We start from the raw sequence: 72089 nt of genomic DNA, 5'->3' as shown, positions 1-72089 counted from the left end.
TTCACTGGGCCAATGAACCACACATATTACAACACAATCATCAAAAAACAAACCGCATGTGTAGTGTCTCGATATTAACATCTCTGAGCATCTCTGAGCCTCTCTTTTTTCATATTTGACATGTTGCATAATAGAAGCTATAGCCATTTGAACCCTGAGAAGTTGTTTAATGGAACGGATTTATTGAAAGGTTTTACTATTCATAAGGTGTTCTTTGGACATGCAGTCCGATTGGCGAAAGACATATATATATATATATTTATATTTATGTTAATGAAAAAATATTTCTGCCAATTGCTTATTTGGAACAGTGGTCATTCTTTACATGTCATTTAGCTGACGCTTTTATCCAAAGCGACTTACAATAAGTGCATTCAACCGTAAGTATGAACCAGGAACAACAAGAATCAAGACAGAACAATTTCTCAAATAAAGTCAAACTACAAAGTGCTATCAGTAAGAGAGTCATTCTGTCATACTTTTGTGTCTTTTCTTATTATTTTTCTTAAAGTTGAGATGATTTGACTAACTACTAATATAGATTTAGTAAGTACCGCAGGCAAACCGTAAAGAGCTACAATGTTAAGAGAAAATAGATATTCAAATGTAGCATTATAATTATTAAAGAGCCTGCAATATTATTAAAAAAAATATATTCTAAGAATTGGTTCAGAGCAGCAGTTCAAACGTTGCTCTAATTCTATTCCCAATGATTGCCATCCCACTGAACTACACATGTATCATCCTCACTTATTAAATCAATGTCACTCCCTCAAAGACCTCCTTATTCACTGTCTTGGTAAATATTGATTCTTAGTGACTCATCTGGTACACTCTCAATTGTGTCTCTGTTGAAACTTTGTTTACTTCATTATGTTTTCTATTTAATGGAATCACACGAATAAACTATGAATGGCAGACGCACCCGTTACATGAACTGGATCATTGAAAATACGCCATTTAACAACTTCTATGTTCTTACAAACCATCCGTACTACACTTGTTTTAAATGAAAAAATATGTACACTAGTAGAAATATGACAAGTAAGAATCTACTTGCACATGAGTAAACAAATATGTTGTGGATAACTGTATTTACAATATGTGGTTTCATAAATACAGTTGTTTTTTTACCTCATTCAGATTGTCCTCTGTGTTAGCTGCTCAAACTGCGTACTGTCGGCACACATTAGGCATGTCATGTGGAGCCAGCATCTCATTACAGGTCAGCAGGCTCACTGGGTTGATTAGCTGAACCCACTGCTGTGAAAACAGCAATTACTAAAAGTGAGGCAGAATTCCTGATTTTTACCATGAAACATGTAGCACCCCAAAATAGACATTTTTACAGCATTTGTGAAATGTTTACACAAAACTAAACACCTCTAAAAGCTATAGCTATATGTCTTTGTTCCAGTACTTCCGCTGGGGTCGTGCCATTGTGTCGACAGTACATTATTTAGAAACCCTAATCGTCTGAAAACTAACAACGAAAGAAAGAAATAACTCTGTAGAATGACATGATCAGATTCTCCTGGTCGACAATAAACAATGTATTGAAGTGAATAATATCCACCTCAAGCCTGTGTGTCTATTGTTAAGATGGACAAACCTACATACATTTCTTCTCCTCCATGTTACCTTTACCACCTCCAACCGTTTACCGGGATAAAATTGACTCTTTGTCTACATTTATTTTGGATGGGAACGGCTGCGCATAGAACTGACAACTCTCCAAAGGCAAAGCAAAAACCTTGTCTTTTGCCACTTCAATCAGTAGCAGATTAAAACCCTCCTGAGAGAGTAATCAAGCACACATGTGTGTCTGTCTGCCATTTTAAATCAGATTTACTACACTGCTCCCAGTTCAACAACGCCATGGCTCCATACATAATTTGATTTTGCAAGTGTGATGTCTTGCTGAGGAGAAATCTAATAGTACATGTTAATTACATCTTAATATCCCAATCTTTTATTATCCTTTCATTGGGGGAAGGCGGGGGGGGGGGGGGGGGGTCATATGAGACAGTGCTCCATGGCTTTAATGATTTGAGTCTTAAAATGTACCTGGCTCATCCATTTTTCTTTCTCTCTAACTGTGATCATCCACGAAAGCAGATGGAGTGCTATTGCTCACTCCACTCAAAACCCAAAGCCCAGAAAGGGAAAGAGAGAAAGTGGATTGTTTTTTCATATATATTCCCTCTTCCAGATTACTTCCTATAATAAAACTGCCATCGTTATATATGTGGGACATAGGAGCTGAAGCATTACATTGGATAAACACACTTATCTAAGATAATAAATGGTCTTCAACTGTCATTGCTTTTTAAAACCAGAGGGCTATACCTCCTATATCTCAAGGGGGTCATCTCATGGTGTTTGCGACTGGATTTTTGTTTGGTTTTAAAAGAGGTATGAATTTATATAGCTGTAAAAACATGTATTGTTTTAGCGTAGGTTTGAACAGCTTTTCCTGTGAATACACTTGCCTACTTGACTCGTGAGCACTCATTGGGAGTTTTTGTTCTGAGTGGGGCTCTTCAATTGGCTCTGCAAAAGTTGAATGTCACGACTCAAACTGAAATGACGACACCATTACCATTTTTCAATTTGGGAAGCTCAGGTGATGAATTGTGAAAACAGTGTGAGCGTTCACGCGGTCGTGGAGAGATGGAGGCGACAGCTCAAATGAATGTGTGACAAGTACGATTAACCTTGAGGGACGATATGGATGGCGTAGTTTAGATGGCCGAAAGGAGTTTCTTTAGTGCATCTGTGGGCCAGGAGGAAATGACATGACTTAAGCCTAGTTTATGGTTCTGAGTCAGGATGATGGCGTACCTGCGCCGTAGCTACGCCGTCGACGCAGACCCCTACGCTGTAGCCTGACGTGCACCTCCAAAAAATCCTAACTACGCGGCGCGTTGACACGGACAGCAAGCGCCTCCGCAAACGTGTTATCTGTCGCCTGCGCTTCAATATTTGCAATATAAGCATTTGCTCTTCAATATTGATGAGCTCCGACTCCAAATACAGCTGCTCCACCTCGGTCGCCTTTGTTTACTGTGACCAAAAGAAAAAGCAAGGATTCGGCTATAACCCCTGAAACCACATGACGGCATGGCGGTGAATTGCAGAGCAACGACGCAGAACTTTAAATGCTCAGCGACGGCGTCACGCCGACGGCGTAGAAACGGCGTCGACTTGACGCAGAACCATAAACTCGGCTTAAGGAGATCCAATACATTTTGGCAGTAGGCAGGAAAACTTGGAGTGAGACGGCATCAAAAATAATGGCAAGCATTCCAGGGTTTTTCTGGGACGTATGTTTTTGTATGAAACACAGAACTGAAAAGGGGACACAGTGAGAGTGTGGAGGCAATATGCTGGTGGTGAAGGGCGTGAGACGATGAGAAAGTAATCTAAGAGACGGATGAGGTACGGGAACTTATAAATGTTTGTGTAGCTGCCCTTGCACCCCAAATTCAGACACACAGTGCAATAATATGTACCTTAGATGCAGAAAAAGTGCCAGTAGGGTGGATGAGAAGGATTTTGAAGGCGCTGAGTGTCTGCTTTGTACAACCAGGCTCTGCTTGAACTGCAAGGCACATGAGAGTTGTGGCATGATTGAATATAGTGGACTGAATGGAGTTAGACTATGGACGGTAAAGCCATGGGTGGGCGGTTAATGATGAGTCTCTTTTTTTCATGATTATTTCCACGTAGCTACGCTGATTTGATTGGACTGATTCTGGATATGGGGAAAGGTGGACTGGGGAATGGACCAATCATTAATTTATGGACTGTGTCGGTCTCAGAGATGGCTGACTGCTAATTGTGGCATGTATAAGAGAAATTTGGCGTAAGTGAAGAGGAAAGGATGCCGAGTGGAGGAATGCATGTGCAGAGATTATTAGTGAAGTCTTGGGAAAAATAATTGCAGAATGAGATACCTCTGGAACAGAGAGAGTTTGAAGAGGGTAGATGTACATGGCCGGGCCTCTACGGCCGTGGTATGCGCCCTGATCTCTCCTGGGCCCTAACCTAAAGTCTGGGAAAGCACTGGGAAGGGGCATATCCCTCACCATAACTTGGGAGTTGTAGGAGGATGCATGTCGAGCGTGTCGGGGAATGTGGATGGCCGATTGCAGGATGGTAGTAGATGGAAGGATCTGCAACAACAGGAGTTCAATCTGACAAGTTGGAAAAGTTAATGGCTTCTTTGAGGCTTCAGACCAAACATTTAACAGCAGAAAGCTATTATGTGGATGTCAGCAGATAGATTTATTGGACGAGGAGGTCTCGACAGAGCTTGGTATATATGTTGTATGTTTGCTTCATGGAGCCCCTTCTATAGATCATGATGACTTTCATGACTATCTTATGGGAGTATGTGTGGGGTGAGAGTGCTCAAGTGGAAGAATTAATGCTCCTGTGTCTCCTGGCCCTCAGCTGGCTAATGCACACCGGGGAAAGAAAAATTAGCAGTTTGTGTGCTATCTATCTACGTCTAGCCTTTAGTAGGGGTGTCACGATACCAGAAATTCAATAGTCGGTGCCAATACCAATAAAATAAAATGATTCGCGTACCAATTTCGATACCACGAGAAAAAAAATAATTCCATGTACTTGAACTTCAAACATGAACTTCTTTATTAAAATATTTGAAATTTTTTTTTTCAGATTTAGAATTAGCTACAGAGTGAGTCCTCCCGCCTCATTTTATCTCTGTTGAGAGTTTTGCATGCCCAGGCAGCGCGCGACCAGCTCATGTCTGCGCACTGCGGCACATTAAATAGCCTGGAGTTTTTTTTCAGCGTGAGAAATACGATGTTAGGCGGGAGGGCGTGATTTAAGACCGAAATGTGTGACAGTCACGCTCAATGCGTGACACTTGAGAGCCCTGTATATATGTTTAAAGCTTCGAGAACAAGCAGGTTCTCGTGACATCCCTAGCCTTTAGTGCTACTTTATGTCAATATTTTCACCTACACACGTGTGTGTCCGTGAATATGATTCAGAACGTGACATCATTGGCCATTGTCGTCAGTCAAATCTCACGCATTCAAAGGTATTTATTTTAGCTCTATGTACAGTTGGACCTCGAAGCCAAAAACTAAACATTTCACTTCGTCAACAAAACAAAATGCAAACAAGGTTGTATGACAACACAAGGGATAGCAAAGACCAGGGTGGGCAGAGCTTGAATAGCAACTCACTGGCCCCTTTCTTCGTTTATAACCAGTACTCTAGGGTCAGCATAAATATGATCACAAGTCAGTCTTAGCAAAATTCCTCAAAAAGGACTCGTCGATCGCTCTCCAAGTTTTTTTTTATTGTATTGTTTGGTGCCTTCCCATCATCCCACATAATAATACTGCACATATTTCGAAAGATTACAACCTAAAACATCTAAATCTGCAATAAGAATCGCAATAAACAAACGCATTGACATGTTAGGAAGCATATTTAGTCCAAAAAAACTGTTTTGGTTCAGAAATTGAAAAATGACCTACTTTTAAGCTTTTCTTTAGTCACACCATGACGAACAACCTATGTAAATGATCCCATACGTCCGCACTTGCCATCCGATGCACTTTCTAGAAGAGTCCGAGGGCCACAGGATCTCGGAGTGCCTCCAAAAAGGCACAAAGAGAACGTATGGCCACGCTGCGCACTTTTGAGACACTTATACTGGTCAGAAATGTAGATCTAGATTGATTTGTTAAGACTCCTACAGACCTGTACAGTTACAGGGAGGTTTCTTGAAATAAGACCATTTGTAAGGGGGACTTATGAGTGTTTTAGTGAAATGCAGTGACACTTCGGTGACCTTTTGAAATGTCACTTCGGTGACGTTTTACATGACCACTCATTATGTCTTTCTTTAATTATATAGCAGATCATCAAATCTGAACCTCGATTGATTGTCATGAGCCTTCCTAAATTGTTACGGGTCATTTGAACGTTATTTCCCTAAAAGGCCCTAAAAGTCAGCTCTCAGTCTCTGCTGCTTAGATTGTGATTATTCTTTATATAAATCTGTCTCTCACAAGTCTTCTCACTCACTGCAGGTTCAAGATGAAATCATCATACTATTTTATCACCATGAAGCCTGGCGCCAAGGAAAGCGCTGTGTTGGTTAGCCCAGTCTATATCCTCTATATCCCATGTATCAATCCAGTGTATACAGCTTCTTTGGTGATTACTTAATTAAGCTTTTAGCTTGAGTGTGTCCACAGGTGGATACACCAGTTGCCAGGTGACCTTTCAGTTGTGCAGCTCAGAGCATTTCCAATTACATAATAGCCGCAATGCAATTTTTCATTCTACCAGCTGCGGGTCAAACATAGGTCAACTGACCATTTGCTCAGCCACTTCCACTCAGTGTGATTGTGTAATCATAGAGATTTGTTATTTCTCCACATGTTGAAGCGGGCCACATGGAGCACTGGGTCGAGGAACGTAACTTAACGCCAGGCTGAAGAGCTGTGGTTCGTCGCCCTCTGTCGTTGGGTGTGGTCATAAATGTACCCCCGTAACCACTCGCGAGTGATGTCGTAGGGTCTTGGGCTACATGTGTACCACTGCACACAGATGTTGAGGGAGACTGAAGCAAGATATTAGAAGATGGAAGTATCAGAAGTGTCTCCAGAAAGCAAAATAAAATGCAGACTAATGCACTCTTAATTAGTCGACAGCTTCTCACGTTCTCAATCTAAAACCAAGAACTCCACGTTGGATGAAGTGGTTTCGACGAATCAGCTACCCATATGATTGGAAACTGCATGTGGGCCATGCCAAAATGTAATGTTTTGGTTTTAAACGTAAATGTGGCATAACATAAAGGTGATATTACATCAACACAGGCACATTTATATATGTTGTATATTTAGGTTAGAAAGCTTTATCAATCCCCAGTGATGAAACGCAATTGTCACCGAAAGCTCTCACTGTCGTGCACAACAGACAAAAAAACACCTTCCAAAGAATAACACCAGAAAATGCCATATGAAACAAAAACACTTTCACAATCTATCTCTGATCCCATCCCTCCGAGCAGAGCGCAGCGTAGAAGCGGACACGAGCTGAGATCCCTTGATAAAAAACATGAAGAAGCTTTCTGCTGATATCAAAGGATCTAAGCTTTCTCAAGAAGAAGCCTTAACACTTTTAAATAGTGAGCACAGACCTTCAGAGTGTGTGGATGGACACCATCAGGGCCCGCTGCCTTGTTCACCTTCAGGCATTTTAACTGCTTTTGAACCTCCTCTACATGTATTAGAGTGGCTGCGCTACAGTCCTCAGGACTCCTCAATGCAAGAGAAGAGAGGATGCTCTCGTGGGATGCAGAGAAATGTAATCCATCAAACCTTTCAAAGAACTGGTTGACTTCATTTGCATTGATCCCAGCACCAGTGCGCTGGGATTACTGGTCTCATAACCAGTAATAGATGTCATGCCGTTCCAAAGGCCTTTTGTACAACTTTCCTTCAACCCTTTCCTTATATTCCCCCTTAACCTGCTTGATTATTGCTTTTAATTAATTTTAGGCCGTTTTAATCATATCTTAATCGCCAATAAGAAAAGCAGTTTTCTTTTTATAAATAAATAGTAAATGGACCCGTACTTGTATAGCGCTTTTCTTTTTTTACATGACATCATTCACACACTGATTGGAGGAGCTACATCAGGATTATCAACCATTCATACACAGAAGGTGCAGCTACGGAAGCTATTTTGGGTGAAGTGTTGCTCGAGGACACATCGACATGTGCTGGCGGAGCCAGGGAGTGAACCGCCGATCCTCTGATTGAAGGACATTGCCCCTGACGAGCTTTATTATTTGTTTCCAGTAATTAATATAACTGTTGACTTTGTCAGAAATACTGCCCAGGTCCTTGTCTTACTATAGAAACAGTCCAGTCTGTGCAATCAGAGCCCCCATTACAGAAGAACAGCTGGATGTCAATAAATAAAATCCAATTGTGCACAGATTGTCCAAGAGGACAAAATGTTCAAATTATCCTTAATATTTCCATAAAACAGATCGATAGTTGTACACCTCGTAGAACATGTATGTGTTTCGTTGATGGCTTTTAGAGCGTTTAATAATGTATATATGTATAGGCTCAAACACTTTAAAGACACTGATGAATGATTAGGGCTCGGCAAAGTTAAAAAAATGCAACCTAAATGTAATCTAATTATCTATTATGCTCCCTATTTTAACCTGAAGGACATTACTCTTCAAGTTGACATTCGTTGTTCCCGCCGCCACCAGATGAGTCTGGTCTTTGGGAAACTCAGCCTGAAAATCCAAAGATGAATCCCCGCCGTCATACGGGGAATGTATGTGCCGCTTGAGGCACAGATGGGCCATTGTTTGTTTGTAACCTTGTGTTTTTTTGTAAGTTTATCTGTCCTGTTAATGTGTTATGTATTTTACGGACCTCCGAGTCCCATTCAGGATTGTGTAACATATTGTGCTTGTTGCTGCTGTGATGCTGTCGTTCCACTCTGCTAAACTTTGTTATGTTTAAATCTGCTACGGCGAGTAAATCAGAAAACTATTCCTGATTAGTTCATGTCCAGTGCTGTCAGGCTTCTGGTGATAAAGTAACATTATTGCACTTGGCTTCTATTGAGTACCTCTTCTTTATATATATATATAATGTTGTTACGCGTGTAAGCATGGCCTATTATGTGTCTTATTTCCTCGTTAAGTAATTGTCTGTGCAATAGTGCTTTGATTATTAAACATACAGGAAGTTACAGAGGTGGCAAATGGAAGTGTGTGAGAGAACAATGTTCTCGGTCTGTTCAGGTGACGTGAACACACAGCGCAACACACAGGCCCCGAGGCCAAATGCACACGCACGACGCGCCACATTTGCAATATGATTACTGTCAACAACAACAACAAAAAAGACTGCGTATGCGCAGGACCTCTATGTGTCAGCAGCGCTTAAACAGCTGGCTCAACTGGCTCAGTTGGTGAAACACACAAGAGGCAGACACACACACACGCACGCACGCACAACAGAAAACCTGAGACGGATGAACTTCTGTGACGCCCAAGCAATCGAGAGGTGGAGAAAAGAGTTGAGCGTAGAGAGAAAACACAGAGGGCGATTATCACTCTGGGACCATAAACCTCACCGTTGTCCTGAACGAGGCTTGACTTTGCCGTTTAAGTGAAGGCGGGCAGATTAACACGCGCAGCTGTTCACCATTAAGCCGTACTTTCACTTCTCATTAGCAACTTCCAGCGCATTGGTTAGGTGTGTTCAGGGACACGGGCAAATCATTTCATTTTTGTATTATTGTGTTGTTGCCATTGCTATGGAAACTGATCCGTGGATGAAACATTTTTAAAAAATCCTGACAAGACGCTAAAGATGGAGAGTCAGGCAGGAGGCCAGATGGATCACGGTCACCTTGAAGGTTAACAGGGTGACAGCGTCGCATAACGTTTTATTTTTCATCTTCAATTTTTATTGTGTTTTCAGCGTCTGTGTTCCAGTTGCATGGTCGTATATTGTATTGCTGTCCCTGGGTTTTTTCTTTTGAATGGCGTATTGCTCATTCATCATATATCTAATAAAAAACCTGGCAAGGTTATGCCAAAGTTATCCAGCAGTATCAATCCATTTCCTTTCTCCTTTTTTCAGGTAGAAGTATATTTCCATTGGAAAAAAAAACGTATCACAACTTGTATGTACATTACACATTTCAATTAGGTTTATTTTGCACAGCCCAGGATCACAAATTACGAATTTGGAACGGTACAGAGCGAGTCATAGCTTTAATCAAGCGTAGCGCCACTGTCGAGGATGCTGTGTTTGAGGAGTTGGGAGTGAGAGGGAGTTTGCACGAGAAAAGACTTATTTCCTTTTTTTTGGGGGGGAAACCAAAAGCCGAATCTCTCCCTCCCCTTGTCCGAGGTGTGTTTGTTGACTCAACCGAGGCGGAATACAGAATGTTAATTCCTGCCTACGGCGTCAAAGTGCAGTGAAGAAATGTGGCGCTTCCATCAATAATGTTTTCAGTGAGCGTTCGCCAGGCAGCGTGGCCCTTCAACGCAATTAACAAACGGAAAAGTATGTCCAATTTTTGCACTGTAAAGTGCCCTCAGTTCTTCATTATTGATGAGAAAATGCAGTGTCCATAGCATGCAGCATTGCTTTTCTCTGAAATTCCCCCAATGCAATGCTCAGTTTCAAGGGACGGCAATTATAACGCACTGCATTTCAGATGCTACGCTCTAAGATACAATAATCAACTCAACTGATGAACACCCCAGAATAAATCATGTTATTATATATACATATGACATCAAACCTGCGGTCTGAAAGGAATCCGCTATATTGATACCTTCATTTTATTCTCGGGGCGAGGCATCTGCAGTTGAATTCCTGCTGTGGAATCACTTGTATCTGATCCTCTTCCAGCTAAGTTTATTCGTATCCGTAAAATAAGTCATTCTACTCGTGCACAACAGTCTTTTACACCTGTTCAGTATAAAGGTAATGTGTTCCAACAATGTACAGGATTATTAGGTTATCCTTGACAACGCCACACACACACACGCTCTCTCTCTCTGTGAGAAACAGCAACTGAGAAACTGGTCAGTCAATACCAACTATAGTTTCTTAAACTAAGCCTCGGCATCTCACGGGAGGCTTGCACAATGCAGTGAACTTTCACCCGTTTTCTTTCTTTCTTGCTGCTTGTTTGTATGACAAAGTCAATCATTGCAATCTTAATTTAGCTCTCCGCTAGCAGAGACTGCGACACGAGAAGTTGACATTTCAAACACAATGAAATATGTTTTCTGTGAGCGGCTCGACCTCAGACTACACAACTGAATTTCAAAAGATTGTCTCGTGAAATACAATGAACGACCTAAGTATCTAATACATTTTGGAAAATTCAGAGCTGGAATCCTATTTTTTCCCTGCAGACCCTCTCTGTAAAAACAAGTGTTGGTTACAAATTAGACAATTAAACAACGGTTTGATCTTCATCTAATGATTTTAATCAGCAGCTTCTTGCCTTCTCGAAAGGTCCTCCTTTAGTCCGTATGGATGGAAATGGAGCTACCGTTAAACCTGTGTGTGTGTGTGTGTGTGTGTGTGTGTGTGTGTGTGTGTGTGTGTGTGTGTGTGTGTGTGTGTGTGTGTGTGTGTGTGTCAAAAACTAACATGGCCCCTTATTGTTTGTTACATTGTGTGCTTTGAAAGTTCAGCATCTATTCAACCATTAATGAGCTATTTCTAGTTATTAGTAGTGTTTTTGTTGTATTTGCACTGCTGTTCCAGCTGCTGTATAACTGCATGGTAACCATGGTAACCGCACATTCAGCATCCGACTAAAACATCCTGCGGCCTTGCCTTTCATTACTTGATCAAAATGGGTTTGTGTGGTTGAACAAATCTCGTCACTCCACACTCCATCTTGTAACGAAGCGTGCGGATTCAATTGTTTATTTTTTAAATTTACACTTATTTTAAAATTTGTACTCTGACAGCCTTACGAAGGAGACATCAATTTGCCCTCGCCTCTTCTTACTTTTGAACTTCTGTAAAGGACTATCTAATTGACAATTGCTGTGCACTTGATGCTCAGGTTTCTCAAAATCATCTGTCATCCATCTGTTTGTATGTAAATCCTACTTAACCTACAGTTACAATACATTGCTTTGGAATATGTTTACATGTAATGCGAAGGAAAAAGAGCTCTAATATCCAAATTGTCTTGGTATCGGCAGCTATCCAAAATCAGGTAATAGAATCGTATCGGAAACAAAAAAAAGGTGTATCGTGCATCTTCAGTTATGGTTCTTGTGTCAGGAATGAATTCCTCCAAGTCATGTCAAAGACTAGATAACCGAGTGGTATTCTGGCAAAATACAGGCAGACTGAGAAATTGGTTGAATTAAATGAAACAAGCCTCCCTTGTTGCTTTCATGCTGCCACAGTTCAGTTCCCTTAAAGGCCCAGTAGGACTTCCTCTGGAAGACAATGGCTTCTCTTTGTAGGAGAACCTGTGTCGGGTCTGTTGTAATGGTTTTTTCCTGTTTCCATCACGTCATTGATGGCGCGCTTTAACCCACATACACTAAGGTTACGACCACAGAAGCGTTCCCCGAACAGCCATCAGCCATGGAATTGAATCCCGCCTTCACGTGGATGTATCTAAAGGTTGTGCCCGGATGAAAAGAAACCTCGGGTGTTTTGTTCCAACCGGAATGAACACAAGAAAACACGAGAGGCGATGAAGTGCTGCAGTACGGATACATCAAAAACACTCAACCTCAAGGGGGAACGCAGGACTTTCTCTCATCTAACTGAATTCCTCTTATATATTTAACATCTTCTCCACTCTTTCAGACTATCAGACACACGTTGCAGTGGAATTATTGACTATTTCTCTGGTTTCCAAACATTTTGGTGTGATGGACAGTCCCCTCTTTGATAGGGGTTGAGAAGGTTGAGAAGGTTTTACTGTTGGGTTTGATTGAACTTCTTCATTGATGAAGGAGCAATATTAATTATATTAGTTTTATAGGAAGAGAGTTCTTCCAGATCGCTAAGATCCATTCTCACGTCATGATGACTTCCTGTATGAGCTCACATCATGATGACCACCTGTATGAGCTCACGTCCTGATGACTTCCTGTATGAGCTCACGTCATGATGACCACCTGTATGAGCTCACGTCATGATGACCACCTGTATGAGCTCACGTCATGATGACTTCCTGTATGAGCTCACGTCATGATGACTTCCTGTATGAGCTCACATCATGATGACTTCCTGTATGATCTCACATCATGATGACTTCCTGGATGAGCTCACATCATGATGACCACCTGTATGAGCTCACGTCATGATGACTTCCTGTATGAGCTCACGTCATGATGACTTCCTGTATGAGCTCACGTCCTGATGACTTCCTGGATGAGCTCACGTCATGATGACTTCCTGTATGAGCTCACATCATGATGACCACCTGTATGAGCTCACGTCATGATGACTTCCTGTATGAGCTCACGTCATGATGACTTCCTGGATGAGCTCACGTCATGATGACTTCCTGTATGAGCTCACGTCATGATGACTTCCTGGATGAGCTCACGTCATGATGACTTCCTGTATGAGCTCACGTCATGATGACTTCCTGTATGAGCTCACGTCATGATGACTTCCTGGATGAGCTCACGTCATGATGACTTCCTGTATGAGCTCACGTCCTGATGACTTCCTGTATGAGCTCACGTCATGATGACTTCCTGTATGAGCTCACGTCATGATGACTTCCTGTATGAGCTCACGTCCTGATGACTTCCTGTATGAGCTCACGTCATGATGACTTCCTGGATGAGCTCACGTCATGATGACTTCCTGTATGAGCTCACGTCATGATGACTTCCTGTATGAGCGCTATCGATTGTGCCGACAAGGACTCATTTACATTGAACACCGGCGCAGCTGAGCGCTGTCCGTCTCACACACTGTACACAATACATAATGTACATGCAGGCTGGATCACAGAAGGATTGCGTAAAAAAAAGCGCAAAGCCACAGCTCGCTTTTTTGCGAGTGGTACATGTTTGTACAGTGTCAGCGATGCGGAGAACATCAGGAAAGCTCTGCGTGCCGTGCTGTTCATAATGTATATTTAGCGCTTAAGAAACTTATGGATGTGTTGAGAGCACTAATTATATGACAGTCATTAGTACACCACACATATCGTTATTGTCGAACATGATGAAGGTGGACTCGTGATAAGAATACTTATGACTGCTTCAATTGATTGAATTATTATGAATAATACAAACATACTGATCCCCCCTACACACATTCACACTCCTAGTTATCTGGTGATCTACACACACATACATGAATATACACATATATAGTACATGTTCCCCGCATACAGTACATATATATATTAATTTGTATACTACTAACAGCTGGCACATTAAAATAAATATAATCTCATTGATTTGGGTGATGAGGCACTTAAAATTAGCCAATACATTTCCCCAACACTGACACATTTACTTGACTCTTGTTACGCTGCATTCACAACAGGAAGTGTTGCAAATATTCACTACGCTTTGAATGTGAAAGCACCATTAGACTTTGCCATGATTATGGACTTAATTATCTTCTGCTCGTCACCAGAGAAAATAAACGCTCTTTCTCTGAGTTTTTGTTCCATTATAGAAAGAGAACATCATGAATTTGACGTTCGACATTTTCTCCCTTCTGAAGAGGAGCGGAAACACGCAATTATCGTGTGAACTGACGTCTGGATTAAATGAATGAGACTATTTAAGGGCAGATCCACCTTCGTGAAACCAACATATCCTGTTGACAGTCATGTCGTTAGGTTGAGCTGGATAATAGGACATTTGATTGACTTTGTTTGCCCAGGACAGCAGAAAGTGTCTGCACCTTCCATCGCACACTAACACATATTTTTTGACTACACCTTGGATAAGGAAGGTAGCGCAGTAGTAGCTCTTTAAGAGCACCTAAATGTCTCTTACTGATCGAACTTAGTAGTTTGACTTTATTGAAGAAATTGTATTTTCCTGATTCTTGTTGTTTTAGGTTTTTACTCACAGTTGAATGCACTTATTGAAAGTCGCTTTGGATAAAAGCGTCAGCTAAATGACATGTAATGTAATCTGCAGAGGTGCAATGTGCAAGACCACCAATTTAACTAAATAAGTGACATCTTGAGCAGCTTTTTTGCTTTCCTGTTAAGTAATTATTTACTTTCCATTCTTTTGTGAAACGAAAAACTTCTGAAAATGTTTCACAAAAGCAGTTTACCAGAACTGAATTCAGCCGAAACCAAAAGTAAGGTCATCCCTTTTAATTTAGCTCTTGCATTTTCAGGATGTACTGCTTGAAATTCAATGCCATCAATGCCATCCACTGCTTCACAACCCTCCATCGGCTGCCCTGTGTAGAGCACAATCAGATCTGCAATGGGCATCGACTCCAGTCGTCCCCATTTCCTTTTTAGAGGCTCAGATGACTTTTCAATCACAACCATTGTATTCGTATGGCGATCCATGTGCTGAGTGAGTATGTCGTCTCCCAGTAGGTGTTAGCCACTTCCCATTACATCCTGGGGGTGGCCTTATAATACGCAGTTCAAAAGGACCCTAGCTCCGTGCACAGACCCATCATCATGTCTATAGTACACACTGTCTCTGGAGTGCGGGTGCTGGGACGGGAATGTGCAATTTCAAATGACTCCAGGGAAGTCAGTGTGGCAGGCTTATTCTCTCTGTACCATCGTCCAGTATATATATATATATATATATATATATATATATATATATATATATATATATATATATATACATATATATATAATATTTCTTTTACAGTCCACACAGTCCAAATGTTCTGGAAAATATAAAGCGGGGTTCCTTTTGAGATGTCAAACTAGTGTGCAACAACCCTGAAGCTCAAACACAGTGGCCGACCGGATTAGTTAGATATCAAGTGACATTTATAATCAATTACACGCAGCGCTCCAAATAAAACCGTCACGGGGACAATGACAATAGCACCGGGGACACAAAGATAGCATTGGACCAGCTTTGGGCTGAGAACAGTGACTGAGAGGAGCAGGACATGCTCCTTAGACTCTTCATCAGATCAGTGGATAATTCATATTCAAACAGACTTTCACAATTTAGGGTTTATTAAAAAGTTGTTGATACTATTCAAAATTCACTATTACATATATTGCATATGATAGTTTCCATCGCCGTATATCTGAAATTAGTTTGTTCAATAAATGCATCAGTGCAAAAATACAAACAGTTAGAAATATAGAAGAAAGTAACTCAATCAATGACTACAGGAATAATGTAAACTGACTATGACCAGGGTGATTTCAACTTTTTCATGGTGGTTGAGAGTGAGTATGTAAATACTGAATAATAAAACAAAGATTATTGAGCGAGCCTTGATTGCCATGAAACTGACTGGAAGTCATTACCACTGATGGAGTCCCGTCCATGTTAGGAAAAACAAACAACTTGTAGCGCTAATACAAATAAAGTTAGGAGGAAAATTCAGATCCACCATTCAGTTGTTCTGCACTGCATTACACAAACTGGCTCTGTGCAGCTCCTGCTTGATAATTGGAACGAGTTTGTTGTCCTGAACTCCAGGAGTTCAGAGCCCCAATATGGGCCGTTTAGGAGAAAGGTAGTAATCATGTAATAATATACTTCACTTAGATGTGCCGGCTTAGCAGGGGAGCTTTTCCGAGCGGAGAGAAGAAGTGAAAGGATTCATAGAAAATGGCGGAATGGATGTTTCTGAAAAAGTATGATCCAAACTGTGTCACGGACCTTCATTTCTATTGGAGCCCAACCTCCTCCACTTGAAGTTCCAGGCTGCTGGTCTGTATTTATCACAGCGGTTTATGAACGTGCGAATGCCATGAAATTGACATAGTAGGAAAAAAAATTGCTCCGGCAATTCTTGGCCTCCAGACCTCCTGTGGAGGGCGAAGCGTTCATTGGTGATGAATACTCTGCTGGTGAAAACCTACTGCAGGTGTTCAATGAACATTTTGCTGACACTTTGTAGCTGTCCCCCTTCTGCGCTCATGTGGAAAGAGTCCCAGGTGTGTTGTAAATTGAACTTAATGTCTAAACGTTTGTTTTTTTAGGCTCACTGTCACACAGCAAGTGAGCCACAGGGAGAAGCAGACATGGCTGGACATTTTATAAGAGAATTACCTTCATCCGTTCCGGAGCTGTCCAAAGTGTTCAGTCGGGAATTGGGCCATTTCGGAAGCACATTTGTGTGAGAAACTTTTCTCGACTATGAACTTTTATGCAAGCACAGGTGCAGGCTTAGCGATGCCCATCTTGAAGCTGTATATAGGGTTTTAACCATCAGGGAAAATGTGGCTCAGCTGCGTGAGCGGCTGTGTTGCCATCTGACTGGCATGAAACAGAACACAGCACCGAGTGTATTTAATGATTGCATTTGTTAATTCTGTGGTTTCTTTAATTTATTTAGGAAAAAATAAAGTAAGGAAAAAAGAGTTGTACAAACCGGTGAAAACTAGCAAGTTGCTTAGGAGCGACTAGGCCCTCCTGTGCTTATAGAGCTATGGTTACAATAGCGTAACCTCTGTTCAAACACAGGTCCCGTACTCAACTGGTCTCGATGGGTACAGTGGGTAGATCCAGTCAAAAGCACGGCCCACTGCGTCATAACGTTGACAACCATTTTGAGCCTGACCAGCTAAACGTTAGCCGCCGCTCGCTGGGTGAGAGTGTTACCCAAAGAATGCATTAGTGGGCGGAGCTTGTGTGAGGTAGAACTTCAGCAGTGCATTTGTAAGAGCTGTCGTGACAATTCATCTGACTGTCAGTAAAGGTTTGTTCCTTTTACCCTGGAGGCTCTGATGTTTCTGGCTAGTCCAGTTTATTATGAGGGGAGTTTTTCAGGAACTTCATGTGTAGCATGGTATGCTCCCCAGCTTTAAGGAGCACAGCCCTCAACCTGGCTCCTCCCACACTCAGCACCAATATATTAGGCACCTCTTGTCATGGCTTCGCTCCCTTTTAGCCCCTGTCCTGGTCCGGCGTGTTTTAGATATTCATTTTTTGTACCGATATCTGACTGCTTATCTCATATGTGAGACAGTTAGTAGTCAGTTAGTCAGAATCTTAATTTGTTTTGCAGCATGGTTTGACCCTTTTAATCTCTTTTTATCATTTGTAGGTTCACCTGCACACATGCATTAAGGCCACAAACTCTCTAATCATTTAACTAAATAACTGAAGAAAATCAAATCACATACAAGGTGATGAGATTAAAAAAAAAAAAAATGTCATTGCACACGAGGGTTGTGCAACGGATGCAGTTTGTCAAAGAAATTTAAAAAAATACCAGGTTGTATGATGAAAGATGAATACTGAAGTCTCACAGCCTGAGGAAAGAAGCTGCGAGTCAAGGCCGTCTGGCTGCCAATCCAAGCTGCCTGGGGCTCTGCCTTGAGGCAGTCTAATAACTAGTCGCACAGGGCTGAAATCCACAAATGACATTCTGATGCATGTGTTGTTATTTTCAAGATGTGTGGAAGGCAGGGCTCTACATGCCAACATTTGATGGTCCAGGCCGGCTGGAATGTGGTTTTTCATGTGTTGGAAACCAGTTCCTTAAAGCACTTTATCAGAATGAAGCTAAGTGCCACAGGGCGGTCGTCATTTAGATGTTTTAGGTACAGGGGCGATGGTGCCTGTCTTAAGCAGGTGGGGACTGTTGAAAATGTCAGTGATGACATCAGTTAGCCGGATGTTATCAGACTCAGCTGCTTTACTCGTATTCACTCTCATCCGGGTTTTCCTCTCCCCCGCTGTGGACCGGTCCTTTTGGAGTTCGGGCAGACTTGCCAGCTGACTCTTTGAGGAGATAAAAGCGAGCATAAAGGTATTCAGCTCACGGCGACGTGGCTGTGATGAGCTGAACATGATGCTGCTTTTGTAGACTCAGGCCTCATTCTGGATCACCTGCCACATATATTTATTGCTGCTGGCGTCGACTCTCTCCTGACACCTCCACTTTGTCTCTTTGTTGCCAGCTTCCAGCCTTGCTGAGGCGAGGCAGCTTCTTTTGACTCCGGATGGAGCCAGCACCTCTCTATTCATCCTGGCTTTCTGGTTGGGGGATGATTATATTGCCTTGGTGATCACCACGTCATCAACACATTTGCTGTTGACGTGAGTTCCACAAGATTGATGTTGTTCTCCAAGGTTGCAGCATCCGGATGGAGTTGAACTGAGAAGCCGCATAATTGTGTTTCTACAATTTCCAAAGGGATATTGTTCGTGGGATAACGTATTTAATGCAGCATGTTTGAAACCGGACGAAGACAGTTTAGAAGCTTTGTACTCTCTGTGAAAAAAAACCCTTGTTTCACGTTCATAATCCTTCTTTCATTTCTATTCCAACCTCGTTAATAAAGTAACACTATGAGCCGGGTTGTTCATGTCGTCTGCATGAAACTGTGTGTAGGAACACACGGCCGAAGTGTCTAAGATGCGCTTGTAGTCACATTGTCGTTTCACCGCTGCAGAGCGGCGCCACTAACATGCGCCTGCCATTACATTATAACGAGGTCTACGTGGTTTAGTGTAAGTGGACTTGGGTATGCGAAACACCGCGGTTGTGTTTCCTTTAAGTTTCTTAAGGGCAAAGCACCGCAGCAGTCCTTCTATCCACTTTTGTTTGCTCGGCCTGTGGACAGATTTATAAAGCCAATGCAATGTTGTGTTTAACTTTGAGAAGGGAAAATATGACCGTCTTGTTTTTAATGAAGCTCAAGCGTAAGATCTATAAGGAGATAGAGATGTGAGACGTAGCTGGACCATCTGACGTGTACAATTCAGAATAAAATGTTTGCAAAGTGACATTTATTTCTTAAAGGTTAGTAATTGTCTCTTTATCCAATTCAATTTCTAAAATGGATCTTTCGTTTTGCATTGCCTTTAACCGCCAGGCCAGACGTTTCCCTGCCATTTCTTCTTGATGACGCTGATGTTTGAGTAGGTGTGACTTCAAAATAGACGTCAATATTGGTTCCAATAAATTTGAAAAACTCGTTATCATGAAACCATCATGGGCTCAAGCGCCATATTGTGTGACTTTTATTGGCTGTTTTGACAATGTAATTGATTAGTAGTAAAGCATGATCTGAAATGCCGATATTTTTATACAATCAGTCATTCACATCACGTATCAAAGACTTAGAAATGAGGAAATAATCTATGCGGGAGTAAGAATTATGTGTAGCGGAGTGACATGAATATTCCCGTCTGGAAGGGTTCCTTTGTCTCCAGATATCATAAAGATTTAATGTGCACATGAAATGTTTTATTACTTTCCTACTCTGTGTCTGTGATGTGTCCACACCTGATAACGTATCCACTGTTGGATTAAGAGTACAGTTAAAGTCTCCTGCCACCGAAATGAAACAATGCAATGTTGGTAAGGTTATGATAAACTGTGTATCATCGTTGTTAGGGCTTAATAGACATATTACAATCATATCTTCATTCAGTAAAGAGCCCTGGACAATAACACATCTGCCTGCTGTGTGTTGTATGGTATTGTAAACTCGTAATGGAACAGATGAGTGAATAAGTATTTCTACCCCTTTTGCCATTGAAGCTGTTTTGACCAAAACGAGTGAATGGAATATTTTAAATGTACTCTCATCTTGTGAGGAAAGAGGTTGGAAGACGTTCAAATCAGGGAATAAATAACTGCTGTCCTACTCAAGTTCAAGTCCTCAAAGCCTCTTACACTCAACCACTTACCAGGTGACGTCAGTAAGTTCCTGAGGGTTCAGGGGGCATTGGGATCGGGCCCATGGGTGAGGACGCACAAGAGGCTTCCAGGAAGTGTTTTATCGCTCAACGGGCCCCCTCGTTGTTCATCACTTATTTGATTGGACGCTGCTGGAGATCAGACTGGAGTTTCATACCAGAGTGAAGACAGATAACAGATTAAAGTTTTATATTTGATTTGTTTTCTCATTCTCAATCTGGTTAAATATATCTTGTATCCAATCAACATCAGAGATAGCAAGAGAAACAAAACACTTTTTAAATCATTATCATTTCCATTCAGTTACGTGAGGCTGATCATTCCTGAGAAGTTTACCTGAAATATTGATCCTATTACATGAAGTTCAGTGTTCAAGAGAAACCATAATCATACTCTGGGTTGTTTAATCAATTAATTCTGAAATAAAACAAATGCATTCCGCCGGTATATATCAATATAAATATAAATCATACAAGTACAGAGATGATAACTGTCATTATTACTACTGTGATTAGTACTACAAGTACTGCGAAAATAACTGTCTTTATTATTATAATAAAGACAGTTATGAAGATAACTGTTTTTATTATAAATACAGTGATAACTGTCTTTATTACTATAATAAAGACAGTTATGAAGATAACTGTTTTTATTATAAGTACAGTGATAACTGTCTTTATTAGTATAAGTAAAGTAATGATAACAGTCTTTATTAGTATAAGTACAGTGGAGATAACTGTCTTTATTAGTATAAGTAAAGTAATGATAACTGTCTTTATTAGTATAAGTACAGTGGAGATAACTGTCTTTATTAGTATAAGTAAAGTAATGATAACTGTCTTTATTAGTATAAGTACAGTGGAGATAACTGTCTTTATTAGTATAAGTACAGTGGAGATAACTGTCTTTATTAGTATAAGTAAAGTAATGATAACTGTCTTTATTAGTATAAGTACAGTGGAGATAACTGTCTTTATTAGTATAAGTACAGTGGAGATAACTGTCTTTATTAGTATAAGTAAAGTAATGATAACTGTCTTTATTAGTATTAGTACAGTGGAGATAACTGTCTTTATTAGTATAAGTAAAGTAATGATAACTGTCTTTATTAGTATAAGTACAGTGGAGATAACTGTCTTTATTAGTGAGTGCAGTGATGATAAATGTCAATATTAGTATGACTGCAGTGATCAAAACGTCTCTCCAGCTGTTAAAGCCGACTGACAGCTGATCCAGATGTGATCAACAGCCGCCGTCATCAGAAACTGACGTCCCTTTACGTGCTGCTTTGATTTTCCTTAAAACACGTTTCCTCGTTTCCTCTGTCCTCGCACGGTTTCCTTGGAAGTGAGGGAAACAGGGACACCATTAAGGGACTTGAGATGTCGCCTCTGTGAAATGAAATGCACTCAGTATGGTCTTCATGTTGTACCTTGTCATTTGCAAAAAGCCTTCATCATTTCAAGTGTTGATTGTAAAAGGAAATGTTATGTGTGTTTTGTGGGCGTGGCCGGCTCCCTCCTGATTACTACACATTCACCGCACCTGTCCAGTCCACCCAGCTGCTTTTCATCTACTCATCAAAGCAACAGTACATCTCACACAATTTTCCATCCACTTATTGCCACATTGTTGTAACCTCAGTGGTAGGGATCTGTCCTCGGCTGCTGGGTAGTTTGTATTTCTGTATGTATACCTTGTCTTCCTGTGCCCACCGTGGATCATCGCCTCCAGCGCCCCGCTCCCCCGCCCTCGCCCTCTCCTCTGCCCAAGTATCACCACCCATCATTCCCTGGACAGAAACCTTTTCACTTTACTTTCCCTTGTCTGCATTTAGGTGCTCAGCCTCAACCCGTCACAAATTGTGCTTAATATATTTGGCACCTCTAAGATCTCATGTGGCGCCTGCTTGACCCCCCCACCCCCCCCATTTGAAATTGTCTGACATTACACATATCTGAGCCGTCATTTTCACAATAAAAGCTCACCCCTTGAGCTTTATTTTATTACCGCCAGTCTTTATTTAGTATATATATGGATTGTATATATTTGGGCCAAAAGAATAAAATAAGAGATAAGATAATCCTTTATTTGTCCCACAGTGGATAAATTGCAGGATTATAGCAGCAAGAGACGCATATAAAAAACATGTATAGACAGACAGAATAACATGTGTTTATAGTGCACCAGTTGAAGTGACTAAAGTGGTTTAAGTGATGAAGTGTTATTAAGTGTTTTGTGGTTTACTGCAAGCTCAGCTTTTTGTGCAGCCTGACAGCAGCAGGAAGGAAGGACTTGTGGTACCTCTCCTTCAGCCACCTTCCTTACCCGTTTGTTCAGTCTCTTCCTGTTAGCTGCCGTGATGCTGCTGCTCCAGAAGACCACCCCATAGAAAATGGCTGATGCCACCACAGAGTCAAAGGACTTCAGAAGTGCTCCCTGCACTCCAGAAAGACCTCAGGACCTCCTCCGCTGAAAGAGTCCGCTCTGTCCCTTTTGTATAAAGTGCGTGGGCGTGGTCAGTCCAGTTTATTGTTCAAGTGAACACCCAGGTACTTGTAAGATTTCACAATGTGAATGTTCAGCCCCTTTGTGTTAACTGGTACCAGAGGAGAGCGTTTACCCGAGTGGAAGTCCACCACCAGATACTCGGTTATTCATCAATTCAGAATCATGTGTTCACTGTTGATTAACAAATTGAAAGGAGCCAAATCATGAACTCAAACATATCTAGTACCTTGCAATACTTTGTGCTCTAATCAATAAGGATTCTTCCATCATTTTCTACTTTTCAATGACCATGTTTTAAGTTTGGGGAGAAATGGGACGGCACGCAATTGCAGCAGATAATAATTGTGTTTCTGTGTATTTGTTTTGTGCGTCGTGTCACACTTTCTCTATCCCTTAGGAGATAAAATATTGCTTGAGTCCATTATTCTCTCTGCAAGTGACTCTGTGCTGCATGAGTTTGATATTAAATTTGAAAAAAAAACAGAGCGTACGGGACTATTTATTGCATGAATGGTTAAGTGTTCATTTGATAGAAGACGCGGTGCCCTTCAGTGTGCCACCCAATGAGTCAAGTGGGGGGCAAAGTATAACCACTCGTGAGTAAGAGTGAAAACGTATCACTTGATTGTCTTTATTGAACATGAAAATACCTCAGATTTGTTTATGAATCCATTTGAATATATTATTGTCAATTGGGAATTAAATGATGTGATGTTTGATGCTTATAAGAACATTCACCTCCTAGTGACTTGCCATACAGAGGAGGAATAACCATGAAAATGTATTTTGAAATAAGCTGTAAAATGGCGTCAATGATTGACTAGTGTGACAGAGGAATCATAAAAGCTATATTCCTCAGCAGAAGAAGATAAAAAAAAAAGCGTGATTTGAAAACTAAATCAAAGTGGACTGTTTCAGAAAGCCATCCTGCAGTCTTCATACATTATGAATCCCATTTATGCATTTTTATAATCATAGTACTGTTTTGCTCCAGTTAACAAAAAGCTCTTTCCAATACGGGTTGAGTGGTTCGCTATAATTAATTCTCGGAACATCAGAGGGGGTTTTTCCGCGGATATCTTTTAACTTTATCTTGTTGTAGCTTCATTAAGCGACAGAAGGAATTTTAATTAGTTAAGAAAAGAATGTCTTTGGTTACATCTCATAGAGCATAAAAATCCATACTGAACATCGACAGACAACATTGGCAAAAAAAAAACTTGCTGCTCTTACTTCCAGCTTGAGGGTGGAAGAGAGGATTGTGGGAAAGGATTTAGAAAGCTTTAATCTTTATGTGTAATTCAATTTCTCTGGTTGCATCTAAAATGTTCCTCATACTTGCAGTAACTATATTTTATGTTTTCCGCTATTTCATAACCACACTAACGAATAAATGACTTTCCACCAGATTCTGAAACCCCAGAGTGGCAGTCAACAATGAAACCGTTCACCTTCAGAAAATGAAACAATTTTGGAAATGTTAAGTGACGGAGGCATCAATCATCTTTTTCAAACATTTAAAACGACGGGAAAAGTTATCGACAAATGCTGCAGTTTGGGGGGAGTAACAGCAAAGGTAATGCAAGTGGTACCTCGTAGTGCATCTGTGTGCAGAGAGCTCATCTCTGCTTCAGCTTTCTCCATCTAAAGAATAGCTAAAGTCCATTTGGTCTTAAAATCGTTTCATAATGAATCATCTCTAAGTTCTGCTTTGACACCCATAAGCGCGTCACAGTCGATGAAGTGGACACGATGCAGACCTTTGAGAGAAAGTAATGATTTAGTGACCTCTGCTGGTTGAAGGATAGTATTACACTCAATGACTGAAGAATGAGGGGAAAGAGTGTCTTTGATCTACAGCACATGTGTTCTCCAACACATCCGTTTGGACCACACACACAGACACAGACACACACAGACACACACACACACACACACACACACACACACACACACACACACACACACACCATTTCTCAGTCATCGTTTATCGTGTATGAAGCTTTCATTTCTACTTGTTTCCACATATTTCCTCACGCGTACTGGCATACCTCCGTGATATTTCCCGTAGAGAGCAGCATCGAGAGGAAGAAGAAGAAGAAGAAGAAGAAGAAGAAATAGAAGTAGAAGACAACGACAACGTCCTGGCCTAACTGTGACGTCACATTAACTGTATAGTAGATGCACCAAACACAAGGCCTTTTTAAATAGATGAATCGAATTTGTACACGCACGTGGGTTTGGAAAGACACCACAAAGCATCCATGTGCTCTTCTGCGTGGCAACGCAGCAGCTCATCAGGATGGAGAAGGAGTCCTGCATCCCTTGCTCCTGTCTCATTGAGCCGTGAAGGCCTATGTGTTGTTTTCTATTTGGTTTGTAGATGCTCAAGTCCTTACAGAACGTATCCTCTGTTTCTTCTTGCGCCACAGAAGTGTACTTATGTGTATGACTGCCTCCAACCTTTTTAAATAAAGACTGATTCAATGATTTTGACGATATTCAACTATGGATTTAATTTCTTCTTTTGTCAGAGATGAGCGTAACAATAGTGACTGCATTGTCGTTAAAAAAAAAACATTTCAGTCTTCATGTTTATGATATTTAGTTTGCATAAACAGATCAGAATGGTTATGAGTAATGGTTATGAAAACACATGTTTCATATTCTATTTGGAAACAGAAAAGTTGGGACAACTGCATTGATAATTCAAGTTTTTTGTTGCTTTTTTTCTTTTCTCTTTTTTTTTTAAATAAAAAGTTCAATAAAGATTCGAAGAACATATGAAATACCAAACCGAGTCAATAATCATGAGCCACAAACATGGTGCACCTTCATATCTGAAAAGACAGCATAGAGATAGACAGGGTGCTTTCAAAATATAGTTTTTATCAAATATACTTCAGCAGAAATTAACAATATAATAATAAATAAAGATCTTGGTCATTTTCCTTTGAGGCAAATTTGTGATTTTGGGCTATACAAAATAAACTGAATTGAATTAAAAGACGAATTCAAATCTAACATGAAGCTGTGTGCCTCATGAAAAATGAAAATAAAATCAATTGTACAAGCATGATGTGTTCAAAAACAACACCACAGAACCAACTTCCCCGCGGCGTGTTTTCCTTTAACAGAATCCGACGTGAGGTGACGTGACGTGACGCAGACGCAGCGTGAGCCCATCCTCAAGCGGCAGCCACTCCTCTGGCCCAGCCCACCTCTCCTCTTCACTCCTCTCTCCTCTCCTCCTCTCCTTTCCTCTCCTCCCCTTCTCCCCCCCCGGGTGTGTGAGCCAGCATCCCCGCTCCATCCCCGCGGAGCTCTGCAGGGAGAGACGATGCAACCCGATGGCCCCGCGACAGGACTAACGTTGTTCCGGTAACGGGGTCGCAGGTAAGCGAGGCCGGAGGAGCGGCACCGAGCTGTCCGTCTGAATGTGCGGAGGATGCGCCATGCGGAGCGGGGCCATCCCCATCGAGGACATATCTAATGGAAATGGTGCAAATGGGAGGAGGATATCTTGTATTTGGGGAGAGCCGAGACTGTTCCCTGCTCTGTGTGTGTGTGTGTGTGTGTGTGTGTGTGTGTGTGTGTGCGTGTGTGCGTGTGCGTGCGTGTGTGTGTGTGTGTGTGTGTGTGTGTGTGTGCGTGTGTGCGTGTGCGTGCGTGTGCATGTTTGTTGTGGTGCAGCTGATGGAGGGATGCTGCGCACTGCGCTCCAGCAGATGTTTGCGCGTCTTGTGTCCTGCTGTGGTGCGTGCACCTCCCCGCACGGCCGGCCTTTATTTTTTATTTTTTTGATGACATCTGTGTATTCCAGAAACATTGCCCAACATTGCCCCCCCCCTCCCCCCTTCCACCCTCCCTGCTCCTCCTCCCCTGTGTCTTAAAGCAGAGTAGAAGTGACATCCATGTTTGCAGGCAGAAGTCGTGACGAGTTGCCCGCGCTGCAGTTTGACCTTGCAGCATTTCTGTTTTTTTTTCACAAACGCAGGTTCCACCTGACGGATAGCAGAGGAGCGGCTCTTTTATTTGATGTCTCTAACATTTTGCCACTGAATGACTGCGATATCCACATTTCATCCAGTTTCCTAAGAGGCTGTCTCTGCGTTAGCTCGGCCGTCATTGACTTTAGCATGTTGAACCTTGATGCACTCAGAAAGGAATAGATGGAGTGCAGGGCTGAGTTTGATTTTTAGTCCGATCCCCCTGAAGCAACCGTGGCACAAAAACTCATGCTGTATTTCGAAAATGTGGCTTTAAATTCTCCTATACCGCAAAAAAAAAAGCTCAGTTATTGTTTGAATTAAGCATTGAGATACAGCAAAGTGCACCACAGACAGCAGCACAAACCATGAGACAATACAGATGTTCAAAAAGATGCTTTGTGCTTATTTTTCCTCTTTTTGTCATCGCTTTGTGTCTCTTTGTTGTTTTGTTGATCTCTTCCCCTTGAGGCCTGTTCAGAAACCCTCCCATGCAATAATAGGAAGCAGTTTATCTATAAGCCCACATGCTGTCTGCTCAGTGTCAGCGATGCAGAGGAGAGGAACACGGCGTGTGGACGGACGCAGCTCAGGTGTCGTTGTCCTGAGGTCCGGGGTCTTTGACCTTTGCAGCATGGCCACCTTGCCACCAGCGGGCTCCTCTGTCCTGCTCCTCAGCGCTCCTCGGACAGTCGCCATTTCACAGCAAGGTGTTCAGATGCGCCCACGGTGGAGAAAAACATCTGTCAATGTAAGTCCACAGCAGTGGTCTCACGGGGCGAGACGCAGGAGTCTTCAGTGTGCAAAAGCGCATCTTCCTGCTTGTTGTTGTCTATTTTCTCGTAGTAATCCGTCTCCTCTGAACTCTGCGCCTGTTCATGCTGCAGGAGAGGAAATGGGCATCTCCATGCAAGTGTTTTTCCTTCCTTTGTGGCGGTTGCATGGTTTCCTCCAGGTGCTCTGGTGCAACCCCCATAATCCAAAGACATCTGGTTGAATCGTGATTACCAGACTAGTTCACTAGTGCCTCTAAAGCCTTTTCTCCCTGGACATCACCCTTTTTCTCACAGGCCTCTGCGCTGCGTTCTACTATTTGCTAACCCTGTTTCCAAGCGTGCTCGGGACTTTGAACGTCATGTGGGGTAAAAGCTGTCTATTGCCTTCATAGCAGGTTTTCAGACACGACTGTCCAGGATGCACTCGCCTCTCGCTCAGTGACATCTGGAATCGGCTCTGCCCCCGGCGACTCTCCAGGAGTGATAAGCAGTGTAGCTAATGGAGGGAAGGCTTCAGCCTGCACACTGAAAGGATAAGCTGACAGCTATGAAGCTCTGTAGGGTGAATCGCAGCGCCTCGGGATGATTCTTCACGGGTTTGTTATGTGACCCATGATTACGTAAAACATATAAGTTATGTCAGCTTTAAGCTTTTCTCCCATTTAAACACAAATCTCTGAGTAGCTGGTTTAGTTGTCCCTCTTAAAGCTGCCTTATTCAATACTTTAATGCTCACGTAAATGTGACAGGGGTCACCCGTGTGACTTCAGCTCGTTGTTTTGGTTCTGCAGTCCACAGCTTCACGATGAAGGACCCTGATGGATACTGAGAGAGTGAAAGAGTGTCGTCCTCAGTCTCCTCCTACCTAATAATGTGATTGTGAGTGTTGATTTCCTGCTATCCTCAATGCTCTTTGCTCGTCTTGCCTCTGAGAAAAATAGTTCACGCAGACTATTGGCATGATCACTGATAGGCCGCAGTGGCCCGGCATGATTGTAACTGCTGCCGCTTAGCCCGCTAATGACAAGGACGGTATTTTAAGCATACGACCTGATTTCTAAGGAGCGCCTTGTGCATTGTTCTCAGCTCTTACAGCCAAATGGAGGCTGAATGTTATTCAAATCCAGCGAGACCATGGTGTGGGGAATCTGTAAAAATAAACCCCTTTGATGGGCTTGATGTCAAAGAATTTAAGAAGAAAATCGAGACCAAAACCCCTGGTTATTAGCTGGAGTTCAAATCTTATCCGCCCCCTTTTCTCCGTCCCCTGTGTGTTTGGTGTTGATTGATGGTCCAGAGCTGTGCAGTAGTTTTAGTGCTGTGCTCTGCTGGATCTTAGCTAAGCCAGTCTGCATGCGCTGCAGCAGCAGGGTGACTCTGCAGGATTAACCTGATCTGTGTACGCTGGGAAAACAGAAAGTCACTGCTCTTCCCCTCCTTTGTTTCCAAGAAGCGCTTTCATGACTATTTATGCTTTACTCATTCCCACCTCACGCGTGTGCACGTTCATTCTTGAACTACATGCATGTCCACGCAGCGACAGCGTGAAGTAAAGTGGGGCCACTAATTGTGTCTTTGATGTCGCTTACACCAAGATGAAGCGCTCAAAAGGTGGAGATGTTTATGTGCTTCAGCACAAGTCCTTACTGATAACCAGCTATGTGGTTCCTCCACAAATGGGCAAACACAACATGCCCGAACATACTACACGTACGTCCACAGTGAAAACCATGAGATGTTGTGACTGATGGGCGACCGGCTCCACCCTGGCGGAGGACTCTACTGTCCTGAATGGACTGCTCGTGGCTGATGGGAGACAACGCAGCGGTTCTTCTGCTGCGTTCACAACAAACGCCTCACGAATTTGACACGCGAGTAGATCACATGCAAAGTCAATGCATAGGTTGCGAAAAAAGCGTTTTTTGGCCGGTGTCAAATGCATCAGCCAATCAGCGTTGAGAAGCTCCGCCCGTCTTCACCGCCGTCCTGCTGCTGTTGAATCAAACTGTTGCCGGTCCGCCTAAAGTAGCGCTTGAAGCGGCCGTCATTCAGGCCGTCATTGTAGGACTACGGGAAATATTTTGAACCCGGACACGATGCATTTTGATGTTCCGGTGTATGTGGAATTTACACAACAAGTATAAAGCAGAAGTAGTGGTTATTTCCATGGTGGATGGCGGAAACGGTAACTGTTTTTACGGAGATAAGCCACAGAGATAAGCCACGCCCCCTCTTAGGCGCGAGTAGCATTCGCAACGCGTCTGATGTGAACACAGCTTTATTACAATAATGAGCCCGTTCTTTGTAGCTACCGATGAGGAGCAGAAGACGAAAACCTACCGAGACAAACCACAAAGAATTGAAGTTTTTTTGGACGCGTTTTAAAATTGTTCAGTTTTTGCAAAACAGAAGGTCTCAAAGGTGAGGACGAGGCGATTTGGCGAACGGACGTCTGGATAACCTTCACGACTGCGGCAGACTGCGAGATTACGAGTTTTTCAACAGGAACCTTCTCTCTGGGCTATATGAGACGTACGAGCAGAGTAAATAAAGATCCTTGATCATTCATTTACAAGTGCTGGTCAGCTGTTAGTACACGGAAAAGCTTGTGAGTCTTTTTCACAGTGACTCTATGTCACAGGCGCGTCACAGTGGAAGTACAGCTGTTCAATAGATCCCGTATCAGAGTCACAGATTGGATCAGCACAAAATAAAAAAGGGACTTTTCAAAATCCCTGGTCCAGTTTTTTGGCACTCACCGGCTCTGAAGTCAACTTAGACCATAAAAACACACTCGAATGATTAGGAAATAAAAGAGAGTACTTTTTGGGATTAAAAGAAATCTTGCCCTTAGGTGTTTTTATGGTATATTATAAGATGCTTTGAGCTAGTATAAACAGGTAATATTCAACTCTAACATATATTTATGTTGTTGTAAAACAAACAACTGGACTCATTTAATATTATTTCTCACCAACACTACATTTTACGAGATCACACATCATAATAATATTATAATTTCTACTCATTGTCACTGAACAAAGCCCCAGTGATGCGCTGTACGTTGGTTTTATCTTCAACTCAACAGCATAAATCTAGTGGCAACACATCTGACTAGAATGTACTCATTTCTTGTTATATATCTTACTTACGTAGCGTATATCTTGGTTATTTCTTAAAAGATGTAGGCTACAAATGTGGCTTAGCGTTCTAATGTTTTCTAAAAACAATAGGAGCCTTTTCCAACCTCAGAGAGAGCATCAAATACATAGTCAGGGCTCTGTGTTTGATATTAAACGGAGTCCCACGTGTCTCGCTGAGGACTGTAGGGACCAAACCCGGCAACAGCTAACAAACAAGCGCGGCCATCCAGACAGGCTCCGAAGATTTTTCTTTGCTTTTAAAGATCGAATGTCAAAAGCTTCATGACAGAAAATGTCATTTTCCCAATTGTACTATTTGCCTCCTCTTGCACATTTGTGAGTATTTGTAGCATCTGGAGTACTCTCAACACGTTCTCATAGAAGCTGCTGACTGTGCAGCATGTCCAGATGAAGAATGAGTCATCATCATCATCATCATCATCATCACCTCGTCGGATAGAGACACTTTGCCTTGGAGCGATGCAGCGCTTCATTCACTATGTATTATTTAGCTTCTCAGCTTATGGACTCGAGGACATTGTGTACAGGAATGGAAACAGATGAGCTCGCGGTTGCAGTTTAATTAGAGAACCTTTCTCATACTAATAGAACACAGGTTGGATGCCACGGCTTCATTTATTATGTGAGCTAATTAAGAGGTCATGTGGTAATGATCCAAAATACATAATTAGGTTTTCACCCATCTAGACCACGATGGTAATACATAGTAATACAGAAAATACAGTTTGATATTTAAAAACTTTTTGGGATTACAGTTCTTTGCAAAAACACAAAACCCACATACGACACAACACTTAGAAATACACATCTCACAACAAACATACATTAAAATGACTCTTTCAAAGCAGCATCAACACACTGATGTACTTTAATGAAACAGTGCCGACTGCAGTACTTTGCATACCTTCTACATTTCTCGTATGACATCTGTGGAAGTGTATTGCAGTACATGTACTCCCATTTCAGTGAACACAAAGAGAAACTGGCTGTAGAAAATAAAATATAAAAACAAAATGTATCAACTGGATGTTTTAAGATAACTTGTAAGTTTTAGATTAGCAAAACTTCAGACAGTTATGTTCATGGTTGATAAAATGTAAAAGGCTCCCCTCCTCTTGTCAACCTGTGCATTGGGTTTAGTTGAATGTGTTGAACTCTACCAGACTGAGAGCTTGTGCAACTTAGAACCGAGCCTCTGCTTTTTTTTTTTATCACAGAGAAGACCATGTGACTCACCTCAGACAATGAAAAAGATGCATAACTAACCTCCATCACTTTCCTCAAATTAGTAACAAGCACGCTGCCTGGAGACTTTCAACCCAAATACATTGCATGCTGGGAAATATGGCATCACTCTGACAAAACTTGAGTTGAGAAGCCGGGTGAATCAATTGGACATTTATTAAACTACAACAAAAAATTTTTACTGCTGGAGAATTTTATTTCCAGAAATTGAAGTTTTTGCAGTTTAAGCATTTTGTTTAAAACTTTGGATACAGAGCCAGGCTCGCTGTGTCCACTCTGCTAGCAACTATAGCTTAGTAGCTTAGCATGTTTAGCTCACAGACAATGACAGTGGTAGAGAGCTCTTCATCTTTTACTAAGCAAGGGTTATCTTATAATGGACACGTGGATGTGCACATTAACACACACTGTTACTCAAAGCTGTAAACAGTGACTCGTGACAACAAACGCTCAGCAAAGTACACGATGGCAGGTCGCTGACGGGCAACTCACCACTGCAGCCTGACTCGGCACAATGTTGATCTCGGCATGACGCGACAAGAGCACAAGCACGGAGGCATAGATGATGCAGCGTGTTGGGAAAGGACCACAGGGGCTTTTAAGGAGAGACCCTCAGCACGCAAACAATCAGATGCAAATGCGCAAAATATTCAAAAGAGCAGCGTGATCTCACAGAAATACGCCAAATGACCACGGCCTCTTAGCACAGCGTTCCATGCAATGTGTGAAATAGTCAGGGAAACAGTGTCTCGTTGGGCTCGGGGAAAACATCCTGGTTGGGTTTGAAAGAAGTATGACGTCACATAAACTCATTGGGACACGAACACCGGTCTCATGATGTTTGAGGCCTCCTCTCACCTTTCCACCAGAAGTAGTTTTTCATCACAGCGCCGTTGAGAGGTCGAGGTCACTTCAGGTGTTTCTGTGGGATCGGGCTGCCACACACACTCCCCCTTCCTCGCCCACCCCGCCCAACCTATAGGTGCAAGCCGTGAGTTACATTACCACTGCAGTGGGCTGTTCACACATGTTCAGTACAGTTGTTTTAGATGTACAGAAACTAGTCACGGTCTTATCCCCACAGAATGCACGGACACACTGCAGTGCGTGTCCTCTGCTGCTGACTCAGAGGGTGTGTGTGAGATTGTGTGTGTGTGCGTGTGTGCGTGTGTGTGTGCGTGTGCACGCTGTATTAAATGCTGTCCATCCTCTGCCTGTCTCACAACTCTTCCTCATCTACTACACCGGTCTTTCTCCACGTTCTCACCTTAACAAGGTCCGGGTTGACGGGCCTCCTCCTCCTTGTCCTCCTCCTCCTCCTCATCTCATTGGCTTCTTTCTCTCCCTCCCTCGGCCCCTGTCTCTTTCCTCCACCTCTGTCCGTTGGCTGGGCTGTTGCGTAACAGGCCTAACTTGATAAATCCTGTATGATGTGCTCCGATGTGGTTTCATTGGCTGTGACAGCAGCCAGAGCCGCTGCCTTCCTACTACACGCTGTATGATGACCTTTTACGGTAGACAATAAATATTCACACACTGTTTTTCAAAGTCCTGCTCTTTCAAATTATACAATGAATCTGACGAGAAATAGACATAACCGTGATTTTAATTCTTTGTCCGCTCTCATGTGTATTTGAAAGGTTAATTTGTTCCTTAATAGTCATATTCCCTGTGGCTTTCATCAAAACAGTACAGCTGAATAATGGCGTCAGGACTGTCCCCATTCATGTCCCTGCACCCTTTGTTTCCTCTTCATCTCTTTGATTCCCAATTGACTTTGTTACATAACCTGATTATTAACTGATTAGGCAGATTGATAACTGACTGAAACTAAACGGCGTTCATAAGGCAGGATGTGGTGGCATTAGTCTGATATCTGTACATATCAATGGCACATTCATGTGTGTGTATGTTTCCTCGTGCAGAATAATCCCGTACTAGGAGGAGGTGCTTTGACCCGGTGTCACATCTGTGGGGGAAAAACATATTTTTGCTTTAAAAGTGGCCAAAGTTTTCATAAATATGCTGGTTTGTTAGCTTGAAAAGAGAAATCGTCAATGAAGGAATTGTGGCATTGAGAATGCTGAGGTCTGCTCATCTGTCTTTATATCAGTGATCCAGACAAACATATCCAGCCCCATTATGAATAGAACAAACAGTTGTATTTCTTACAATTTTTTTTAAATGAAATGAAAATATTCTTTTTAAAAACATACAAAAACATGTATATATATATGTTTCCACTGTGCCTTTAAAGTGCAGCACAGAGGAGGTTGCTGGTTTGTACAAACTATGAATAATTCATACATTTAAACACCGTATTGCTGGATAATTCTGTCTCGTCAGCAGCTTAAGAACACACAGTCTGGTGGAGAGCAGAGAAACAACGCTGGACACAATAAAGTAATTCAGAGGTGTATACAGCTATTCAGCAGATGTATAGCTGTATAGTGTTAACATGATTTTATTGAAGCATTTTATTGATAGCATCTTATTGAAATGACGCAGCAGAGAGATGAAAATATTTGAGAGGACGAGGGGGCAGGGTTTGAGTCAAGGTCTGCATGTTGAGTTGTTGCAACAGGAAGGTGACTTACAGCAGGTGCCATTTACACACACACACACACACACACACACACACACACTCAAGAGCCCACTGAGTTGTGTGTGTGTGTGTGTGTGTGTGATGTATTATTGATGCGAATAATCCTCCTCTCTTCCTTCCATCTGTCTCTGGCTCTCATCGTGCCGCTCTTTCTCCAATACCACACTACACACGATGATTAAATGTTTATGTCCTTGTTTCCCTTCATCCAGAAAGCTGTGTGTGTGTGTGTGTGTGTGTGTGTGTGTGTGTGTGTGTGTGTGTGTGTGTGTGTGTGTGTGGGTGCGTCTGAGAGGCAAACGGCTCTTTATGAATAAAGTTAGCGTGAAGGTGTCGGTCTTCACGAACAGATCCAGATGCAAATCTCCGTTTCCTTTGCTCACTTCTGCCTCTCTCACTGGTATTTGGCCTGAGATGAGAGAGATGATGATGATGCTGATGATGGTTGTGAGGTGATTGGCTGGCGAACCCTGATGTCCTGCCTTTGCCAGATAAGTGTCAGCTTGACTCAGCAGCACCGTGCTGCATGCTGCTGAGGCATCCAGAGCCTGAACTTTTTTTGGACTCCTCCCCTATTTTGTGTATGTGTGTGTGCGTGCGTGTGTGCATGTGTGTGCGTGCGTGCGTGTGCGTGTGTGTGCCCCACTCACCGGGCATGTCTGTGTTTTCCTCCAGGCTCTCGGTGTTGTGCTGAAGAACAGAGGGACAAAGTGAGGACGGAAGACGCTGAAGGTCGTCTGGACCCATGTCTGCGCCTGCTCCAGCCAATCGGAGGTCTGCGTTGGGCTCTCGCCGGTAGGTGGCCAATGATGACCCCGTTACCTGCTCTGTGATGCCGGTGTTGGGGGTGTTCAGTAAGCCAGCTGCAGTTTAAAAGAAACATCTCCAGGGAAGGGACTTTTTTGCAGCGCGAGAGGACCAGATCCCATTTGATCAAACGTCTCAGAGTAGGATGTCAGCTCAATGGCATAAACTACATTCTTGAATTTGAAAATGAGTCTGTACCAGACGACCATCCCCGGGCTAGAAAAGGAGAAGCCAGTGCAGACGTGCCCAAAACTTACAAAGAGAAGTGTAATTTAATAGAAGTCTTTGAAAAAATTGACCCAACTTCTTTACTAACTTGATTTATTAACTCAATAAACATTGTACAAGTTTATGGTCTTAATCTCGAGCTTCAAAATGTCAACGCACCGGCTGTTTGTCTGTTCTGGGAGTTCACCATGTTTTCATCATGTGTTTTCAGTTTACTAAAATGATAATTGTAACATTTTTGGTCACATTGAGAAATGCACAGCCCACAGGAGCTTTGCACAACGTATGCTAGCGTAAAGCTAACTGAGAAGTTCTGTCTCCTAAACAGGTTCTGCACTGTGGGGGCTTGAACAGAACAATTGCTAAATCACCTTTTATTTAAGATATGAACCCTTGGATGAGGATACAATGTGGCGCTGAGTGAAGTTGCCTGCTGTTTCTAATAGGACACACATTTAACGATGAACCATGCTAGCTCGCTTACATTAGCTTACAAACCACAAGGCAAGTGTCCTTTTGTTAAATGTTATGAGTTGTATGTACATTAAATGTTGATCATGTTCTCCATTTTGAGTTGTGTCATGAAACTACAATTCATAATGGTGCTTTCTTCTTTGGGGCTGAGTATGTCATGAAACAGCGAGGGTACTCTCTCTTCTCCCTCTCAACGAGTGTTTCCAGCCAAAGGTTAGCTTTCAGCTCGATTACCTGCAGGGAGTCTGAGACGCTTGATGAAAGCAGGCCCAGATGTTTCCTATAGCAGCGCACTGTGTTTATTAATATACATTTCTTATTGACCTTCTCGACATTTTGTCGCCCTTCCATAAGCCTTTGTTGAGTGTTGATTTTGTTGCCGTTGCCCAGCTATGTTGCTCCTTGTCAAATTTACAAATTAAACCCTTTTCAGCATATTTCTTTGTATACTTGTGTGAGTAAATGAACACTGTGTGTGTCTGTGGATGTGTGTGTTTCAGCAGCATAATTATTTCTAAACTACAGCTTTCCTCCAAGTGGACCAGCTGTTTTAGGACCTCTTCACTGACTCAGTACCACCTTCTTGTTATGTGCCAGTCATAAAGGGTTTATGAGTTCCAGCCCTTCGATTAATGGGTGACAAATTCTCTTCCAAAGATTGTTTGTTAACTATCTATAAGAACAAACTTTGGGTTGCGTTGCTGTGAAAAATCTCCTCCACCAGGACACTTTGTCTTTTTACCTTCAGGTCCTTTCAGAAAAGTGTTTCAGAGCATGTGGAACAAAGTTATCAACATTAGTAACGGAGAAAAAGGCACTCATGAACGTGCAGATGAGTCAGGGATCAGACCAGGAGAGAAGTAGCATCATTGTTGGGCCCTGTTGGACGCATCAGACCGTTTCTGGTGGAGCAGCTGGTATACAAGGATCCAGGATTTTCCGAAAAAATCTTTTAATTATTCTTTAGTCAGTGTAAACCATTACACAATCTAAATGACAACCTTTTACGTTGTTTAAAGTTATTTAATTTTGCTGAAGCCATAGTATAATATGTCAGCAAGTCATAAAAAGATCAAACAGAAAGAAGAAAAAAGGCTGAATTGAATCTATCAAAACAAGAAATTATAACTTAAAGTCCCCGTAACATGAGCCATATTAAAAAGTTACATTAAATAAAATGTAGTTTACCTGATGTTTTTATCCAAAGCGACTTACATTGTTTTACCATAGACACAGCAACGGGGAGCAATTTGGGGTTAAGCGTCTTGACACGTCGACATGGACTAATGTGTGTGTGTGTGTGTGTGTGTGTGTGTGTGTGTGTGTGTGTGTGTGTGTGTGTGTTAGCTGTTTGTTTCCTGTTTGTGCCTCAGCCTTCATCACCCTTTGATCCTGTATTTTTGTTGCTTAATAAATAACTTTCCATCGTCTGCGATTGAAACTCCAACCTCCTCCTGACACTCGGTTCTCTTTTTCCCTCTGTGTTGCTGTCGTGGACGTTTACGCATTTTATGCCAATTTTGTAAATGTTTGTTCATGTAGCTCTTGTGATCCTGATGGGGGAGCTGTGGCCTCATGTAATAAACTAGGTGTCCTCAGCCGCAGCTTTCACACTGAAGTGAACACCCAGTTCACTGCAACCTGGGAACCGTTTATTGAGTATATGTATATATGTGTTTTCTCCTCCAGCTAATGGACGGCCGTGGCCTATTTAATGGACACTGGTTAAAGCATAAGGACATGTAAGGGCATGTTCTTGTGCTTAGTGATGACTTTTTCCACTTCAATTAAGCCTCGGTCCAAATGTTTCTACTTTGCAATGCAAGTCGTGTTGTGTGCAGAATGTATGTTTTCTACCTCATGGATACAATATTGTTGTACATCAATTTACTTCTGTCGTCCAGTTTTACAAAGTCAATACTTAAATAATATGGAGAGCCTTTACGGCATTGGTATTGGCGAGTGATCTGCCGACGTATATAAAGATAATACTCTGTTGCCATGAATCCACATACACTAGTTGTGTGTAATGTGAGTTTTAGGTGTGATCAATTATCCTAACACTGAATCCAAGAGGTCTGATTCGTGGTTGTATTAGTTTTAGTTTTTTCTTTGGTGTGGTACTACTGCATGTAGCTGCAGACAGGTCAATCTGTCGCTGTGGTGTCCTTCCCCTCTCTCGTCCCTTTTCCTCAGATTCAACCCTCTGAAGGCGCTGCAGCCCAAACGCCGCTTGCAGCAAATACTGGCGTCCTCGCCCGTCCCGGTGCCAAAGCCGGCGTCTGGGTCGGGGACGTCTGTGCCAGCACCGACTGTGGCAGTGGCGGCGGCGGCGCCGGTGGCCATTCCTGTGCCCGCGCCCCCTGCGTGAGACACACTTCAATTACAGTCTCAGAGAGCATGCTCAGTAGCTGTAGCTCCAGCATGCATTGTAGCCACTAAAACAAGAGTAAGCACACGGGCAACGTTGATGCTACCTGTCTCACTTGGACACGGTTTACCTGAACAGTAACCCTGAGATTCCAACTGGAGCTCTCAGTGTTGTGGCATCAACAACAGCAAACAGCACAAACTTGTGTGTTGTTGTGTCACATCACCTCTGACTAAAAAACAAGGCAAAACCTGAGGTACAGGTGTGCACTTGAACGCACCACTGGCATGTACATTTGTCCACTATCGAGTCGAAGACGTTGTGTTTACTGTAGAGGCTACATGCACAGTAGAAATGGCAGCATTGTGCTGTGGAAGCATACTTTGATCACGAGTGATCACTGGTCCACCGCAGCCAATCAATCGACCACCATGGCTGTCATGAACACTGTCCAGTTCCACAGCGGAGAGTCGGTGAGACACCGGCTTTGCCTGGAATGAGAATGTGCATCTTGGTGTGTTTTCTGCGTTTAGAGCAAAGTCTCTGTCTCAATTGACCACAGTGTTAAGGATTATGCCTTCACTCCATCCACCCACGCTCCCCAACACCCGACTCCGCTCGGCTCACGACCTCTCCACGGCTGCCACCCACAGCTCACAGTCCAGACGGGGGCTCCATCCCCAACAGATGGACGCCAAAGACTGTCAGCCCTGTTGCATTGTGTATTCCACCCTGCAGGCTCACTGCTTCAGTCGCTTCTCTCCTGTCTTGGCTTTTGTCACATATTGATCTTCAAAAGAATTACAGAGCAGTCAATATCTGGCCTCCTCCCTACTGGTATCACACAGGACATGTTTACTTAGCACAACTCTTGCTTGGGAAAGATGGGTTAGGCTGAAAAAAAGAAGAGAAAAGAAGGACATGTTTTGACAAAGAAGTGAGAATTACACACCATAGTGCGAGTGTGTCAAAAGTAAGTCATTGCATGGGGAAAACGCTCCAGCATGTTGACGTTTAAGTCTACAGACACTGAGATGTCATCGGGTCCTGTGTGAAACTCCCCCATTGCTTCCCCTCCCCAACCCTCTCCTCAGTGATTGGGCAACAGTCAGTTTAAAGAAACGGGTCATGACAACATTCCTGATGTGTCATACAATATTACTGATTGTCAAACATTTGCAATATGTACTATAAGCTCAGAACGTCTTGACGGAAGTTGCCCATCACAGATCACCCCTCCTCCTCCCTGCTTCCACTGATGCACTATACTGTGATACTCAACAACTTTATTTTCTCTATCAATGGTTAAAGGCAAAAGTATGTTGTTTTTTGATATAAATGGTCACATGGGGTCTAAGATGAGTAGCTGGGCATTTTAGGAAATGTGCTTATACGCAATCTTGACAAGAGCGGAGTGGAACTACAAAGGGACAAAGTCTTTACATCAGATCCAGGTTCGCCTCAATGCCTTTAGCGTCTGTATCTCAGTATAAACTCTCATTGAGATTTTCTGACAGACAAACTGGAGCAACTTTTGAGCTGGACTCTCTGTTGTCTCCAAGCTTATGCAGTGCTTGGTCTCTCTATTTCAGGCTAGCAGGCTAGCAGTGCTTCCAGTCTATATGCTAAGCTAGTCTAATAACATCCCGCCTCTAGCATCACATTGAACGGACAAACATGAGAAGTGTATACATCCTCTCTGACTCTTGGTACGACAATCCAATAAGCCCATTTTCCAAATTGGTCTTTTAAATTATAAATTGTAATGTAGCCTCGTAGTGCAGGATCAGGTTGTCCATGTTCTTGGCTGAGGAGGGAGCAAGGAGCAAGTTATTTTCAGCAGTGGTTACTCCACAAAAGAAGAAGAACGCCGTCTTTCTTGGAAGTGTGTGGAGGGAAATAGGGGATGTTGATGGTCCAGAGGGTTGGATTGGTCTTTATATTTTATACAGCAGGCTAAATCTGACACTATTCTGACAATTGATCTGACCTGTGTTTTCTTAAATAGTCAATCCACAATTTAGCAAAGCAAACAACACATTTCCTGTCATGTTCCGGTAATGTTTTGGGATGTATCAGATGTGTAGGAGGTTAAATTTATGTGTAATCTATTTCACAATGAGTGTAGAGACATTTGCGTGAAAGCTTGTTTGGAGCAAGATGCTCTGGATGAAAAGGCTCTTCTGATAAGAGAAGCAGCATATGTTCATAACATTTTATCTCTCTTGTTTTAGGATGCAGCACGCTTAGCTTTTGTTTTCATGCCAGTAAAAGGCCTCATGGCTGCAAATTGTCTTCACTTATAGATGTTTGTTTCATACATCTAAAGGCAAAGAGAGCATCTGAAACGATTAAAGCAGAGCAATCTGTCTTTCTTTTTGTAAAGCTTTTAGAGAGCTTCCTCTCTTGGGCCCCATCAGTGTTTGAGTGCTTGTTGATATTTAGCATCTGCCTCCATCTCCGGCTCTGAATGACTTCAGGGTGAATCCTGAAACCCGCTACATGCCAGACTGCTTCTCCTCACCTCAATAGAGAGCCTACATTTGCAGCATGCGCTTTGTATCAGTCTGGTGTGGTCGTCTGCTTCACCTGTCATTTAACACCCTGTTGTCTCCGCCTGGTCAGGTTTGACTACTGCAGGTTCATAGAGCTAGACTACGTCCCCATGGAGACGGGCTATATGGTCTCAATGCGTCCAACTAAAGGCTACGCATCGACCAAGTCGCCAACGAAAGGATACACTTCCACCAAGTCTCCGGATCGCCACAGCCGTTCAGCAAGCTCTCCCTCGACCCCTCGAACTCGGTCTGTCCTGAGTCCCGTCTGCTTTCCTCACCATCAGCGTTGACCTTCTGAAGCATGGGAATGATTACACCTTTGGCACCGCTGTGACTGTCTCGTGGTGTTACAATGATCGTGTTCCCACAGCATCCCGTCCAGACAGACCTGTACTTCCTTCTCTTTGTTTGTTTTCTTTTTTTTCAAACCCTTTAGAGATGGCTATCTTCATGTTATGTTGTTTTGAGGAATGTTTCTTGTTGTATTTATAGTTTTGATTTTCATCTGTATTTGTAATGTGTCTGTGTGTATCAGTGCATTTTGGTGTTGTGTTGGCATGTTAGTGGACCTGGATTGCTCCATTTGTGGGTTTTTAATCTGTGTTTTTGAAAGATGTCGGTTTTGCTCGGCAGCTAACATAATTCACTGTCACCTTGTTTGGGGTTTGGTTTCGTGGTGTTAATGCTTAACATGTCTCCTCTCACTTTGGACCAGGCGGACACCAGCCGCACCTAGTAACAGAGATCCCCATGGCAACACGTCCCTCAGCAGCAGCAGCAACTCAGGCTCTTGTAAAGGCAGCGACTGCAGCCCCACCAAAGGGTGAGACATCAGAAAACAGACTCTTTAGGCCGCAGTGGAAACGCAGACGACAATGGGCTGACTCTTTAAAAGTAGTTGCTGGGACTAAAAGTTTGGGGAAACCTGGCTTCGCTCTGTGTTTGCTGAATGTGTAAATAAGTTAAAGTTATCTCACAGTAAGGTAATATCTCTGTATCATACTATCCACCACACTGCACATTAACTGCTAGACCATGGAGACGCGCTATACAGTCTCAATGCGTCCGACTAAAGGCTACGCATTGAGACACGTGCAAACTACATTTAGTTTTTTACAGTACTTGTACTATGTGCAATGACAATAAAGTTGAATCTAAATCTGAATCTGAATGTTGTAGCAAATTTAAAAATAGTCTGGGTATTGTTTGAAACGTTTACCAGAATTTCCTTTTCCTTCCCCTAGTTTTATTTCACAAAACAATTCCAAATTTGTAAATTTGTATTTATTAAATTAAATGTAAATCAGGAAACATTAACCATTTGATCAGCAAAAAAAAAAAAAAAAAGGGATTGAAAATGACTAGCCCAATATACCATAAATATCAAAACCAATAATACAGTGTGTCACTGAACTGAATTCAGTTCTAAAGATCTTTGATTACATGTCCTAGACGGCATCAGAAGTACTCATGTACGGACAACCATGGTATCCGGCCCCCTCCCCCAGAGCAGTACCTCACGCCCCTGCAGCAGAAAGAGGTGTGTATCCGACACCTGCGGGCCAGGCTAAAGGAAACAATCAACACTCTTCAAGACAGGTGAGATACTGAGACAGGAATAGAGTTTCACTATTGGCCAGGGAGTCGGATCTTAAATTGTCTGACTTATTCTTAGGTTTTTCCTCCCATGTTCTAATCCTAATATCTTGATTGTCATAGTTCTTTCTTTGTCCCCTTTCTCCTCTGAATGTGTACCCTTTTAGGGACTCAGAGATAGGTGAGCTGAGAGGCCAGCTATACAGGATGCAAGAGGACTGGGTTGAGGAGGAATGTCACCGTGTGGAGGCTCAGCTGGCCCTGCAGGAGGCGCGCCAGGAGATCCAGCAGCTCAAGGAGGCTGTGGACACAGTTCGAGCCAGGCTCAGTGATGCAGGAGGGCTAAGTGGCGACGTAGGGGTCCAGAAGTACTTTCAGGACATCAACGCTCAGAACCACAAGCTTGAGAACCTTTTGCTCAGCATGGAGCTGGCACAGGCTGGATTAGCAAAGGAGGGGGAAGCCATACCAGGCTGTCGGAGTCGTGTTGGAGGTTCGGCACCAGCGTCCGTATCCGGGGAAAGTCCAGCGGGGATACCCAAACCGGTCGGAGGGAGGGGATCTTGCTCCTGCGATGGGAGCCCAGCTCGTTCGCTGACCCGAAGCTCCACCTACACAAAGCTGAGCGATCAGGCGCTTGCGGACCGGATCGGCAACGGTACAGACTTTCCTTGTCTGTCAGCTGACGGCACCCAGGATAGTGGTTTTGTGTGCTGTGGGGAGAGCAGCATCCCCAGCCGGGCCGACCTGCTGTTAGAGGCCGCTTTCCTCTCCGAGGAAACAGCATCTTTACTCAACTCCTACGCACAAACCTTTTCCCAATCTCTGCCCCACTCTCTACCTCAGTCTTTGGCTCACACTCTTCCCGACTCTCTGCCCAACTCTCTGCCCCAATCTCTGCCCAACTCTCTGCCCAAGTCTCTGCCCAAGTCTCTGCCCCACTCTCTACCCAACTCTTTGCCCCATTCTCTGCCCAACTCTCTGCCCCATTATCTGCCCCATTCTTTACCCAATTCTCAGTGCCACACTCTGCCCCATTTTCTACCCAACTCTCTGCCCCATTCTCTGCCGCACACCTTCTCCCATACCTTACCTCGCTCTTTCCCTCACAATATGTCCCACTCCGTGGCCCACACTATGCCGCACTCTGCCACCTATGAGCAGCTGTGCACAGGTGAGCAGCTGGCACCCATTCGCTGCAGTCTCGGTGGAGTGGGTTGTATGAGCCATCCCTGTCTGTCCCACCACCTCTACCTGCACTCCCTGCGGGAGACAGGCATTCAAACTGAGAGCTGCCCCATCCCTGCAACGGCCGGTTACCCCTCTGATCTGGATACCATTGCGGAGCAACGCACTTTCCGCTCCCAGGCCTGCAGCCCAACCTCCACCTGGATGTCAGATGAGGGGGAGGAGGAGGTGGACTCCATCACTACCACAGCTTCAACAACCACAGCGACGATCATGAGCACGGCCACAGAGCCAATCCCGATGTCCAAAACCCCGCTGGTCCCTTGCTTACCACGGTCTGCTACTGTTGCGTGTTCCATGGAAAGTCCTCTGTGTGGGGGGGATGAGGAAGTGGAGGAAAGGGAAAAGCAAGAGAATGAAGAGAGAGAGAAGGAATCTGCAGCAACAGAGCAGCAGCAGGACACAACAGAAATCAGCCTGACGGAAGAAGGGCATCAGACACAAATGGGCTCAGAGGGAGGGAATGAGGTGGAAGTTCAGGTTGCAGTGGAGGAGGCTGCACCAGATAAGCTGTGCAACGAGACATCAGCAGGGACGTTGGGTGAGCTTCATTTTGGAAAATGCTGTGGAGAAGGCACACAGATAGGGACATCACTGGAGAACCTGAGCATGGAAGACGTGGAGACAGAAGAGTTGAGTCCAAGTTGCCAAGGGTTATCACCAGATGTAGAACTGCCTCACACCTCGCAACCAAGGAGATCTACTTCCCATGAAGAAATAGCTGGCGTCATTGTGGTGGAGTTAAACGATGACGATGATGAAGATGAAGAACAAGGCGCCGCGGGGGGTGCCACGGTAGATCCAGGAGATCCATCGAGCTCGGGGACAATTGAGAAAAGCTACTGGAGTCGTCACTTCCTGGTTGATCTTCTGGCGGTGGCCATTCCTGTTGTGCCAACAGTAGCGTGGCTCTGTCGCGGTCCAGTCCGTGGCGGACCGCCTATGTATCATATAGGGTCGCTGCTGCGAGGCTGTTGCACTGTGGCACTGCACTCGCTTCGCAGGGGAGGTGGGTTGAGGCATTACCCCGCAGGCGGGGGAGACCTGGGTGGATCACAGATATAAGAGGAGTCTAAAAGAGGGTATGGGTCCTTAGGTTGTTAGAAGATACCTGTAGTATGAGAGGATGAAGAGAAGGAATTTCCTGTCCTGCATTCTTCATCAAAATGAATATGACTAAAATCTCTGACTGGTGAAGTCTGTTCTGTTTGGTCCTGCTCTTTATTGTCCCTCACCCACTGGTCTTTGCTGTTGCTTCCAATATGTCCGCTAACACTACTGACTTGTGCAAAACTGATTGAGCTGGTTGAAGTGAATGATCTATGCTTGGATGTTTAACACTGATTGTTTTCTTTTTAAAATGCAGGGAAATGTTACAGGTTCATTGATTTGTCAACCTACCAGGCTGTCTCAATTCGGGCATGCTCTAATGATCTTGGCCAGTGAGTACATGAAATATGGTATGCGTATGTGTTAGAATGTGTCTCTGTATAACCAAATGGCCTCGTTGTCTGCAGTGCATGAGCCACACTCTGCACACTGATCTGCGGCAGCGACTAGGGGCAGATCCACCCTAATTCGGATTTCTGAAAACATGGACTACCAAGAAACAATGATGTAGACAAAGAACTCAGGTTATTTCTAAGGGTAAAACACAGCTAAACACGTACCCGTAGAAGCTAACACTTTCTGCTAATACTTTCCGCTGATGGAGGGAAGATCAATCGTGCTGTCAAGCCAAACACAGATGGGTTGTTCCTGATTATGACAGGCAGGCACTGTGCAAATTCAGCCAGCTTTTAACACAAAACTGGTTGCTTCTAATTTTTTTATTTTTAGAGTTGGAACGAATTTCTGCGAAATTTGTTGTTGTTTGTTTGCGGGCCATAAAGTGGCGAATTTAGATGCAGAACAGCCCGGCAATTCAACGAAGGACAGAGCTGAGTTGGTGGGTGCATTTGTTTCATATAACAATGAGACAGGAAGTACAATCCAAAAAAATCTGGTTTAAACGACAGATCCATGACTTTGAGTTGTCTTGCAGTTTGGGCAGGTCCACAATTCCCTGCATGGCTACTGTCCAAACATCCGGTCTCAAATGTAGCTTGTTTGGGGCTGGAGCCAGAGGGCGATTAGCTTAGCTTAGCATGAACAGTGGAAGCAGGTGGACACTGCTTACACCACCAACGTATCAGCACCTCAAAGGTTTAACAAAGATTAACATTATATATCTCGCCTATAACACAAACAGAAATGTAAAAACAAGTTAGGTGCTTAAAATATTAACTGTATTTGAATTTAGAGGCGTTGATAGGCAGTTTTTCTTCTACTTTGAACTTTGGACATTTGATTCTTGGCAAGAAAGTAAAAAAGTGCATTTCCCAAAACAATTGAATCGACATCTCAAGCTCAAGTTTAATGAATCCACAAACTTTTGTTTATTATGAGGTAGCCAAGCCCTAACGAATGGGACCATAATTTACTAAGTGACGTCATGCTTTATTAAAGAAGACTTGAAACTCACGATTGAGACCATAATCCAATGGTTACTCAAGTATAAATCAAGTTAGAAATAGGGTAATTTCCTCATAGACTTCTATACAAACAGACCTTTTTGCCCCCAGATGGCCATTAGAAAGAATGCACGTTCAAGGAACTTCCGTATTCGTTTAACTTTTCAGACCAGGAGGTGCGTTCACTTCTTCCGTTGAGTCTATACTCTGTTATGGTTTATCGCAGCCATTAATTGAAAAGTTCAACATTTTGGGGAAAATTATCTTAGCTTTCTTGCCGCGAGTTAGATGAACCAAACTACAAGCTGAACTACTGCAATTATTGAAAATAATTAGACTCAAACTTGGTTTGCTTTCATTTAGACAACTGTAAGAAATCAATTCCACAAATTGTTTGTAGATTCTCACTGGCTCAGTTTGACACATTGGTGTTGATCTGAAAGGCGTCAGTCTGTGCTGTATATTTCTGCTAACGTAACGCTCTTGTTGGTGTAGTTTAACTGTCACTCTGGTAGTGTGTATTTGAAGTCTGCTGTACAACAGTTAGTCACTGCGAATAAAATCTACTTTATTTGTTTAATAGATCATTCTGCAAAGCATTTCTCTACATGGGGTACTACATGTTTGTCGACACTCAAAATGTAAATCAATAAGGTTCCTCGGTTGTAATCGCGTTTGGGATCATGGTCTCTACTTGGTGTGTCACCTGGTGGGAAATGTCTTCTGTTTGCTGATGTTGTGCAGATGTTTAACTTTATGTGTAATACAAATAAGCAGCAAATAAGCAGCCTGCAACTGTAAAACTTAAAATCATCCGATTCAGAGAATCACCCTGACACAACCAGCAAAAAATAGTCTTTGGTGAAGAAATAAGCAGCATGACTCTTCTTTTTTTTAAATATTTGTTTGACATATTTTGCACTATTGTTCACTTTATGAATTTTAAGCAATTACTTGAAGTCTAGATTGTATGTGCATCCAAAGTGTTGTATGTCTGCTGAGTTCTGATTGTTCCGCTGTGTCGATCCAGTTTGACAATGTGCCGATGATGTTTTAGGCAAAAGGTCACGGACGATTTCTCCAATAGATTCTTAAAAATACTATTTCAAAACACGTCTTGATTTCCGTGATTGACTTTTCATTAACGACGTGAGCTACTGATCGCGGCTCTTTACGTTTCGCCACGATGACTACGGCCATACAAAAATAATGGACGGCTCAGTCTAAAAACTGAACTTGCACGCTGGTCGAGAATGAGCAGCGTTGAGAATGAGCAGCGTTGAGAATGAGCAGCGTTGAGAATGAGCAGCGTTGAGAATGAGCAGCGTCGATGCTTCGTGGTCAAAAGATGTGATGGCCAGACGTCAACGACAATCATGACAATCCCTGTCTGCGTTTGGTTTCCGCTTCATTGACCTGAAGGATCCACAAAAGCTGTGAAAAGATTGAAAGAATGCCTTAGAGACCCGACATGGAGCCTTCGCTCCGCTCTGCTCATCCGCACCACGTCGCTCTCGGTATCATGAGTTGTTGCGTTTGCATTTTCAAACTGTATGAGCCGCTTGGCCAAAGTGGATACGGAGGCTAAAACGACTTTAATGTTTTACAAGAAGCCATATAACCCTGTGGGAGGAAAACAGGTGTGAGAATGTGGGAGGCGGCCTCCTCCTCTCCATATTGATGTTTTGTGAAACAAAATCTCTAATGTTGCGCGTGAATGATAACTTCCGTGTATCAGAATTGTACTTTGATTTGTGTGTGACCATTTCTGCTGCTGTCATTAAAAGCAGGCGACTATAACACTAGCATGATGATGGAGGGTGCGGGGGCGTGGGTGGGGATGAGTAAAGCATGGAGGAGAGAAAAAGGTAGATGTAGTAAGCTGGGGATGCTTTATTAATTCAGGTTTAGAAAAACAGGCTTGTAGGTAACAGCAGCATCCTTACGCCATCTTCTTGCCTCTATGCTCAGCAGTCTCCGCTTAAGCTGCTGATGTTCATTTTGTGTGTATCTTAGTTAAGAAAATGAACCTGTGTTAAAGAGTACATCTTTGGTGTGTTGTCTAAAAATATGTGCACTAACACGACCAAACTCCACGTGTTATATCCCATGTTAAAGTTGTCGAAACACAAAATCTCAAACAGTATGTTCTCCAATGGCCTTTCATAATTTTGCGGTAAATAGTGCTAACGCGACCAAACGGTGTGTAAACACACAATTTAACGTCGCCTAAACACAAAATCTCTAAGATGTTATTTTTGTGCAAATGGCCTTGTTGTTGCGTTAACACAAGTTAAGTATCCTTTGTGTTGTGTACGACAATGAAAGCAATTGTCAGACACACAGAAGATGTGATCGTGTACGCACGTTCTGAACTTGTTGGACTAAGTTGTTAAACTGTGTGCGAGAAAATCATTTCATGCTTGCAGGCATTTGGTCCCTTAGGTCTACCTTTTTAATGGGTCACAAACCTCATGGCCTGTTTCGGATTCTAACCCTCGGTAATGAGACGCCAAGTAGGCCGGTATCCCGAGTGTCCTCTGCAAGAACACCATCGTACCTCATCCTGTTTCCTGTTTCCGCCCCATAACCAGTGTACAGTGTGTGAGTGGAGAGGCGGGGCGGGGGAGGGGGGTCTGAGTGATTATATACCACGTATATCCTTAAACACATGATGCTGAATATCTCGTGGGAAGACAGGTGTTGTCAATAATTTAATGTGTATCGTCAATTTATGCTTCATTCCTTATCCGAGTATGTTTCATAGTCTACGTAACGATGATTCATGTATAGAGGTTACACCACATCCTGTAACGTTCTACCATTGAGGGCATCCAATGCCTTGTATAGGACTTCAGCTGACATCATTGATATCTACAGATAACGTCATGCTCATTAACCTACTCTCATGGCAATAGTAGTGTGTACAGTTAAAGGCATCAATGGGCAACTTCTCCATTCACAGTCTCACCACACTGTATAAAGAAAGACCAACAGCCCCAATATTAAACAGCATGGAGGAAACCTTTCTGTTGTCTGTATCTGTGTGTTTGTCTGACTCTTGTATCTCTGGATATCCCCCTCCCTCCCACACTCATCCTTAAGAATACGCACAAGTATGAAAAACACCAGGCCAGCTAATGTGAACAGAAAGACTGTTTATTTGCTTTACAATATTATCTTGGTTACATTCGTATATAAACTTTTTAATTTTCTTACAGAATGACAGTAATGGTTTGTTTTCTTTTCAGATTGCATACCTAGAAAATTAAAGGAATACAAGCATCCAAACATGAACAGCATTAAAAAGGAGCAGACTTTATATAACAAGTAGAAATTCACAACCGCGAGCTCCGCCCAGCCTCATCGTGCTCGTCGAAAGGGAGGAATATCACGGAGGGGCACGTCCTCGAACGGCGCTGACGTTCAACCAGAAACCCAATTTAGTGGAATTTAAAAGGCCTTCCATTCGAGCGCAGGATTTTCAGCATCTAATTTTCTGCCGTTCTCCTATGGTTAACATACAAGTTTGTTTTAATGAGCTCTCATTAATATGAGGCGCCACAAACATAATAATACTAAATAATAAAATAAAATTAAAAAAAAACCTGTTGAACTTTACTGCTGCAATGGATACAGGAACAACCTTTTAAAAAAAAGGTAGTGGAAAGTGCACTTAGTGGGTCCGCCCAGCACAGACCCCCATCCCGACAAACGCCACAAATTCCCTCAAACGCCTTTTAACCGACCTCCAGCGAGCCGATCGCATCGACGCGCTGTGCTCTTGCTGTCGACGGTGTTTGCGGACGGGGCCCCGAGTCCCAGCTGCATAAGGCAGTAAACATCTGCCTCTTTTTTTTTTTGTTTCTTCTCCCTCCACTTCTCCCCCTGGAATGTGCATAGCGCTCCACAGAACCTACCAATACGACACATCGGAGCGTCGCCACGACGTTTGCCCCAAGAGACAGGAAATGTGACGGCTACGTCGTAACCTCGCACTTACAATTAAAAAAAAATGATGCCAGGATCAACAGAACTTTTATTTACCAATATGTTGTGTGAACTAAAAAAAAAATCAACACTGAAAACGTATTAGTTTTTACTGGCCAACTGGAGTTTAGAATCAAGTCTTTTTCACAGGCGAGGCCCCGGGTGTTAATTCAGATCAGAATATTTGCGCGCACACACACACACACACACACACACACACACACACACACACACACACACACACACACACACACACACACACACACACACACACACACACACACACACACACACACACACACACACACACACACACACACACACACACAATTAGGGGCCATGTGCAGGGGACTGGGAGCACAGTAATCGACGTGGTAGGGCTCAGATGTCGGACTATTGGCTTTTACAGCATTTTGACAAGATGAAACGTCACGTGCCAATGATTTGTCTCCACGAAATGAGGAGGAAGCTCTGGACTCGAAGTGTGCAATGCGAGGCTTTAACAAAAAAAAATTGAAGAAAAACACTGTCCTTGATCTCAAATACAAAACAAAAAAATATAGACATAACTACAAGGTTAACATATAAAAGTAATAGACGTGTCAACAGATGAAGAAAATGTAGAAAAAAGGTAAAGAACTGAAGAATAGAAGAAAAAAAAAAGGCATTTAAAGATTATGTTAAAGATGAGGAATAGTGACGGCAATGATTGTGATGCAGGAGCTGGTCTGAAGACAGGAAGAGAGCGAGAGATAGAGAGAAAGAGAGAAAGCTAAGAGAGGAAGAGAGAGAGATCTCTTTGTTGGAGACGTCCTGACAGTTGTCCGTCCTGGTATTCACACCTCTGGGACGGAGTGATCCATGGCTGACCGCAGGAGACCGGTCGACATCCTGAAGAAAGAAAGAACAATCACGTCCAGTGAAGCGGTTTATTTTGTAACGTAGTCACAATCCAGCATCGTCCCATGACACAATAAAAAAATATTTCTGTATAGAGTCCTTTCCATAATGTTGTCAGACATTTATAACCACAACTGGATAAGCCCTTTTAGTGGATGTACTAATGGTGTGCTGTTGGCCGATTTGTCATTACATCATAGCCGTCCGCAGCACATTTCCTCCATACTGGACAAAATAAAAAATAAAAAACCTACCTCTTAATCATGTGCTCATAGATGAACTTGGGCATGATGGTGATGGTCATAGCGGCCGGAGAGGTGGTCAGGATGTCCTTGATCTGAGAATCCTGGGGTTTTCACACAGGAACATGTGACATGTGAGGATGTCATGTGGTCAATGAATGATTGTGATATTGTAGCTTTCTAAACCTTTGTGCATCACGGGGGACATTTTTATGTTTGAACATATTCTTGCATACATTTTGAAAGTTATACTTTGGCTCCTTTAAATAAATAAATTTAAAAAAAAGCATAGAATCATTCTATTATATCAGGCTTTCATCTAGAGCCATGGCTTTAAAATTGTAGTTTTTACCTTTTTCCAATAGATTGAGTAATCTTCTCACGTTAGCCCTGTGCTAAATGATCATTTCCATAAGGCAATGCATTTCATGTACATGTTTTGTCTTGTTACAAGTATTTAATTGTTTTTGTTCCTTTAATCTTTTTTTAAAAAACGTTCAAATTAAAAAGACTTTGTAGTTATGATCAGGACACCAGAGCAACTTTCTTTTATGTATTTTAAAAAGGGATGCACAAGGGTTAAACATTCAGACTAAGGACACATTCAAAGCCTTTGTCACACAGCGGGATGAAACACAGAGAAAACACTGGAGGATAAAACTGAAAGACTACATGACTGATACCAACTAATCACCTTTTAACATCACATTTGTATTTGGGAGCTGCAGAAGGCTGCACTTACTTAAAAACGCTGCACGTCGTCACATTACACTACACTCTGCCAGCAGCCACCCCAACGCAAAAATCAATATTAGCCACCAAACATACTATACACATGTCCTGTCTGTATTCTGATGTTTATAAAGCTCATTCTGTCTTATACAACACACATTTATTCCTCATGAGCATTTAGTAAACTGTTTATATCCAACAAAGTGTCTGACCTTGAGTCCAATAACGTTTTGTCCATTGATTTCACAGATGAAATGATCAGTCAGCATTCCGTTGCGGGCAGCAGAGGCATCCTTGACCAGAGAGGTGATTTTACCAGACTTGTAGATGAAACCCACGTGGCCCGAGCTGTCTTTGTGCATGGTGACGGTGCGCTGAAACGGCCTAGACACAACACACAACACACACAGGAACATAGAAAATAAGAATATAAAACTGAGCAGCAATGAGCAAGTGCTGGAGATTCCAGCAGAGGGCGCCAAACCGTTTGAGCTTCTAATTGCAGGGCTATGAAACTGCACTGTGTGTGTGAACCACTACAGTTTTGTTTGGACCAATCAGTATTCACCTGTCCCTGACGACAAGCTCAATGCGGGTCTCAGCTGCGGCCTTCAAGGCCTTGTGGGCCTTGTCCACGCTCAAGCCAGCGCAGTTCTGCCCGTTGATCTGTAGAACCTGGTCGCCGAAACGCAGCCCGGCCAAGGCCGCAGGGGAGTTCGCCTGCACCAGCTGGATAAACACTCCCTGAGAGAAGACAAAGGACTCAGATAAGGCCTTCAGAATGAGTCCCAGGAGCGGATAGAGAGACGGAGGCTGGTGGCGGAGAGGAAAACCAAAGAGCAATTAAAGAGAAAGGGAGGCAAGGACACGGCGAGGAGTGAGAGAAAAGACATTTCTAGATAAGGTAACAGAAGGCCAACAATTCTTTAAAATGAGTTACTCTTTTACTCGACGGCTATGCAACATAAAGAAACGATTGAAGTGAGCACTCTGTAAAATCAAGTGTGCCGTGTCATTTGATCCGTACGCCAGTCGCCAACACTGACTCTTCTCCAACTCACTTCCTGCCATTTCAAAAGGCTGCGGACTGTAATAGTGCAACTCAACACTGAATATTTAACTCTGAATATTTAACTCCATTCATCTTACGCAGGCTGGCGAAGTATCAGAATTCACCTGTTTTTTGGTTTGCGTTTCCCTCACAGCACATCAATTCTTCATTGCTCTGAGCGCCGATACCAAACATCAACAAAGTCCCTGATGTTAACTTCACTCTGTTAAATATACTGTGACCCAGGGATGTTACTTGATAATGAAAACAGGTCTGTTGCTACTCAGAGATTATACAATGTTATAGTCCACATTTACAGCAGGTAATGTGTGAACCACTAAAGTGTCTGCTACATTTCTAGGGTCTTATTTATCACACTTGACCAAAGAACTGTGACAGGAGAAAGCCACATTGGAATAACAATACGGAGGAAAGCTTTTCTTTATGTACGTTCATACAGCACATCATATAAATACATCATTTTATGTCAATTCTTTGTCGCGGACATTTTTTGTCATTAAAAAGGACATGAGAGCAACTTTTTGTGATGAATGCTCATGGAATAAACTAGATTTGACTAAATAAATATCCATAAAATGACCACCCGGAAAAGTAGTCGACTATCGGTCAGAAACGCATTGGTGAGACCTCGCTCTAAACAGAGTTGAACCGGTTAAACATTCCTTCACTTGGTGTAAATATTCAGTGTAAGTATGTTGAATAATGAACACCAGTAGAATTAGTGATGCTGACTCACGTTGTCGATGGCCCGGAGCCGGAGTCCCACCTTCCCTTCCTGGTCCTTGCAGAGGATGATCTCCCGCAGCCCTGGGCGGATCTCTGCCCTCCTGATGCCGACGTCCGCCCCTGTCACGGGCCGCACCATCCCGCCCACACCTGAGAGGGAGGGCACCGCCACTTGCTGAGAAGGAGGAGGAGTAGGAGAAGGAGTAGGAGGAAGAGGAGGAGGAGGAGAGCGTGGAAGGTGAAGAAAGTATTAGAGGTGGGTTGCGAGAGAACAAGAGGGAAAATGTGTGGGGGTGAGACGGAGGTGTGAGGATGAAAGGATTGATGAGGCATGTTGCATTAAAATTCAGCTTGAGCTTTTACATGGATAGATATGTGGGAGGATTCAATTTCAGGGATGCTTTATACATTGCTTTGAGAAACTTGCTTATCAATATGCTCTGAACCAACAATGAAGACAATTCTTCTTTTTTTAAAAAGGTAAAGAAGAGAGGATATCAAAGGCTGAAAACACAAGGTGGTTCTCTGCCAGCTGACAAGCTCGGGCGATGTGAGAGCCTTGACATCTGCCGGATCTGCAAGCACACACAGATGCACGCACTCGCAAATGGAGGGGAGTGAGAAGCTCACACCCTCCCACACTCTGCTCCAGGCCGGCGGTGAGTCACTCGGCACTGTGGATCTCCAGGAATAAAATACTGCTGCGCTCCGATAGATCTACAGCCCTTTCCACCTACTGAAAACAGGTTTTTAAATCACATACGGCTGGTGGTTTCAAGGGAGGCTTTATGTGACCAAATGGTAAAAACAAGAAATTTGTTTGGAATTAGGACATCAATGTGGGCGCCACTGACTACACAAAAAGTCTGTTTACAGGTGTTGGGAGTACTACTGAATGTTAAAAAAAATTAAATAATGAAAAGTTTTAAGAAGCCTGTAGTTTTTCCAGCCATTAGTTTTTCCAGCTGTGTGACGTCTGATAAACGGCCTCAACCGACTCACAAGTTTGAACAAGAATATATATAAAAAAAGAAACCTTTCTTCTTTCAGGTGTTTGCATGCATTGACACACATCCACAGGAGAAACACAAGCACTCACATTGTCAGCCACGGGCATCAGAGACAGGTTCCTCTGGACTTCCTCGCTGTTGAGGGACAGACCCATGTAGTCTCCGAGCTCCTCCAGGTCCGGGTACAGGCCTTTGAGAATGGAGAGCAGGGTAGAACAGAGAAGGTTAATACTTTGAGTACCACAATAGTTTTGACCTTTGAAGTCTAACACTATAACAGACATAAACAGAATTAGGATTCAACTATGGCTTCCTGTTTCACTGGCTCTCCAGGGACCCTGTAAAAGAAGGAGGGGCCATGAAGTCATTGTGACAGCGTTACATTTTTGCATTGGTGCCAGACTCCTTGCTGACACTTTTGTTTAAGTTAATGGGAAGGCATGGCTAGTCCGACTATACCCATACTCATATCTGTGTTGTCACATCATTGGGAGGATCATGAGATGGGCAGTGTGCACCTCTGTTTCTCTCCACTGCATAATATTTTTGGGTGCCCAGTTATGGCCGCATGCTCAAGAGCCTCTCGTGGTTCTCAAAGCACCTTTTTATTGACTATTTTATATCGTCATTGACTTTCTGCTGACTCCTCACTCACTACTCTTCATGTCCCCATGGCCAGGAGGGTGATGACACAGCCGAGTCTATCTCAGACAGCCCATCTGCTACCATGTGCCCTTAGTGGGGGGATTCGGCTAATGACTAATAGAAGTTACAGCTACAGACTGCTGCCTACCTCTCGGGCCGCTGCTCTCGGTGAGTGTGTGCACAGACATGACAGAAGTGGTCCGACTGTAGGAAGTCAAAATCGCATAAATCTATTTCTACATAGACATAAAGTGCACAGTGGAGACTCAGTTGATTTAACATAAATAGTATACACTATAGCACCAAGCAGGGTTTTCATATGGATTTCTTTACCCTCATTAAAGATCAGGCGGCTTTTGTGCTTCAACCAAAACGCACTTGTTTGTGCTTCAACAAAGCAGATAGAAATAAGATCAGTCCAGTGCCCCCAAGACATATACGACAGGAATGTTTCACACAATATCATAAATACAATATATACACTATATATTAGAGTGAGCGGTTCACTCAGCCTTGTAAAGCCTGTAAAGCTCACTCAGCAGTATGGATATAAAACCAAACGTCTTGTCAGGTTGTCAACAGGTTGTAACAACATAGATTGTTTGAGGGACGATTAAGAATGCAAAGAATATGAATAACTCAAATCAACCAACAACAACATCCACATACAGCACGAGGAAGTAGCTCAGTAATGCAAGGTCTAAACTCATGTCAATATTAATTTTTTTGTGAGTCAAAAGGCAATGACTCACACTGATTGTTACCAGGTGGAGCCAGCGCTGAAGTCAACATGGCTTAAATAGGTCCCTCCAACCACACACACACTCCGCCCAAACACTCATATCACTGTTCAGGTACAGAAAATAAACAAAGAGAGAAACACACACACGCTGTTGGACAAAGCACAAATGATAAGAGATCCTGATTCATCCTGTACTCCTCCACTAGGCCCTGATAAAAAAAAATAGAAAATCCTAAATGCGTTTAATTTCTTTAGAAAATATCGCTATCATACTCCAGCATGGAGCATTCCCCCATGGACAAGCGACATGACTTATTTAATATTCAGAAACTTTAAATAAACATGAGCAGAGTGCTTTTTGAAGCAGACAGGGAGGAGCTTCAGTGTTCTGCAGTCCACCTTTGGGTACTGGATCCTGGATGTAGCCTCGCTCACGCTACATGAACGCTGGATTACATTACATAACTAAACTTGTCCTCACTTCCCTTGAGACAACGGGTCGCCGACAGGAACAGCGGCGCTCTGCCAGAAAAACTTTTTTTGTCAAACGAGCCCATCATTTTACTGCACCTCCACCGATTAAATCCAAGCTACTTTACAATTTATCTTGATCCAATATTTCCACACAATTTAAAACAACTTTTGATGGTATATAACATCTGGACAGGAACATTTCTAGCACTTGTATGCAACAAATGTAGGGAGAACATTACTGAATGCCGTTCAAGTGGTCTCCTTGGCAAGATTATGCTTTTAATACGGGGATATTAAATTGCCTAGAATATCAAAAATCCACCTCTAGATGTCAATGGGAAAAAGGAGTTCTGGTGCGACCATGCTCTTTACATAATTACTGGGCAGCTAACGAACGAGTCATGGTATACCGTCAGTATGAATATGAAAATGGAGACGGGCCTGTGCCGCCACTGAAAGCAGCCAAACCTTCAAGCACTTCTCTCCCAGCCCTCCTCTTTCTTCATCTAGCCCTCCATCTGCTTTGTAGAGGGTTACATTTAACCTGAGACCAAATCAGGAAGGTTTGTGAGCTTCAAAAAACACAATGTCCAAAACTCAAATCCTCTTTTAGGGTCAGTGAGTCCGGCTGTACGCTACGGTTTTATCAACTGAGCCTGAAACTGCTTTACTCAGGTATTTCATAACTGAACAAAACAAATGTTGACCATAGTGCATAGTATGATAACTGCTAAGATATGCATTTTGTGACTCAGCCCCTCAGTTTCACCAGATGGTTTATCATTAGTCAATGTTACTATATGTAACAATGTTACATAAACATAATTCCTCCCCCCTTTTGTTTTTTTTTTTTTGTGGTAGTGATGGGGAATTAGGAAAGGGTTTTAAAAGGTATTACTATTTATTTACTTATTTATGTTTCGTCAGCCTTTATTATTGTGCATGCAAAACCACAATCGATAAAAATGTTCGGAAAAAAGGCTGCGGCAGTTCTGTCCAGCCAAGACACTAACACACGTCTCTCTCTCTCTCGTACTGGGAATGTCGGGGTTTACCGCAGTAAAAGAAACACTCAAAAATGTTTGTATCTGCAACACTACCAGTAACATTTCTCTAAATGTAATACTACCATGCTTTCCTCTGATATGGAAGTATACTAAGCAGTATACAGTTGAGTTGCATATTTTTGAGGGCACTTTTTTAAGCTCCTCCTTCTCTTCCTCCTCCTCCCTCTCCTCACTGCCAAAGCCAGTCTCCATGGTGACTCATAGCTAGCTTTGGAGAGGTAAAAACAAAGGCCCAAAAGACTTTGCATCCAAACAGAAAAAAGAGAAACTGAATGAGTGGGAGAATGGGAAAAGGGGGATAAGTGACTCAAATTAAGTAGAAGTTGTGTTCCGTAATCTTTAACGGGGCCCCTTGCCAATCTTTTACCCACTTTTAATCTTTTGTGGATGCCTCCTTTCTCTTCCATCTCAGCCTGGCTTACTGCAAAGTTCATGTCTACCGTCAAACAAATTCAGAACCGTCCCCTAACCCCCCCCTCCTACGATCAGATTACAATGAGAAAGAAAGAAAAGAAACAGTCACGAACACAGAGGTGAATGAGAGTGAAATCATAGGCGCTGTGGGGGACCCATTTACTCCCGTTTTTGTCCAAAGACCTCACAACTCAATGAACATGCAGGGGAAGGTGTTATTGTTACAACATAGGAAATTAGATTGATTGATTTGACTGATTTTCCTTAGTTTTAAGTGAGTAGCACAGCGGAGGGATGAACTAGTCTTTGGAAGCTTTCAACGGCGTATGTGGGACTCACTTGATCCTGGCATCACAGCGGTGGCAAGCTGAGGCTGGTAGGTTCCCTCGGTGACGGCTGGCATGGGGGCGGCAGTCTGGGCAAACTGAGCCTGGGCCTAGAAAGTAATCAGAGAAACCAGTCAACTGAAAGTGTACTTTGACATATAAAAGGTAAACACTGGACGAAAGGCAGTGAAAGACAAACGAGGAAAACAAAAAATAAAAGAGAAATGATTGAAGCAGGCTTGTTAAGGACACATCAATCTTCATTAGAGATGCATGTCCTTTGAAAAAAATCTCTGGGATTCATTTGACATAAGATTTATTTTGATCTGACTTTCTATTGACGTCCATTAAGTTGGGGGACAAAAATCAAGCAGCACTTTGTCTTGAGACGTCCTGACGTTTGGATCCCAACAAGAATGAAGTATCAAAAAAATCCTGATCCTACATTTCTCATAATGCTACTGCATGGAATATTTTGAATTTTAGAAAAGTTCTCGAACCACAGAAGACATCATGCAACCGTTTTCGGAGGCTGTGTGATAAGTTACAATCAAACTAAAATGTCATGTGTAAAATCAGTGCTGTGCCCCGTTCAAACTAGTCACTCTTTAAAACGTTTGCGTTGCGAGTCATCTGCAAATTTTCAAAACCCCTCACTGATTTTTCTACATGCAGTAAATTTCTCAGCTTTACAGGCTAGAAACGTATATTTGCATTCTGCACCTACGACCAGGAAGCTATTTTTGTAATCATGCCAGAAAGAAAAAATGTGGATCGATTACTTCACACTACAGAAATGTTATCTCCAGATAAATGTCTCTGAATACATAGGATCACCCTTAGACACTTACCTTGATAACCTTGTCGACCTTGAGGTCCTCGAGGGATGGATACAGGGACATCCTAAGAAGAAAACACAAAGATCAGTGAGTGGAGGACCTTGAAAAGGGGACGGTGGCAGATCTGTCCGAGATAAAAAGCCAGCCAGATAAGAGTCACCATACGGACTGGGAAAAAACTTCACGTTACCTCAAAGTGATCCATTCCCTTTGAACTCCAATAAGCTGTATTGTAAGTTAACAGTGAATAAATTGTCTCTCTGTAACGGGAAAGGGTTGCCACAGGGTGTGGATGACAATTTAAAAACTCATCTCAGTAGCTGTAGTGCGCCTTGCAGCAGCCCCCTGTTCATTGTTTTGGTTTTCAGCAGTGTCAGAACCAAAAACAAACACTGCTTACGTGCAAGACACAAAATGACACTCAGATGACAGATGTGGCTGAGGGTCAAGGAGAGCCAGATGCTGTGCTCAGGATGTGGTAGCACAAACCACAGCTGAAAATGCTTGACATGCACTTCTCCCAGTGCATCAAGAAGAAGCTGCTCCTGAAGCAAATGGATTGCATCTAGGCTTAATTCAAAAACATAAATGGGTGATCTAAGATGCATACAATTTAATTTTTAACATCCTGATTGATTCCAGTTGGAACGTGAAGATGTTTGCTTGAATAATGACAGCCTATTTAATGACTAATTCATTATCAGCTAATCATTGCAGCTCTACTCCCGTATGACATTCCAATATCTCAACTCCGGGTATATTCTCATACAGAGCATAGGTCCAAAACTAGAGAGTCATTGCTTCCCCTTCTTTCGACATAATATGTGACCTGAAGGTTCTTTTTATTTTTATATTTTTTATATTTAATATTCCTGTCTTCCTTTATTGATAACCCACCCTGCTCTTTGTATGCCTGATCTTCTTTTAATGACTCAGAGATCCGTTCATACCAACATGCTGTTTCCCTCTTGTGTCAAACCGAGTTGCCGACCTGCTGTGACTGAATGAATTTTAGTAACAACGACAAAGACTAATACACTTTATAAAGTCATTATTAGCTTAGATAAAATAAAGGGGAAAGGATCTTAAAAAGCTAAACTATTTCACTTTACATTTGCGTCAGAGACACAATACTGATCTCTTCCCACTGTGACAACAGTGTGTTGCTGACTCACAATCATAAGACATGTGAACTCTTACGCAATTAAAAAAAGGGAAATAAAGTGAAGAGGATGACAGTAGGAAAAAAATGACAGACATCATGACCAGCCACCTAAAAGACGACAAAAAGCCAAACACCTAAACAGACACAAAAGACAGCGATAAGAAATATCATGTCATGTCAGGTAAAAAAAAAAGATCTGACTTACTTCCCTTCGAATTCATTAACACAATCACATACGAGTTCCACAAAATAACTGCTTCAAAATAGCCCGTCACAGAAAAAAAAAAAAGCCCAATGAAATATGAGTCCAACCTGATTTGCCATGAGGCTAACCGTCTATTTTGAAACCAGTAACTCATTCGCGCGAGTTGAAATATTTCAACTCGGGCAGGGAATTTACATGTCGTGAAAGCCAATCAGCGTTAAGATGCTCTGCACGTCATCAATGCCGTCCATCAAATTGATGTTGGTCCACCTGAAGAAGTAGCCCACTCAGCGGCAGTCATTCAGACGCTCTTCCTAAAGGAGTCGGAGCTGTGTGCAGCTACGGATAATATTATGAAGCCAGACACGAGGGCGTTTGAAGTTCTGACGTTTGTGGGACTTCCTCAACAAGTATGAAGAAGAACTAGTGGTTATTTCACTGGTGGATATGGTAATTATTTTTAAGCCACAGAGATAAGCTACGCCCCCTTCCCGGCCCAAATAAGCATATTATGTGAATGACCCGAATTGACCACATATAGAGAGTAAACAAATGTGAAAACCCATTGGTGTGAATGACTACAACCACATCGCAGCCACTCTCCCAGCTACTACTCGACTCTGCTATTCTCAGTCCTCACGGACAAGAGCACCAGTGTGGAAGAGGACACAGAGGAGCATCCTAATATCTGCCCAGTGTTTTGTTAGTTTGCTCACTTTATATCCCTCCATCATTTGGATTTGCTGGCTGGAGGTACATGTGAATAAAACCTGGGTGGAGAATTTAGTTTAGGCAGCTTTTTGCAATGACATAACCTAATCCTTGAGTCACTTCTGCTGCAGCGGTCCACATAAAGTGGACATGTGACGTTCTCGGAAATATGTGGAGACATGTTCCTACATTTGTGTATAAACAGGCAGAGAGAACACTGGGGGTATATTTTCCCATTGGTGTCGAGCCCGTTGCTAATCAGCATGAAAAGTATGTAGCGAGCTGGAAACGCTTTGGTGGAGACTGGAAAGGAAAGTGGGCTAACTTCAGTAAGCCCTAACGAATTGGTTAGATGCAAGAATGTGGTCTCCTTGGCAGCTTATTCCGGTCTATTGACATGGCCGGGAGGGAGACACGGGGGAGTGGGAAGGAGGGAGGGAGGACAGACAACAGTATACGCGGAACAGATGTCTGCACTGCTCCGCACTGACCCACGCCCTTTCTGCTGGACCCCCGAAAACGGGCCGTGTTGTATCGCACGAGTTCAGACGTTACGTGCGAACCGCACGTCGTTGTATCGATAAATGAGGCAGGTAACGTTACTATATTAAAATATAAAAACAGTACGGACTGAAAGACAACACGTGGGGCTTAGCTGACGCCAACGGGGATGGAAACTAAATGACGCTAAGTTCACAGTCTAGTATTGAGGCAAGCGCATTGGCTTTGACGTGTCATTTATTGTGCCCGTGTAACGAAATTAAATGTCGTAAATCGACGCTAACGCCGCGAAGTCTCACAGCCATTAAAAATGAACCGCTGCGCTGGTTTAAGAGGACAGATCGTTCTAGAAGCCCGTTCAGGGCAGTTGACATCAGAGCACGTAGATGGATATGAGCAGGGAGACAAAACTAGCGACCTTCGGTTGGTCGAGTCGCCAAAGCTGACCGTCTTTGTTCCGACATAAATAGCGAGGAAGCAAAACGCTAGCCGTTAGCCGCATCGTTAGCTCGTGAGGTAAACGAAACCGTTACCGCCAGGGGAAGGTCTGGCACAACGAATAGGAACAAACAAGCTCACCTTGAATTTGTTGCTTGGAAAACTAGCGCAGACAACAACAAGAACAACTTCGGAATCTCAGACAGCAGCAAACTCCTTTGTTTTTCTGTTTGTTTGTTTTTTCCTCGCTCTCGCTCTTCTTCGTCGCGCTGAAGGGGAATTCTGGAGTGATGTCACTGCTGCTTCCGGGTCTCGCGAACCACGTCAATCAATGTTGACGTTTTAAGCCACGCCCCGTATCGGTCACATGCGCTTTGCTTTTTGGACTCGCCGTGACCGTTTTACGAGACCCGTCGCCGTGGAATAATCACTATGACCGGTGATGATTGATTCGAGTGTCCGCCATATAATGCAACCCACGTGGCTTAATTGTAAGAAAATGCATAATACAGAAATATCAACAAAATATAATCTAGTATTAAAATAAAAATGACTAATTTTGCAGAATTATCTTTCAGTCTTAATTCGGGATATTAAATGAAAAATGAAAACAATATACTTTATATACATTATTAAAGACACAAGACAGCAACCACAACCAGGATAATCCCCAAAATAAATCTCCTAATTTAAAACCCAACATATTGGTTGTTCTTAGATATCCCTTCTTCCGTTGTTGATGACTATGTTGTGTGGCTGGAATTACTATCACAGAAAACCCTTAAAACCCTCTATACTCCCGCAGCATACATTAAATGGGGCCTGACAATGGAAAAGCCTCGATCAGGACGTTTCATTTTATTCATCACAGAGTTTTCTTTCCAAGTCATTAAAGGGAACCGACTTCGAGCTTCCAATTTTATAAGTGATGAGCAAATCTGTCCTTTTCCATGATGAAAATCATGCAGCCTACAGTCAAAAACATTCCACTGCGGCTTATTTCGACTTTTTAAACCCTTTGAACATTTGTTAGAACTTAAATCTCAGGATTGAGAGATTATTCAAAATGAATCATTTAGTTTCTGTTTGAAAGGGTCTCACCTGTGATTCAGTGACTCATATGTACTTTAGGTACTAAAATCAGGATAGATATAAACTGCATTTTCCATTATGCAGCAATGGCTGATGACATCATGTGTTATTTTCCCCCTCAAAGCCACAGAAGACATGACCGAACTGTTTTGAGTAGTCAGTCCTCATGACTAGTAAACTGCATGTGTGAAATTGGAGCCCCCTTTTAAGCAATATATGCTTTATGATAAAGAAGAAAAAACAGCGATGACTGATGAGTGTTTTGTAAACTCCTCAAAAAATGTATTTACCCTTGAAGATAGTAGAGGTGCAAATGCAAGGAGCACGGCTACAAATCCGGCCTTCTGGAGGAACTTTGAGTCGGCCTTTCAGTTAGCAGCTCACTATCCGTGTATTTGGCAACGTATCTTGATTTCAAGGTATAGTACAAAAATGTCTGAACTCAGTTTTTCAGGCTCAGTTCTTAGACGGCCAACTTTAATGTGTAACGAAGCGATGCGTTCTGTTCCGGTGGATGGAGGAGAAACCTCCTCAGTCACACATTACCTTTCTCTTGGTGCACCTCAGAGCTGAATTAAAAGGCAGCGACAACCTCTTTTTATCATATTTGGCAAGCATTCCTTGAATATCTTCATGGGGATCTTGTTGGCCTACGTTTTTTTTTTTCTTCTCCTATTTTTTGGATGTGTACAAAAATGTGTATAACTGGTTTGTTGTTTCTAGTTTTGCGATATCTGCGCCGTCTGGCCTTGTCGCTGTGGAAAAAGAACATACTAAAATATGATTCAAAACACAAAGGATAACAAAAACGCAAGTGTAGAGCACTTATTTTATTTTAAATATGTCATCATTGGTTTAACATATCAGCAAATCACTACACAGTACAGAGGATGGACTGCTGCCGCACGACTTGCAGCATGGCCAATATGTCATATCGACGGCCACGTCAACAGCTGACAGCCAGGCCAGCATCGTAGTTCATTAAACTCCATTTAAAACTATGCATTTGAAATATAAAACCACAAGGATGCCCATGAGTCAGTTTCTTTGTCTACCACAACACTGACTTCACTGACACTGGACGGAAAAAAAAACTACTTGACAAACAATATCTATCGTCATATGTTCTACATTAGCTTTGTTGACGCTCAGAGATAGAAAGGTTGGCATCTGAAAAATACACGATTGAAGTTGTTACACAAAATAACGGGGGAGGTTACAATTTGATTGATTCCTCAACCTCCTTATGTCAATTTCAAGTATTGCCCTTTTTTTTCCTTTTTTTTTTTTTAACTAAGAAATCAAAATAATTCAATTGATGTCCGTCAACGCAAATCCTGTCCTTGCACTGTTCGACTTGTGTATGGGTTTAAATGGGGTTTAAAGACATGGCGAGATAAGAAGGCAACAATAACGCAAATCGGATACAAAGCTTTGGACGTGGTAACGTACTACGAGGATTTTTTTTTTCTTCCCCCGATCGGGCCTTGAACATGCAGAGGGCGAGGTGGTAACTGTGTGTCTGAAGATGTAGGCACACAGAACTATCTACAACGTGATTGGTTCGCTCCTTGTACCAACTGCGTCTCTCAAGCTGTCACCTCAAACGACCATTTCATGGAGCAAAACTCAGTTGCAACGTTGCACCGAGAAGGCCTCCCACGGCTTGACAATCCACTACATGCCACCACTAGACTCAACGCTCAGCTTCGTCTCCGTCTAACAGAAACACGTTCCACTCGTTCGGATTTTCAGCCTGATAGGGATACAAATGTGTGCTTTTTTCATTGTATATATTTGTACACTTTTTTCCCCCCGTTCCTGTAGTACGACTAGCGCTGGTCGACTAAGCGAGTGAAGAGTGTCGCAGCTAGAGGTTTCATTGGTATTTTGTACTTCTCCACGTAACCATTCACGACCCAACACTTTGATTAAAAACATAGAGAAAATGAAAGCGCAAAAATGCGAGACATGAAGGTTTGTGAGGTCATGGCCTATGGTTCTTGGGGAGGAAGGATATGTTGTAAAATAGAATTCACTCAGTCACAGAGACAAAAAAACATGAACTGTCCGTAGTTTGATGACATAAATAGTGGAACCATAGACTCGAGCCTCGTATAGAATCAAGTGCAGACTTTCCTGGCTTCGCTCTGGGTCACCCAGGTATGAAGCCGCCTGTGAAGACCACGAGAGGATGATATTCAGGATTAGAGCACAAAGGACGGAATCACTGACCAGCGTGCAATCTAATGCCTTAGTCACGCAGTTATTGGAGAATGTGTAGCAGATATAATATAGCAGAACTAAGAACTTCCTTTTGTAATGCATATGAAAATACATTTGATTTTGGGAAGAGAAAAGAAATTAAGCAGATTTAAAATATTTCCTCCCTCATAAAATATGTCCATTGTGGTTTTGTTTTCAATAATGATTATTGTGACTATCTGCTTTGAGGCATCTACATCTCTACTAACTCAAACTAAAACCTTTACAGATGTAAAATAATGTGAAATGCTTCAGTTGTAAACACACTGACACTAAATGTATCTGACATTTGTACAAAGATTGTCTCGACCGCTGTCCAGAGTGCTGAACTTGAGACAATCGTTGGGGTATACATGTAGTTGTAGTGTAGTTTTAGTTGTAGTGTACATGTAGGTGTAATGTAGGTGAGAGTAGTAGTATAGTGGTTGATGAATTAGCACTAACATTAGCACTAGCATGCTAGCTGACGTTAGTTGATGACTTTCTCCGTGCCACGGGAAGTAAAACTAACATGTTACAAGAAGATGGCACAGTGCTGCCGATTACTTACACAGAACAAAAACAACAACGAAAACTCACCATAAATTTGTTTCATTCCAAACCCAGCAGCTCGACATCGAAGATGAGGGTGGCGTTGGGAGGAATGACGCCCGGGTGGCCTCGGTTTCCATAAGCAAAGTCGGGTGTGCAGGTCAGATGGGCCCTTTGACCAACACTCATCTGGATGTGGAGGGAGAGACAGAGAGACAGAGAGACAGAGAGAGAGAGAGTTATGTAGAACAGCTTCTATTTCCAGCTATGCTTCCTTCTTTCTTCATCTACTCCTCCATTCTTTATTGCACAATATTGGATGTTGCAAACCATGTTTTTTAAGCAGATGCCTTACTGAGATATTAAAAGGCGTTTTAACCCATAGACACAGCATGTAGAGAACACAACACCACACTTCCATGAAGCTGCAGGACCGGCACACCGACCGAATCCGCTCACTGTCGTCCCCCTAGTCGAAATGCTGCAGGGGCTGAGAGTGTGAGATAAAGCACTGTGCCCGGCGCTGCATTGACCGAATGTTTGCTGTGTTAATGGAGGCCTTGGTGGGGGCGGGGGACTCAATAATGGAATTATGTCAATAAATGAATGTATACATCAGCAGTTGGCCCAACAACATCATCAGCGGTAAAATGTGCTTTCTTCTCTTGCAGTTAGAATGTATGTTTGCCTCTGAATTGTGACCGTTGAAGCTGCTTGTAGTTGCACAACTTCCTTTTTTCCCCCCCTTTCAATCCGTCTGTTCCAATGCCATTTATAAATACACCGACCGCAGCATGTCAACACTGCCCATTTCTGAAGGGTTGAATGAGAGACGACGCTAAAGCTAGAATGGAAGTGCATAAGTGTGCGCTCAGAATTCTGGCCTACCTGCACCACACCCTCTTCCCAGCCACGGATCACTTCCTGCTTGCCTATCTTGAACCTGAAAGGCTTGTCCCTGTCGCGGGACGAGTCAAATGTGCGTCCGTCTGCCAGAGAGCCTGCAGGAGAGACGAGAGTGAGGCACAGAGTCTCTGAGCGTGGCCTCATCTTGTGAGGGGAAACACCATAGGAGTCATCATCTCTTCCTGCCTGCAGAAAACACAAGCAGGCCAGATAACGATAGAAAGAATACTGGCTCTGGAAACTGTATTTATAACATTGTACAAAAAGAAAAGGAAAACGTTGGAAGCGAATAGACATCCATCTTCCCCTGCTGCGTGTATATTGAGAACGCAAATGAGAGGATCCCATGAATCTCTGAAATAGCCGCTACAGCTGTGAGCAGGGTGAGTTTCAGAGTGACAGTCAGGGGAAAAAAACGCAAGCATCGCACCGCAGAATAGACACCCCCCCCAAGACTATTTACACCAGCTCTATTACTGTTATTAGCATCGCCGAGGAAAGCAGCGTGTGAAGATTTGGAGTGATTTGACTGTATGTGCCTTGGGTGAAAGGTGGGCCGCTGCTCATGTTGTCGAGCACATCAGGGGTGGAGGTGGCATGATGCTTTGATCCAGTCGGCTGCTGTCCTCTGGATCACAGAGGACAGCAGCCGACTGGAATACCCCGCCTGAGCGTTTAGGACCAACCCAGAGCATAAAAAAAAAACTAATGTGGCCAATTCAGCCCTCCAACAACTCACTGTTGACATGTTTCAAACACAAAAGAGGCTTGTGTGTAATGGAACATCCTGGTTCATGTTGCGTTTCAAGGCCAAGTAGCAGGCTGACAGGAAGGGAGGCCGTATAGAGAGGATGTCCTGTAGTTTGTGTGCGATATCTAAAAAAAGAAAAGAAGAAGACGCAGACGAATGCTAAAAATGTGAGAGGCCCAAAATCAGAGCTTGTTACATAATCTTGGAAGCAAAATGGGGGCTGGTACTGCAGAGGGAGTTGTGTCTGTCTTAGCCAGGCAAGAGGACGAAGACCGGCACGGTTAAGGAAGCGAAGTCCCACATTTTTAGGCTGTTTTTCTTCATTTACTGACATTCTATGAACCGAATCATAGATACATTTGTTACATATATCAGTAGTGAAAACCATCCCGAGCTGCCCTCGACATGTGCATTGGTCCCGTGGCTGCTTTATGGTTCCAAAAGAATAATTAAAAGAAGCAACTGATATTTAGGACACCGCTTACAGCAATAAATAAGTGCAGTCCTATAGGATGGGGGTGATATTTCAGATATGCAGTGTCATTTAAACACCACGTGTCTATAGAGCAAAGAACAAGAATTACAGGAATAATACAGTAAATCGGCCAGACGGTTATAATCCGCTCAACTGAACGCCACCAAACCCACCAACCCCCACCCCAGAAACCCCAACAAAGACAGAAAAGCGCTGGAAATCAGACGGGATTTAAGACCCCGCTGTCTGGTGTCTGTCTGGTGTCTGTCTTTCTGGGCTTCTGATTGAACCCTGTGGCGGAATCCGTCTGCATCTCTCTATCTCTCTCTCTCTCTCTCTTTATTAATTCTCCAGACACGCCAAATGATCCGCTGATGATCTTGACGAGACTACAGCGCGAATATGAATATACATGTAATGTTTTTACGCAGTGATCAATCCAGTGCGCTGTCCCCTGCCGCCGATGCCCGCTACAGAGTCATCTGGAGCATAAAATGCGCGTGGAACATTGTGTTGAAGGGGTTAAATGTCCGTGCAGCTCAGTCGGTGACTGACAGTCGAGCCTCTTTGCTCTGCTGATAAATCACTGCCTGGATGGTTTGGCGGTAAAGAAGAAAAAAGGGAGAGGGGGGAAAAAGTGCACCAGAATCGCTATAATAGGGTTATTATGGGGCTTTACGGTGTCTGCCGCGATGCTTACAGGATTACCACGCGTGTCTATGTTTCATGCGGGTGTGTGGCGAGGCAGTTGCCCACAGCCGTCACTCCGCTCGCACAGCCCTGGTGCGAGTATAAATAACTGAGCAGGAGCGAGAAGTTTGTCTCATTTAAAACTCACCGACATAATGCACCACGCACGTCTGTCCTTTTTTGGGGAAAGTCCTTCCTGTGGAGGAAAGAGAGAGAGAGAGAGAGAAAGAGAGAGAGAGAGCGAGAGAGGGGCGCTTAATATAACCGCGGCTTTACTCCGCAGCCGCGGCGGCGTGTCTGCGTCGGTGCTGTCTGTCTGCGCGGCTCTGAGAACACAGATTAAAGTGCAAAACAGAAAACAGGCACGGACACAAACGAGTTTCATTTCCGTGCAAGTGGTCTTTGTTTCTTTTCTCTTTTTTTTTTTTACCGTCTCCCGGGGTGATAGTCTGGATCTCGACTCCCATTTCAGCGCTGTGTCCTGGAGAGCTGTGCCTGCGCCCGGCTCCGCTCTTCCTGCAGTCCGTCTGTCTGTCTGTCTGTCTGTCTGTCTGCTCTACCAGCGGATGTTCTCAGCTGTCTCCCTCTCCCTCTCTCTGCAGGGAGACCAGTGGCACAGCGTAGATTGCACAACACCACTTCCACCCGATACCTCCAAAATAAAACCTGTAGTGAGAGAAAAAGAGGTGGGATCATATATTACACGGGCCCCCTGGCGGCCGTAGTGGGGGCCCACATCAACATTAATCATGAAACTATAAAGCAAATGTCTAGTCTGTCTGGTACGTTTGTGCCCGCAAGTAACCCCGGCCGGAAAGTGTGTTTTCGTTTCGGGATCTGGAGCGCGAGGCAAAACGCTGACTGGCTGCGCTTTTCGCCCGTTTCTGTAAATTGGGAAGTCGAGACTGGCCGTCGTGGTAGAGGAGGTACTCGGACATTTCTCGAGTAAAAGTATGAGTAAAAACTATCAGCGCAGTGCGGTAAAAATCACCACATTGAGAGGGAAAGAGAAACATCGCCAGCACGGTGCACTTAAACGGTCTTCCGGGTTAGTTTATGCGGGTTTCTGTGGTGTGTTCGAGGGAGGTTGTTTTTTTCTAACGCTCCGAGTCCTATATCTGTAAACATCATATTTCAGTACTACAATGTTTATATGTTACAAACTCGTAAAAGTACACAGTAATTTCTTACGCGCTCAAGAGCATTTTGTAAGTTATATCAGGGTACAATGAGTTGGAATATGAACATTATTCAATATGTTTCGTATCTAAAGACCGTAATAAATCTATAGATGTTGTAATAGCCACTTTCAGGCCAGAACAGGCCCACATTTAGCCTGATTCATTGAGTTCACATCTCCCTTTCTGTGTTAGAAGCTTGGAACCATAACGTCCACATGTATAGGATATCCTGCTGATGTTAGTTTGATAATCTAATATAATAATATGCATGGGTGTCTCTTGAACAGAAAGTCAAGATACTACATCAATAATCCGTGACAATGTGGCAGGGAGCCAGCACAGAAAATACCAGGAACTTGACTGGAGAATTGGGTAATGAAATGCTTTTGTTTGTGTGTTTTATTCAGTCAATCTATATAATACAATACAATATTATTCTATATAACATCCAAAAACAGAGACTGAAAAGGTATAGGTAGAAGCAAAAAATGCTTATATATTTCTATCCTAAATTATTATCAATTACAAACATATATATATATATATATATATATATATATATATATATATATATGTATATATATATATATATATATATATATATATATACACACACACACACACACACATACATACATACATACATACATTTCATTCACACTTGTAACTCTCAAATACTGTTTTATAAATAATCCTTTTGAAAACCAAAAAGGAGATTACCATTCTTATATCCATTTTAACGTTGTTCCATACTGTAACTCCTACAATAGAAAGACTTTTAATCCCTTTTTTAGCTTTTTGTACAAGAAACTTACAAACATCTCTCAAATCATATCTACACTCATGTACTGAAAACAACTCCTGTACAGTCTGGCAGTGACCCTGCCTTAGCTCTGTACATTGTCTGCATTATTTTATAATAAACTAAATCATTAAATTTCATAACATGTAATCTGAAAAACAATGGATTTGTGTGCTTATAGTAGCCAACATTATTTATGTGTATTGCTTGTTTTTGTAACAAAATTGTTGAATTTATAAAAGTTTTATACCCCGCACCTCCACAAAATAAGATGAAAAAGGAAGTATAATTGAGCAATAAATTATATAAAAGGCCTTAGAAGTGAGTACATCTTTACATTTGTACAGTATTGCTATTGATTTGGACATTTTACCATTTATATAATCATATATTTTGAAGGCACATTAAATAGTTGTTTTCTTCTTCTTTTATCTGTGATTCTTGTTATCTCTATGTGAGCTAGTATGTTATCTCTGCTCTTAAGTTTTCATACATTAAATTGAATAAACCTCTGTAATCTCACCGATTCATAGTTGCACCTCATAATACGTATTTAAAAATGAGTGGGCTCTGACTGCAGCTTACACTGCTGGGTGTGAGCGAGCGACGGGGTTAATTTAGGTGAGCAGCTCCGAGTCAAAACATCCTCCCTCGTTTCCTCCCGTCCCAGCAGACACTCCAACAGATCTCCGCAGACAATTAGCATCCAAAGC

The 72089-nt window shown here is 42.8% G+C and overlaps 3 protein-coding genes across 5 annotated transcripts; 1 reads left to right on the top strand and 2 right to left on the bottom strand.

Annotated features, from left to right (window-relative positions):
- Window positions 1-26166: 26166 nt before the first annotated feature.
- On the top strand, window positions 26167-49883 carry snphb (syntaphilin b). Of its 3 annotated transcripts, XM_068596756.1 has the most exons (7): window positions 26167-26306; window positions 35365-35484; window positions 38395-38565; window positions 41195-41374; window positions 41843-41950; window positions 42580-42726; window positions 42891-49883. In XM_068596756.1, the coding sequence occupies exons 2-7, from the start codon at window positions 35435-35437 to the stop codon at window positions 45034-45036; spliced, it is 2802 nt and encodes a 933-aa protein (XP_068452857.1). In that variant the 5' UTR covers window positions 26167-26306; window positions 35365-35434; the 3' UTR covers window positions 45037-49883. The 3 variants fall into 3 exon arrangements, with proteins under 3 accessions (XP_068452857.1, XP_068452858.1, XP_068452859.1); XM_068596757.1 differs by lacking the exon at window positions 38395-38565 and having other exon boundaries at window positions 42891-49882; XM_068596758.1 differs by lacking the exons at window positions 26167-26306; window positions 35365-35484 and having other exon boundaries at window positions 38481-39042; window positions 42891-49882.
- Window positions 49623-62992, bottom strand: sdcbp2 (syndecan binding protein (syntenin) 2). The gene is made up of 9 exons (XM_068596759.1): window positions 62825-62992; window positions 59676-59727; window positions 58838-58934; window positions 55246-55346; window positions 54157-54321; window positions 52917-53092; window positions 52561-52732; window positions 51629-51720; window positions 49623-51365 (listed from the first exon to the last, which is right to left on the bottom strand). Exons 2-9 carry the CDS (start codon window positions 59724-59726, stop codon window positions 51311-51313), a joined length of 909 nt encoding a protein of 302 aa, XP_068452860.1. The 5' UTR covers window position 59727; window positions 62825-62992; the 3' UTR covers window positions 49623-51310.
- Window positions 62993-64590: 1598 nt separating this feature from the next.
- Window positions 64591-70068, bottom strand: fkbp1ab (FKBP prolyl isomerase 1Ab). Its single transcript, XM_068598002.1, has 5 exons — window positions 69824-70068; window positions 69542-69589; window positions 67460-67572; window positions 66620-66760; window positions 64591-65950 (listed from the first exon to the last, which is right to left on the bottom strand). The coding sequence occupies exons 1-4, from the start codon at window positions 69858-69860 to the stop codon at window positions 66632-66634; spliced, it is 327 nt and encodes a 108-aa protein (XP_068454103.1). The 5' UTR covers window positions 69861-70068; the 3' UTR covers window positions 64591-65950; window positions 66620-66631.
- Window positions 70069-72089: the final 2021 nt, after the last annotated feature.

Source organism: Clinocottus analis, unplaced genomic scaffold (assembly GCF_023055335.1).
Source record: "Clinocottus analis isolate CAN_PGR_092001 unplaced genomic scaffold, fCliAna1.0.p SCAF_4, whole genome shotgun sequence".
NCBI classification, from domain to species: domain Eukaryota; kingdom Metazoa; phylum Chordata; class Actinopteri; order Perciformes; family Cottidae; genus Clinocottus; species Clinocottus analis.
This window is presented reverse-complemented; position numbering and strand designations above follow the sequence as displayed.

Coding starts and splice junctions, on each gene's coding strand:
- sdcbp2 (XM_068596759.1), bottom strand. CDS start 59,726: ATGTCCCTGTATCCATCCCTCGAGGACCTCAAGGTCGACAAGGTTATC. Junction 53,093..54,156: donor GGCTCCGGGCCATCGACAAC/GTGAGTCAGCAT, acceptor GTCTTCTCTCAG/GGAGTGTTTATCCAGCTGGT. Junction 51,721..52,560: donor AAAACGTTATTGGACTCAAG/GTCAGACACTTT, acceptor TGAAAACCCCAG/GATTCTCAGATCAAGGACAT.
- snphb (XM_068596756.1), top strand. CDS start 35,435: ATGTCTGCGCCTGCTCCAGCCAATCGGAGGTCTGCGTTGGGCTCTCGC. Junction 35,485..38,394: donor TCTGCGTTGGGCTCTCGCCG/GTAGGTGGCCAA, acceptor CCTTTTCCTCAG/ATTCAACCCTCTGAAGGCGC. Junction 42,727..42,890: donor ATCAACACTCTTCAAGACAG/GTGAGATACTGA, acceptor GTACCCTTTTAG/GGACTCAGAGATAGGTGAGC.
- fkbp1ab (XM_068598002.1), bottom strand. CDS start 69,860: ATGGGAGTCGAGATCCAGACTATCACCCCGGGAGACG. Junction 69,590..69,823: donor GACTATCACCCCGGGAGACG/GTAAAAAAAAAA, acceptor TTTCCTCCACAG/GAAGGACTTTCCCCAAAAAA. Junction 66,761..67,459: donor GGGAAGAGGGTGTGGTGCAG/GTAGGCCAGAAT, acceptor CTCCACATCCAG/ATGAGTGTTGGTCAAAGGGC.